Source organism: Heteronotia binoei, chromosome 1, assembly GCF_032191835.1.
Source record: "Heteronotia binoei isolate CCM8104 ecotype False Entrance Well chromosome 1, APGP_CSIRO_Hbin_v1, whole genome shotgun sequence".
Lineage (NCBI taxonomy): Eukaryota > Metazoa > Chordata > Lepidosauria > Squamata > Gekkonidae > Heteronotia > Heteronotia binoei.
In genome coordinates this window covers 257,513,796-257,575,551 of record NC_083223.1, presented here as the reverse complement: position 1 = coordinate 257,575,551, position 61,756 = coordinate 257,513,796, and the positions used below count along the sequence as shown (strand labels likewise).

Sequence of the window (61,756 nt, the reverse complement as noted above, 5' to 3'; positions counted from 1 at the left end):
TAGTGAGACATCTGAGCCTGCATTTCATCCACCAGCTTTTTGAAGTTGAGTGAATACTGCGTGAGGGCCAGTCTCACTGCCCCTTCATCAAGAGTAAGATTGAAAAGCCGTCTTTGAAGTGATCTTCCACAAACTGAATTTACAATTTTGAAGGTGATGTCCATGACAATCTTTGTATTGAGTCTCTTGCTTGCCAAAACTCTCTGGTGAATGATGCAGTGGTAAGAAAGGAAATCTGGAAAGTCATCATGCTGTCTACAGAGGCCTATGAAACCGTTAACGTCACCTGTCATTGCTCTTGATCCATCAGTAGTGATGGAAACAAGTTTATGCAATGGAAGATTACATTTTGTCACAAAAGAATGGAAAGAGCTGAGTATTTCCTGACCGGTAGTTCTCCCTTTTAAAGAAATAATTCCAAGTCGTTCTTCTTTAACACTGAAGTCTTCAAAAACCATCTGGATAAAGACTAGTAACTGGGCTATGTCTCTTACATCTGTAGATTCATCCAGTTGGGAGTGAGAAAGCAACACAAACTGAAACATCCTCCAACAATTGTTCAGTTGTGTCTCCACACTTCTATTCGCCGCACGACGGTATTTCTTGACAATTGTACATCTTGAACAGCAGCTATGATCTCTTATTCTCAAATCCTTCAAAAAGATTGTCTGCTGCTTCAAGAAAAGAATCTTTTACAAATTCTCCTTCATTGAAAGGTTTGCATTTCTTTGCGATCAAGTTGCTGACCTTGAAGGATGCCGTGGTTGCACTGACCGAATGCGACCTTGGCTTTGCCATCAACTGTTGCTGTGCAGCCAATTTAGATTTCTTTGAGCTTCAATTTATGAATTTCACTTTTGGACGGAAAATCAGCATCAAACTTATTGCTATGCAGAGCCTTATAATGACTCTCCAGATTACCCTTTTTGGGCAAGGATACAGAGGCGTTACAAAGTAGATAACAACATTCGTCTTTCACCATGATGAAGAAATAGTCCATTTCCCATTCATCATGAAAGTGGTAGGTTTTACTCTTCTTTGGAACACTCATCTTCGTTATACTGGGGTGGCTAGGGTGCTAAGTTAACACTGGCTGAACACTGTTACTGTCCCAAAGTATTAAAAGATCAACAGGAACTGAAGACCTCTGGATGATGCCAAAACCACACATGCAGTTCTAAAAGTAAAAATAAGAATTCATCATACTGGCACCAATAATCAAATACCACCACACCAAACAATCATTAAAAAAAAACCCCAAACACCTGTCCGGCAAACCATGAGACCAAGTGGGGCTGGTGATCTACCTCTGACCCCTCCATGATCTACCTGTTGGACATACCTGCCCTAGATCCTTTCACACATACTACTGCCAAGACAAGACTCCCCTATCTTGTAATTATGCATATGATTTTTCCTGCCTAAATGCAGAACTGTTATAATTCATTTTATTTGCTTTAGACCATTTTTCCAACCTGCCAAGATCATCCTGTATCCTGTCTCTGTTTTTAATTGTATTTGCCAGTTTTGCCAATTTAGTATCATCTGCAAATTTAATAAGCATTCGCTCTATTTCTTCCCCCAAATCATTTATAAAGATATTAAACAAAACAGGTCCCAGAACAGATCCTTGAGGCACTCCACTTGTCACTCCTCCCCAAGAGGATGAGGAACCATCACTCCACTACTTTACACTGTTCAGGACTTTGCTTGGGAGTCTTACACTGTACTCCCTGCTTCCAACAGCTCAGCCCTTCACTACTTTGAAAAACGAAAATAGTGCAATTACTAAAAAACCCGAAATTTACTAGAAAAGAAATATAATCTGTCCCATCCGTAGATGTAACTTCTACAGTGATCTACCCAAATAGAAGAACCAGAAAATAGGGAGTGCGCTGGATACACATTTTGGCCTATTGCTTTTCTCCCAATGAACCTGAAAGCAACACACACACTCCACACAAAAAAACCCAACCCCACCTCTGACCACATTTGTTTCTTTTTGGTTCGTTGGCAGTCCCGTAACGGACACTACTTAATTAATTAATCGAACACTACTGAATTAATTAGGGAATATTTATTTCTAGAAGACTCTCCCAACTACCCTTCGCAGACACTGCAACCCGCGTCCCTGGCCGTCGAAAGCGCGTGCGCAGACAGGCAACTCCAATCGGCCGACGTGTATTTCCAGAGGCGCCGGGATCTTATTGGCTGCTTAGAAGCCAATCGGTGGAAAGATGTTTTGCAACAGGCTGTAACTACAATGTCTGAGTATTCCTTCCGGTCTAGAAAGAAAAGAGGCGAAAGAACCGGGAGGATGTTTTACCACGTGAGTAATGGGGGAGGGGGCGCGCGTATTTTTTTCCACCCGCTCTTTCTTATTGCAATTATTCTTCAAACGGGAACATGATAAAGATTGATAAAATTACGGAGAACGATTGCTTTGGCATTAACCTCGGGGGGGGGGGGTACAATACGTGCGGGGCAAACGAAAAGCAGTACTTCACGTGGTGTGTTTCTGGTTTATGAAACTTGGTACAAGATGTTACTAGCTTAGATGGCTTCGTGGGAGAGAGGGCAATCAACAGCTGTTTCTAGAAGGGGGGAACCTCCATTTCCAGAGGCAGTGTATATGTGTACTAGTGTAGATAGATCCAGGTGGGCAGCCGTGTTGGTCTGAAGCAGTAGAATAAAGTAGGAGTCAAATAGCACCTGTAAGACCAACGAAGTTTTATTCAGAGTGTAAGCTGTTGTATGCATGCATACTTCAGACGAGGGAATGGGGTACAGTGAGCAGAACTTAACATAGAGCTGGTGGGCAGGGGTTAAGAATGTAAACTGATCCAGTGGCAAAATCGTGTAATAAACAAATTGAAAGACCATTTGATCTGGATAGCATTTGCATGGGAAACCAATATTGCTATTAAGACTTTGTTGGTCTTAAAGGTGCTACTTGACTCCTGCTTTGTGAACTTGTGTGTGTGTGATACTAGAGACAAGCAAGAAGGGAAGGCAGTGACTTTCATGCCCTCCTTGTGTGTGTACCCAGAGCTATCTGGTCGGCTGCTGTTGGGAACAGAGTGTTCCATTGGTTGGGTCTTTAATCTGATTCCACAGGACTCTGCTTATCTTCCTAGTTAGCCTGGTATCCAGTAGTCCTTAGACTACTACAGCTTGGTCCTGTGCACGTGAGCCCTGGTTCTGTGGGAGAGCTTGGCATGTAGGAAGTAATAATTTCCATCTCTGGCATCTCCAGTTAGAAGGGTCAGGTAGCAGGTGAAGTGAAAGCCCTCAGCAGGTATGCTGCTGCCTGTCTGATTAGACAATGCTGACCTTGAGGGACCAGCTGCTTGACCTGATATAAGGCAGCATCATGTGTATCATGTGAATCTAGCAGTCCTTATTCCTCCGTGATTGTGTGCACAGAATTGCATCTCTAGATAACGAACTTCCTTGGTGTAATTTCCCTCTGCTGCCGCAGTCTTCCCCAGTAAAAAGAAAAAGAATCTAGGGCTTGAGTAGATCAGCATTGTAACTCAAACTCAGGTTACTTTTAAGTTCTCTGTCTAGCATTTTGCATGAAGCCTTTGCTGCCTGCAAAGGATGTAAGACCTTATAAGATAGACATGTCAAACATACAGCCTGGGGATGGAAGAGGTCTGTCCAGGGCTGTTATGGGATTGCTCAACCTGGAGTTGGCAACCATAAGAGGCAAGGAGGGCTGGTTTGGCACCAAGCTCTGCACAGCCGGTCCCCTTGGGGCCTCCAGCTGCCCTTGCCACTGCCAGAGTATGTTGGGTTCCTTCCTGAACTACCTGAAAGATGGCTGACAGTTCATGTGCAGAAGGCAGTATCTTTCTGTCTCACCTTCTCAAACCCAGCCAAGTGGCTTCCCATATGTGGGCAGCCCAGGGAAAGCATCAGCAGGCACATATGCCTGTGGAAAGCCACTGGCCAGCTTGCTAAATGCACCTGCTTATGGAAGCGTGTGAATGGAGTCACTGACAAGGTTTGGTGCACTGTGCACAACAGCCCAGATGAGAGAAAGAAAAGCCCCGAGCTCATGAAAGGGGTGTAATACTTGCAGAATGCTGAGGATTGGGGGAGGTCTACTGAGTTAGGTGAGCCAGAGCCTACTAGAAGAAGACTGCAGATTTATACCCCGCTCTTCTCCCTGAATCAGAGACTCAGAGCGGCTCTGAGAGACTCAGATAAGAGTCCACACACTTAACCACTACACCAAACACCACTAACCCGCTGCCCCAAACGTGCAGTCTTGCCTCCCTCCCTTGACAACGCAAGGAGAATTAAATAAGAGGGAAAGCTGCTCCCTGCATGCCAGTGCTGCCTTGTGTAACAATTTGAATGGAAGCAGGGGGTAAGGTGAAGGTCAGAGATGAAAGTAGGTATTCAGATAAGTGTGCTAGGTTTGCACACAGAAGAGGCAGGCATGAGATATGCGTTTGTGCACTTGCCCATGGGGAGTAATATTTTGGATGGTTGAATAACACCTGGAGCTGGCAAGAAATAAAAGTCTGCAAAAGGCAATTAAAATGGAGTTGGCATCTTTGGAATAGTGGGAACACCTGAAGATTGCTTGTGGTGTTTCTGGGGAGCGTCACAGTTCCCCTTGTGGCTCAAGCTTGTTCCTGAATTTTGAGCGTAAGAGCATAAGAGAAGCCATGTTGGATCAGGCCAATGGCCCATCCAGTCCACCTCTCTGTGTCACACAGTGGCCAAAAAACCCAGGTGCCATCAGGAAGTCCATCAGTGGAGCCAGGACACTAGAAGTTCTCACACTGTTGCCTATCCCAAGCACCAAGAATACAGAGCATCACTGCCCCAGACAGAGAGTTCCAACAATACACTGTGGCTAATAGTCACTGATGGACCTCTGCTCCATATGTTTATCCATATAGACTTAGACATATGGAGGTTTGGGGTTGTGTGGCTGCCTCCCCCCACCCCAAGCCTGTTGGCTGTAGCAATTTCTTTAAAGCAGGGCATGTTGGGTTTCCTGGGGTGATGCCACTTGGCCACCTGTCTTTGGCTGCCACACCTGCAGCAACAGAATGCAGCCCTCCATGCTCCAGCTCATCAAAAGCTTCTGAAATGCATTAGTCTTTAAAGTGCTGCAAGAATCTCTAGTTGTTGCACCTTGATTGTCAGGCAATAGCTCTGTGTGCTCTGCAAAACTTGTGCAATGGGCAATTAGAAGAAGAAGAAGATGAAGAAGATATTGGATTTATATCCCGCCCTCCACTCCAAAGAGTCTCAGAGCGGCTCACAATCTCCTTTCCCTTCCTCCCCCACAACAGACACCCTGTGAGGTGGGTGGGGCTGGAGAGGGCTCTCACAGCAGCTGCCCTTTCAAGGACAACCTCTGCCAGGGCTATGGCTGACCCTAGGCCATTCCAGCAGGTGCAAGTGGAGGAGTGGGGAATCAAACCCGGTTCTCCCGGATAAGAGTCCACACACTTAACCACTACACCAAACCAGCTCTAGGTGCTGAGGAGAGGTGTGAGTCACAGTTAATAGTGAAATATCTCCAGTACTTGGCATTACAATTTATGGCACACATGGCCTGGCCTGACAAAGTGACATTTATGTCAAATCCAGTCCTGGAAACAAATGAGTTTGACGCCCCTGCTAAGGGATTCCTCGTAGGGGCCGATCCTACAAGAAGCAGAGTTACAGCCTTCTAATGTGGTTGAGATCAATGGGCTTAGAAGGGTATATCTCTGTTTAGAATTTCTCTCTTGGTGTTGTAAAGATCAGCAATGCCATGATCGGCACCCAGAAGCCTGTGCAGCTGTCTGAAAAGAGGGCAGATAGGTTCCTGATTTTTGTGGGGCAGCTGGAGCTTCCAAACACTCTTCAGAGGCAGCCACACCAAAAAAGGGTATTGTACTAAGTGGGGTGTCATGTTCTAGGTTTTGGATTGCATTGATCCCTTCTGGTATAGTCATATTAGGAGCTGTCACTGGTTCCTAGCATGGGTGAACTTGCTGTGGCAGGACAGAGAAAAACCAAAGCTGATAGCTCCACCTTTCCCCTGGTCTTGGTCTAATATTTTACTGCAATACTATTAATCTCTGAAAGGTCAACTTTTACTGTATCTGCCTGCCTGTTTACTGAGATTGTCATTGGAAATTCTATTCTGTATGCCTGCTGTCCCTTTGGAGTTTTTTTTGGGGGGAGGGGGGGTAGATGGGGCGTTCTCTGTGGTGTCACATAGGTTTCAAATCACCTCCCATGAGATACTCACATATCATCTACTCTTTATCTGTTTTGGCACCAACTTTAAATTGTTTTATTTGAAAGCTTGTAATGTCTGTTAGTTTTAAAAATTCCTGTGCTGCTTCCTTGATTTGTTAACTGCTTGTAGATTTGGTGGTTTAGAAGAAGAAGATATTGCAGGGGTGACCAAGGCTAGCTCTCCAGATGTTTTTTTGCCTACAACTCCCATCAGCCCCAGCCAGCATGGCCAATGGCTGGGGCTGATGGGAGTTGTAGGCAAAAAACATCTGGAGAGCTACCCTTGGCCACCCCTGAGATATTGGATTTATATCCCGCCCTATACTCTGAATCTCAGAATCTCAGAGCGGTCACAATCTCTTTCACCTTCCCCCCCTCCCCACAACAGATACCCTGTGAGGTGGGTGGGGCTAAGAGAGCTCTTGCAGCAGCTGCCCTTTCATGAACAACTCCTATGTGAGCTATGGCTGACCCAAGGCCATTCCAGCAGGTGCAAGTGGAGGAGGGGGGAATCAAACCCGGTTCTCCCAGATAAGAATCCGTACACTTAACCACTACACCAAACTGGCTCTTTAGGGGTGTGTGTTATATTTTATGTAAGGCAAGTCTGCCTTAGCCAAGAACAAGACTTATTAGCCACTGATAAATATTTTATTATATATGTATATAATATGTATATATTTGTCAGCCTGTCATTTTAATTATACATATTTTAAATATTTCACCCCCAATCAAATATTCTTACTTCTAACCTTGCTCAATTTATGCCTCCAGATCTCCTTGGAACATGAAATCCTGTTGCATCCACGGTATTTTGGGCCCAATCTTCTCAACACAGTTAAGCAGAAACTGTTCACTGAGGTGGAAGGAACCTGCACAGGAAAGTAAGTAAGGGAAGGGATGGATTCATTTTTTGGAGGCTGGGGAGAGTAGAGAGCCTTGAGCCTTGAGTTTATTTAAGATTAACTTTTCCACACAAGGTGTTGGATCCCATTGATCTATTCCACTAAGGATACCAAGGGAAAGTGTCACCATTTTGAGAGGATACAGATCCTTGGCACAACTTAAAATCACAATGGTTGAGACAAGAAGTGAAAAATCTAATAGCAATCTATAAAAACGGGTTGCCCAAGAACTTATTCCAAATAAGAACATAAGAAGAGTCCTGCTGGATCAGACCAATGTTCCATTTAGTCCAGCCTCCTGTCTCACACAGTAGAAGATGACATTGGATTTATATTCCGCCCTCCACTCAGAGTAGCTCACAAACTCATTTATCTTCCTTCCCCACAACAAACACCCTGTTAGGTGGGTGGGGCTGAGAGGACTCTCACAGCAGCTGACCTTTCAAAGACAACTTCTGCCAGAGCTATGGCTGACCCAAGGCCATTCCAGCAGCTGCAAATGGAGGAGTGGAGAAGCAAACCCAGTTCTCCCAGATAAGAGTCCACACACTTAAACACTACACCAAACTGGCTCTCCAGTTCCACTGGAGAACAAACATGTGGACAAAGGAGACCCGATAGATGTTGTTTACCTTGACTTCCAGAAAGCTTTTGATAAAGTTCCTCATCAAAGGCTCCTTAGAAAGCTTGAGAGTCATGGAGTAAAAGGACAGGTCCTCTTGTGGATCAAAAACTGGCTGAGTAATAGGAAGCAGAGAGTGAGTATAAATGGGCAGTCTTCGCAGTGGAGGACGGTAAGCAGTGGGGTGCCGCAGGGCTTGGTACTGGGTCCCATGCTCTTTAACTTGTTCATAAATGATTTAGAGTTGGAGTGAGCAGTGAAGTGGCCAAGTGTGCGGATGACACTAAATTGTTCAGGGTGGTGAGAACCAGAGCGGATTGTGAGGAACTCCAAAGGGATCTGTTGAGGCTGGGGAGTGGGCGTCGACGTGGCAGATGCGGTTCAATGTGGCCAAGTGCAAAGTAATGCACATTGGGGCCAAGAATCCCAGCTACAAATACAAGTTGATGGGGTGTGAACTGGCAGAGACTGACCAAGAGAGAGATCTTGGGGTCGTGGTAGATAACTCACTGAAAATGTCAAGACAGTGTGCGTTTGCAATAAAAAAGGCCAACGCCATGCTGGGAATTATTAGGAAGGGAATTGAAAACAAATCAGCCAGTATCATAATGCCCCTGTATAAATCAATGGTGCGGTCTCATTTGGAGTACTGTGTGCAGTTCTGGTCGCCGCACCTCAAAAAGGATATTATAGCATTGGAGAAAGTCCAGAAAAGGGCAACTAGAATGATTAAAGGGCTGGAGCACTTTCCCTATGAATAAAGGTTGAAACGCTTGGGACTCTTTAGCTTGGAGAAATGTCGACTGCAGGGTGACATGATAGAAGTTTACAAGATAATTCATGGGATGGAGAAAGTAGAGAAAGAAGTACTTTTCTCCATTTCTCACAATACAAGAACTCGTGGACATTCGATGAAATTGCTGAGCAGACAGGTTAAAACGGATAAAAGGAAGTACTTCTTCACCCAAAGGGTGATTAACATGTGGAATTCACTGCCACAGGAGGTGGTGGCAGCCACAAGTATAGCCACCTTCAAGAGGGGTTTAGATAAAAAGATGGAACACAGGTCCATCAGTGGCTATTAGCCACAGTGTATATATATAAAATTTTTTGCCACTGTGTGATAGAGTGTTGGACTGGATGGGCCGTTGGCCTGATCCAACATGGCTTCTCTTATGTTCTTATGAAGGGCCAACAACTGGACATAGAAGCCGAGGCCTTCCCTTGATGTTGCCTCCTGGCTCTGGGATTCAGAGTTTTCGTGCTTCTGAATGTGGAGGTTCCCCTCATTCACCATGGCTAGTAGATATTGATTGACTTATTCTCCATGAATCTATCTAATTCCTTTTTGGAGCTATTTATTCCTGTGGATGTTCTTTGGCAACAAATCCTTTGGCAGCAAATTCCACATTTTAATCACTCTCTGTGTAATGAAGGGTTTCTTTTTTATTTCATTGGATAATTTACCTCAGAAGATAATTTACCTCAGAAAGAGTGGATGGGTGTACAAAACGTAGGAAGAACTAACTGCTTAGGTGCTTGGGGCACCTTGTTCAGATCCTTCTGGTTTGATATTTACGTCATAAGGAGCCTGGACGAAACTGGTGCCAATCTGTGTTCTTCCAATATCATAAAATGATGATCTGTGCAAGTGGCCATCTGTTTCCACCATGTTCCTTCTCAAGTAGACATTAAGGCCTGGAAGAGGGTGAGCAGCATAGTCACTCACTAGCTTGGCAGCTTGAGTGATGCTGCAGCTTCTGTGTGATGATTAAGCAGCCAAATTTTATAATTTTTATGAGGCAAATTGTGGACACAGGCTCTTGAACTATTTGGTAGAGTAAAGACACATTGACTTAAAAGCTGTCCTGCAAAAGAAAAATCTTTAGTCATCTAAATGGGGGTGAGCTTCCAACTTTGGCCTATCTCATCTGACAGCTGGTTCCACAACTTAGGCCACCACAGGAAATGTCTGTGTGGCGTGGGGTTGGGTCGGTGCATTTTCAGTGTTGGGTCTGGAAAAATGAGGAGGGGAGAATTATTTTGGTGTGGTGATGGACTTGGAGAGATAGGAGTTCTGTTTCTTTCCCTCTCAGATATGGCTTTGTCATTGCGGTTACAACCATTGATAACATTGGTGCGGGTGTAATCCAGCCTGGTCGGGGCTTCGTGTTGTATCCAGTCAAATATAAGGCCATCGTCTTCAGGCCTTTCAAAGGGGAGGTTGTTGATGCAGTTGTCACGCAAGTGAACAAGGTAAGATGTCAATAATAAGGGTAATTTGGCAGCATGTTGCCTTGTTGGTTCTGATCCTGTCTGTATATCAGTGTTCCATTTTTATCCTATTCTTCCTCCAAGGGCTGTATATGTGACTTGTCCCTCCTCTGCTTTATTATCACAACAATCCTGTATGGTAGGCTAGATTGAGAGAGAAGGAGTCATCCATTGAACATCATGGCAGATTTGGGATTTGAACCCAGGTCTTCCCAGTCCTACTCTGGGGCTTTAATGACACAACAACTAAAAGGCTTTCAGTCTTTAAATGAAGTACTTTAAATGGCACCTGTATGGGTTTGGCTAGAGCACTGTAAGGTATTTAAGAAAACTTGGGTACACAGATTGGCCCTTGCCCTGGATGCAGGTGTGAGACTCCCTTTGCACATGGAGGTTCCACTTCGCATTCTTGGCTAATGGTGCTTGATTGGTTCTCTGCTCCATCCCTTGAAAAGATTCTGGGACCTCCTGCGTGGAAACCCCCTGCTCCACCATGAAGCCCCAGCCTCTTTGCCTCCAATCCAGGGCTCTCTCCTGGTCATAGACCCTTGGTTTTCTCTTGCTTTGTGGACATTTTATTTTCTAAATGTGCGCTTTCAACAGCGAGGTCTCTTGCTAGTGATGTTCTTCTTTTCCCCACAGGTTGGGCTTTTCACTGAAATTGGACCCATGTCCTGCTTCATTTCACGGCATGTAAGTAGTACTGGGGACTTTCAGGGGTGTGTTTTGTGCATTCAAAATGCACGGGATGGAACAAGTAAATATGGGAGAGGACTCTTTGAAACCCTGGAGATGTGCAATGTAAGAAAAGCTCTGCTGGATCAGGGGCTTCTTTCATCCTGTTTCCAACAGGGGACAGTCAGGTGCCTCTAAGAGCCCACCGGTATTACAGGAATTGCTCTTCCCCGCTGCTTCTGAACATAGGGTTTTCAGACCCTCCTTGTACATGCAAAGTCTGTTAACTTATGGCTAAGCTTCAAACTAGGAGCCCCATGTCGCAGAATGGTAAGCTGCATACTGCAGTCCAAGCTCTGCTCACGACCTGAGTTTGATCCTGGCAGAAGCTGGGTTCAGGTAACCGGCTCCAGGCTGACTCAGCCTTCCATCCTTCCGAGATCGGTAAAGCTGGGGGAAAGTGTAGATGACCAGGGAAGGCAATGGCAAACCACTCCATAACAAAAAGTCTGCCAAGAAAACATCATGATGTGTCACTCCATGGGTCGGTAATGAATTGGTGCTTGTACAGGGGGCTACCTTTACCTTTTAAACGTCAAACTAGACGAGTCAGTGTCCCTAACTTTGTCTTGAGGATGTGCCATCATTTTGTACAGTGAGTTCCCACTGGGGGAGCTCTTTTTAACAGTGCTGTGAGGGTCTGATTCTGTTTGGGGTCACTGAGGTTATGGGGGGGCAAGTCCTGCCTCTCCCCCTATGCCATTTTTCTGACCTGGCACAGTTAGAAATGTTAGTTCCCCAATGTCCCATCTGTGTGTATGAAGAACACTGTTCATTAAGGCTCTGCTGCTGTAACTTGTGTCACAGGTAACATCTTTTGGTTTTCAGTCATGGCCTCTTTCCCCTACAACTGCTAACACCCCCAATTCTTTTTGCAGTCCATTCCTTCCGAAATGGAATTTGACCCCAATTCCAATCCTCCGTGCTACAAGACAGTTGATGAGGTGAGTCCAGGTAGATGGCAAGAATCTGGAGCAGTTTGTCCACACTCCAAGGAAAATACTACCCTTCTCTCTCCCCTCCACCCCACCCATGAGCCAAAGACCCAGGAACTAAAGAGCATCAGGATTTCATTGATTCAAAGACAGCATTTCTGTGAACAAATCCCTGCTCGTGTGTTGAGGGTTATTATTTCTTCCCTTGTATGGCCCAGCAAGCTGATCCCACTACGTTCTGACATCAGTGGGAGAGCCCTGCTTTGAAGTCTTGGTGGGTGGCACGGCAGGGCTGTTTTGGTGGTAGCACTGTAATTATAGGACAACCTTCCCCATGAAACATGATTTGTCTGCACCTTTCAGTAAGGTTATTTAAACCCACTTACTCTGCCAGTTCTTTGATTTAATATAAGGCAGACTCTGCCTTTTTAAAAAAAAAGTAAGGAGGGTCCATAGCATCTGGTTGGCATGCAGAAGGTCCCAGGTCCGATCCCCAGCATCTCTTTCTGAACAAGACCAGGCAGTAGCTGACTGGAGAGACCTCTGCCTGAGACCCTGAAGAATCTAGCCACAGTTAGAGAATCTAACTCTGGAGAATCTAACCACAACGGAGAATCTAACCATATTGACGTCTCTAAACCAATATTAACTATATTTTAATGTTATAATATTGTTCATAAATTCTCTTAGCAATCTAAATAACAAGATTCAAAAGTCATTTTAGGTTTACAGTGTTATAGATGCTAATGCACTCTATATTTTTTACACAAAATCACCAGGTTCCCCTGTGAAACGAGCTGCTCCTCTTATATGACACTCCACTGTCACAATAATATGCATGAACTAGACTTATCATTCCCTTCTGAACTCTTCTGTAAACAGTCTGTATGCAGTAGGTCTCAGTTACAAGCAGCAGTAGCTCAGTCTGATAAACAAAAGGACTGGCAAATCTACAGTCATGTAAATAAATCCAGACTAGAAGTAGCTGCTGCAGCCTCCTGGACAGAGTGTGTATGCAGGGATGCAGTTTGTTGCTCCAAACTGATGATGCTGTTCACTTGATTGGAGCAAAGTCTAGGGAGAACATGTCAGTCAATTCTGGAAGATTTTGTGTCTTTGACGCTTTATCAGCTCCCTTCTTCTGGGTGATTCTCTGGAACCCCAGCAAGATTCTTAAACTTATTTGAAATTTATTTGCAGTTACAGCCTGCTATATTCACTGCTGATTCTTACTTTTAAAAAGTTCTTCTTACTATTCAGCCGGTACCTTCCCACCCTTAATTTAAACGTATTATTGCAAGTCCTCTCCTCTACTGCCAACAGTAAAATCTCCCTGCCCTCCTTTAAGTGACAGCCCTTCAGATACTTCAAGAGAGCCATCATGACCCCCTCAATCTCCTCTACTCCAGACTAACATTTCCAAGTCCCTCAGCATTTCTTCATGGGGCTTGGTCTCCAGGCCTCTGATCATCTTTATTGCTTTCCTCTGCACCCCCTCCATTCTTTCCACATCCTTCTTGAAGGATCTGTTTTGCATGCAGAAAGTCCCAGGTTCAATCCCTGTCATTCCCAGTCAAAAGGACCAGGTTACTAGTGGATGTGAAAGACCTCTGCCTGAGACCCTGGAGCTGGTCCGAGTAGACAATAATGACCTTGAGAGAGAGAGCCAATTTGGTGTAGTGGTTAAGTGTGCAGACTCTTATCTGGGAGAACCAGGTTTGATTCCTCACTTCTCCACTTGCAGCTGCTGGAATGGCCTTGGGTCAGCCATGGTTCTCATAGGAGTTGTCCTTGAAAGGGCATCTGCTGTGAGAGCACTCTCAGCCCTACCCACCTCACGGGGTGTCTGTTGTGGAAGAAGGAGATAAAGGAGATTGTAAGCAGCTCTGAGCCTCTGATTCAGAGGGAAGGGCGGGGTATAAATCTGTGGTCGTCTTCTTCTTGATGGATGGAACCAACTCCCAGATGATGCTAGAGCCTTGCGGGACCTTGCCCAATTCCGCAAGGCCTGCAAAACAACATTATTTCGAATGGCCTTCAGCTAAAGTACAGAGCTGCTCAACATCATGGTATGGAACTTAGCACCAAAACTGTTGTTTTATAATTGTTTAGTATTTTAAATTGTAATTGTTTAATTTTAACTGATATTATTGTAACTGTTTTTTACTGCTTTATGGTTTTATTGTTGATATTCAGTGTTGTTAGTCGCCCTGAGCCTGCTTCGGCGGGGAGGGCGGGATATAAATACGAAAAATAAAATAAATAATAAATAATGTTCTGGTTCAGTATTAGGCAGCATCCTGCATGTTGAATAGCAATATTTTAACAAATAGCACTGCTGTGTCCTTCACCCCTCCAGGACATTGTCATCCAGCAAGATGATGAGATTAGGCTGAAGATCGTTGGAACCCGAGTGGACAAGAATGATATTGTGAGTCTGTGTGGGAGGGAAGAGAAGAGATGGAGGTGGCTTTTTGCTAGGCTCCAACTGACTTGTGTGTGCAGGCATGACCACTTGCCAGCAGAGGGCAGTGCAGGTGATAAACCTACTTGTCACAAGATAGATCCAAGTGGGCAGCCATGTTGGTCTGAAGCAGTTGAACAAAGCAGGAGTCAAGTGGTGCCTTTAAGACCAACCAAGTTTTATTCAGAACCTAAGTTTTCGTCTGCTCTCTAAGCACACTTCATCAGACGAGGGAATCAAGTGTAGTGGTAAAATTAAAAATTTGATTTTTAGATTTATACCCTGCCCTATCGCGCAAGTGGGCTCAGGGCGGCTCACAAGAGAACAACAGAATTAAAACAACGCTATAAAAACAGACATTACAAAACAGGAGCAGCACGGTAAACAGTCTTACAGACATAGGCAGTTAGTGTTTTTACTGTTTTTAAATTTAGATTAATTTAATTTAGCTGGCTGTTATATCTATTGAAATGCTGTGCACTGCCCTGAACCCTTCGGGGGGGGGAGGGAAGCTTGTAAGTCAAATAAATAAATAAAAAGATCAGCAAAACTGGCCGGTGAAGTCCCTTGTCTAAGCTTCAAGTAGCCCACACTGATCTACATAGATGCCTGGTTTGAGTAGGGCTTTTTTTTGTAGAAAAATCCCAGCAGGAACTCATTTGCATATTAGGCCACACCCAATACCAAGCCACCTGGAACTGCATTCCTGCTAAAAAAAAAAAGCAAAGCGCTGGATTTGAGTTGATATGATCATAAAGCATTTGCATCCTATAGGAAGTTTTGCCAGAAGTTAATTGATTTCACTATGCTTTCTGTTGCAGTTTGCGATTGGATCACTCATGGATGACTACCTTGGTAAGCATTGTGGGTTGGGAAGGACCCATGCTGTAGCAGACACTGTGTATCTAATGCTCGTGATCCCTTTTGGACAAGAATTCAGTATATTAGTGGGGTGGGTGAGGAAGAGAATGAGTTTAATATTTGACTTGGGGTGGATGGGAACTGAGGAATTCAAAAGGGTGCAGGGAAACGGGATAATGTAGCGATTCTGTAATTACACTGTGGTGATGAGGAGGTTCATGTGGCCATCCAGAGATAGTCTAATTCTGAAATATCATTTGCTGGGGAAAAGTGAGATGCTGACCATTTTGTTCTACATACGTGCTTCTGGAGCTAACTGCTGTCAGGAGTGGAATGCTACACTGGATGATCTAATCCAGCAAAGCAGTTATTTTATTCATGACTTGTTTAGCCAAATGGCTTGAAAATATATTTCAGGTGCTGAGTAACCAAGATGCTTTTGGTCTCCAGTGCGCTTTTTGGCCAGCAGGTTCCTACAGTTAATCTTTGCTTTCTCTCTAGGTCTGGTCAGGTAAAGCTCCCAGTTCCTATTTATCCTTCTCGGTTTCCATGGTCCAACACAGTCCTTGGCTCCCTACAGAAGAATCTGGGCTGCAACTCTTCTGCCCCTGTATTTACAGAATGTGGTCTCTTCTCTGGCAGCCAGGAGATGAAGGCTGGCTGCACACAACTCTGTTTCTTCATTAAAATGTTCCTGTTTCAAACCTTTGTACCTCTTTTGCTCTTTGTCTTTCTCCTCTTTCTTGCTTAGGGCTTCATCATTGTTGGCTTAAGAAGCCCATTCTCAAACTGTGATTTTGTAATTCTTGTTTCCTTTCTAACGTTTGTGTCTGCATATTGAGGGAAATCCCTGAATGGCAGCCATGTTTCTGTTCCCTCATTCTTTTGGGAAACATAAGTGAGATAGGTGAGAGTTAGTGAGGGTTGTTAAAGAACTTGTGTGAGAAACTGTTGCTCTGCTTATCAATAATATGTACCTGGGGTCATTTTGTAGAAAAAGAGGTGCTGGAGCTCATTAGCGCAACTCATTTTGCATAACTTACTTGCATGTGCCACACATCCTGAACACCACTGGAAGGTGTATTAAATTATATCAGCTCAGCAACTGCCTTAAAATGCGTCTTGAATTATAATGGTTATAATAAAACCTTACTCCCATCATACTCTTCAAATTACTTTCTCCTATGTGGGCACAGTGGCATGATGAAGACTTCAATCTGTCTGCTTTATACATTTTGGTTATTTTCCCATTTTTTGTGGGAGGAAATATTAGAAAGTTTGTGAATTCTTAAAAGTTCAGCAAAATTCTCACAGGGGGTTTGAACAATGGAGCCCAGAAGCAAGTATTGGGGTGGGGGGGAAGGGTAAGAAAGAACGAAAGAAAGCACAATAAATTTAGAAGTTCTGGAGCTCTGCTCCTGTGAGTTCCTGCCCAAAATGAGGCCTACTTGTCATGAAAATTAGCCTAGCTACTGAAGCAGGAGTCCTCAACCTTTTCAAGGCCACAGGCAATATGGGGTTTTGATGCAGTGTGGTGGGCATAGTCACAAAATGGTTACCGCAGCAGGCAGAGTCAGCCACAAAATGGCTGTTGCAGCTTACCTTAAGTCGCACAGTGAAAATCCTTGTGCTGTGCTGGCAGCTGCTGTCAAAGCAACATATTTAAAAATTTGCATAGCTAATCAAATTTCCAGTGTTCAGTCAGAAGCTGTGCTACGCTAAAGCCTCACCTGGCCCCACCCACTTTCTAAAAGCACTTGGTGGGCCCAGTGTTGGGGACCCTTGTACTAAAGGATTAGAAAGTAGAAAATGTAGTGCTGATTTGATAAAAACAGATCCAGGAACAATTCTAGGTCTGTTTCATGTGGGAAATATTGTCACAAAATCATTAATCACTTAGAAGAACGAACGATACAAAAGAAAAGAACAGGAGACCAGTTGTACCTTAAAGACTATTTGTGGCAGGGTCTGAGCTTTTGTTAGTCACTGCTCATATACACCTGCTGCAAATTTTGTTAAGTCTTCAAAGTGCACGCAGAGGAGTGGGCAACAAGACTGCGATTCTATGCTTATTTCAGGTTCATATGGATAGATGTGGTAGTCTAGAGCCGTAATATAAAACAGGAGTCCTGTGGCACTTTAAATATGAGTAATGTTTATTCCAGTATAGATTATCATGACTCAGACCTCGTTTTATGGGATGCACAGATAAATTATGCAGAAGAATTCACCCCGCTTTTCTTGAGGGGTGGAGGGGATGTATATGTGCATGCATATTACTCCAGTTCCCCAGTCACTCCATTGGGTGCCCAGCAGTTAGACAGTACCTTGAAGCTGCAGTTGCATACAAAGCCCTTCACGGCCTTGGACCCTCATGTGTGGTGGACCTCCTCTCCTCTGTGCTCTGCCATAGCAGCTTCACTCAACTGAGCAGAGCCTTCTTCAGGTGCTGTCCTGCAAATGGGCAAAGTCCACAGCTGCCTGTACCTGTGCCACCTCTGTTGTTGTCCCCCACCTTGTGGCATGGCCTGCCGGAAGAGGTCAGGAAGGCTCCCGCCCGCCAGACTTTGCACAAACTTGCAAAGCTGAATTATTCAGGAGGGCCTTTTATTTTGCTTTTTTTTTAACTTAGGAAATGGGGTTGTACTCTAGCAAAAGGGACCCAAAAGATGCTGTGGTAAAGGGATAGGGGCCATGAACTGGACTAGTTTGCGATATGTATTGTCTGTTTGCTGTAAGGTATGCTCCTACTTACATCTGCACTGTGTGTGTCCTGCTAATACTTGTGCTTTGTTGTAGATTTCTGCAGTCCTAACCCTGTTCCATTGCTTATTGTGGACTGCATTGATTTACACTGTGTAATCCACCTAGAGTCTTAGTGAGAAAGGCAGACTATAAATATGGAGAAGAGATCCATCAGTGGCCATTAGCCACAAGGTGGAGGGAACATTATGTCTGGGGCAGTGATGCGTTAAATAACAAATTATAAATAAAATAATAGATCAACTCCACTGTATTTCCACTCCCATGCATCTGATGAAGTGAACGCTGACTAATGAAAGTGTATGCTGGAATAAACTTGTGTTTTCTTCCATGTGCCATTGGAATTCTCCTTTATTTTTGCTTATTTGAGTGTAAGTCTCACTGAATGCAGGGAGCTTATTTCTGCCTATGCCAGCTTTGGCTGGAATTTATATTCCACTTCTGCAAACTAGAGCTGTGGGTACAATTACCAATTGTGGACTGGGAAATATCTGAAGCTGTGGAGATGGACACTGAGGAGGGAGGGGCTTGGAGAGTGACCTCAGCAGAGTAGAATTCTGTAGAGTCTGCCTTCCAAATCGACCATTTTCTCCCGGGGAACATAAGAGAAGCCATGTTGGATCAGGCCAATGGCCCATCCAGTCCAACACTCTGTGTCACACAGTGGCCAAAAAAATTATTTATATATATATATATATATATACACACACACACACACATATACACATTGTGGCTAATAGCCCCCTCTTGAAGCTGACTATGCTTGTAGCTGCTACAACCCCCTCTTGAAGCTGACTATGCTTGTAGCCGCCACCACCTCCTGTGGCAGTGAATTCCACATGTTAATCACCCTTTGGGTGAAGAAGTACTTCCTTTTATCCATTTTAACCCGACTGCTAAGCAATTTCATTGAATTGAAGTTTTTGTATTGTGAGAAAAGTACTTCTTTCTCTACTTTCTCCATCCCATGCATAATCTTGTAAACCTCTATCATGTCATCCCACAGTCGACGTTTCTCCAAGCTAAAGAGCCCCAAGCGTTTTAACCTTTCTTCATAGGGAAAGTGTTCCAACCCTTTAATCATTCTAGTTGCCCTTTTCTGCACTTTTTCCAATGCTATAATATCCTTTTTGAGGTGCAGTGACCAGAATTTTACACAGTATTCCAAATCAGACCGCACCATCGATTTATACAGGGGTATTATGATACTGGCTGATTTGTTTTCAGTTCCCTTCCTAATAATTCCCAGTATGGTGTTGGCCTTTTTTACTGCAATCGCACACTGTCTTGGCATTTTCAGTGAGTTATCTACCACGACCCCAAGATCTCTCTCTTGGTCAGTCTCTGCCAGTTCACACCCCATCAACTTGTATTTGTAGCTGAGATTTTTGGCCCCAATGTGCATTACTTTGCACTTGGCCACATTGAACCTCATCTGCCACGTTGACGCCCACTCACCCAGCCTCAACAGATCCCTTTGGAGTGCCTCACAATCCTCTCTGGTTCTCACCACCCTGAACAATTTAGTGTCATCTGCAAACTTGGCCACTTCACTGCTTACTCCCAACTCCAAATCATTTATGAACAAGTTAAAGGGCATGGGACCTAGTACTGAGCCCTGCAGCATGCCACTGCTTACCGTCCTCCACTGCGAAGACTGCCCATTTATACTCACTCTCTGCTTCCTATTAATTAGCCAGTTTTTGATCCACAAGAGGATCTGTCCTTTTACTCCGTGACTCTCGAGCTTACTAAGGAGCCTTTGATGAGGAACTTGTCGGAGCGGGAGTAGCAGAGTGAGGGAGATGACTTGCCCGACACAGGGCTTCAGGAAAGAAAATCAGGCAGACGCGTGCAACTAGTGCCAAAAGGTGTATTAACATATATACACGACAAGTGCTCTCTTGTGCAGTCTATACAATATCACCTCCACGGACAAAGTGCTTCGCCTAACCACCATCTCACAGGGAGAGACCTGTGTGATGCACACACAGATCATATATAGTCCAAGCAGCCAATCCTGGCCATGCTGACTCAGCAGATTGCATCACTTGGCTTCTGCCGGCTCAAGCCGGTCTGCTGATCAGGTCACTGTGACCTAGCCTGGCAGCTAGATCACCAGCTGTCATACTGTGGCTGTCAGACTGGGTTTATGTAGATTCTTGCTCCAACACACCTCCTAATCTATTTAAACCCAGTATACCCAAACACTTTACACAGTTTTCATGTTCACTTGCAGTTAAACATTTCGTGAATATATCAGCGGCATTCTCATCCGATGTACACTTTATTATTTTTATGAGGTTTTTAGCCGCTGCTTCCTTCACATTTTGGTACCTGATAAGTATATGCTTGCTTTTCCCTCGAGCAGCTTGGTTCTCCGTCAGTTCTTTGGCTGCTGAGTTGTCAGTATATACTGAAACTGGCAAATTTACAGGTATGCTAAAGTCCCTCATCAGTTGTACTGCCCACTCTAGGTTAAGTACACATTCGTTTATGGCACCGTACTCTGCCTCACACGTGCTACATGCCACCAGGGTCTGCTTGGTGGCTTTCCATACTACTAGGGCATCTCCCAGAAATATTCCAATTCCTGTGGTTGATTTTGCCTTGGGCCGGTCCCCCCAGCTTGCGTCAGCATAGGCGCGTAGTTCAGGTTTTTCTCCTACTCTGAGGGATAGCTTACGTTCTATTGTGCCGCTGAGGTAACGTAGTACTCTTTTAGCCGCCACCCAATCTTTGTGGTGGGGTTCAGCATTTTTCTGGCACAATATATGTACCGCATAGCTGATATCTGGCCTGGTCCAGCACGCTAGGTGCAATAAGGACCCGATCAGGGACTGGTATAATGGTACATTCTTGAATATCTCACCTTCAGGTTCCTTGCTATAACCTGTGGTCATGGGTGTTTGCACACTGCTAGCTTCGTTCATACCATACTGAGCTAGCAGCGCTCTCACTTTGTTGCTCTGGGACAGTTCAAAACAACCATCGGCCCTCCTCGCTATTTCCACCCCTAGGTAGTAGCTCACTGGCCCCAGGTGCTTGATAGTGAACAGCTTACTGGCTGTTTCTTGAAACCATGCTAATTGTTGGTTGGAGTCCACTAAGACAATCAGATCGTCCACAAAGATGAGGACTATCATTCTGGACTCTCCCACCACCCTGCTAAACATGCAAGGGTCTGCCAGATGCTGGTTGAATCCTACTTTCATTAATGCTGACTTCAAACACTTGTACCATGCGTGTCCGGCTTGTTTCAAACCATACAAGGCTTTGTTCAGTTTTAACACACCACTCCCACCATCAAAACCGGGGATTTGTTCCATAAACAGCTCCTGGTCTAAGGGGGAGTTCAAATAGGCTGTCTCGAAGTCAAAGTGATGGGCTTGTTGCCCCGTACTTCCAGCCTTACACAATGCTGCCCTGAGGGTTTCAGCTTTTAAAGTGGGGGCAAACACTTGCTGATAATCCAATCCCTTCCTTTGGCTGAACCCTCTGGCCACTAACCTGGCCTTTCGTTGCACGGCTCCATTTGCGTCTTTCTTTAACCGGTAGGTCCACCTACAGGAGATAATGTTCCGGTTGCCCGGCCTTAGCACCTCAGTAAACACTCTGTTTTTCAGCAAGGAATCATATTCCTTCTGCATTGCGGCAAACCATGCTAGCCTTTCTTTACTATCTAGCTTCAGCACCTCCTCGTATGTTTCAGGTTCAGGGGTGCTGACTTGGTTTGCACTTGGGAACCCGTATCTAGCAGGAGGGATGCCTTTTGTGGCTCTAGCCGACACCCGTGGCCCTGTGCCAGGATTCGGCTCACCTTCTCCAGCCCCACTGGGTGCCACCTCCTGGGCTGGGCTTCTGGGCTGCGCTCCAACATTCTTATCAGTACTTGGCAGCATTCCCAGGTCTCTTTCCGTAGAGTGCAATCTTGCCCAGCTGGACTCACTAAATCCAGCGGACCTACTAAAGGTTAGCTTCGCCCGCTTATCACAAAAGCGATATGATTTGGTTTCTGGCTGGTAGCCCAGAAAGGTTAGGCTCACTGCCCGGTCACCTCCTTTCCTTCTATGTTTCAGAGGAATATTCACCCAGGCTTGGGTTCCAAATACCCTCAGAAAGCTCAAATCTGGGCAGTGGTTATATAGCCGCTTATAAGGCAAATCATTTACAGGCTTACACCAAACCCTATTATGTACGTATGCCGAGCAATGCATCGCTTCCGCCCAATAACGAATTGGCAGCTTTGCATCCTCGAGCATGCTGTGCATTAATGTTTGTAACACGGCGCCTGTTCGCTCGGATAGCCCATGTTCTTGGGGCGTTGCTGGGTTCGTCAGACGGTGGGCAATGCCCTTGTTCTCCAGCCAACGTTTCATCTGGTTAGATAAGAATTCCCCCCCTCTGTCGGTTTGTACAGCTAGGAGATTAACCCCTAATTGTCTCTCCACTGCTTTGACCCACTTGGTGAATGTCTTATACACCTCAGACTTATGCACCATGGTGAAAACCCACGCGTACCTCGTGTGGTCGTCGGTGGCCACCAAGCAGTATCTCCTCCCCGACAGACTCTTTGGCAATGGGCCAATAACGTCTAAATGGACTAGTTCCAGGGCTCGTGTGCTTTCCCTTGAGCTTTCTTTAGCAACAGCACACGCCTTGCTTTTGGTCTTCTTGCAGACCTGGCAATCCAAGTAACATTTGCAAGGATTTACTTTCAAACTAGGCACAAGCTCCAGGGTTTTCTTTAACGCCCTAAATCCGCAGTGCCCAAGTCTCCTATGGAGCAAATGTATACAATTATTGTGCACAGGCTCATTCGACACCTGAGCCACCTGGGCACAATCACTCTGGACCACATACAGTTTACCTTCCCTCTTTCCTGTCACAAGCAACTTTCCCCCACCTCCCAGGATTTTGCAGCAGGTTTTCTCAAATCTCACCTGGTATCCCTGGTCAAACAGTGTGCTAACACTCAACAGGTTAGACTGCAGTGAGGGTACATACAACACATTTTGCAACATACATTTCAGTGCAGGAAATTCCACATTGCCTGAGCAAACAGAATTGGCAGTGGTCCCATCAGCCAATCTCACATACTTATGCTCAGGACTGTCAATGTTTTTCAACAACTCCTTCTCGCAGCAGAGATGGCTCGTTGCCCCGGAGTCTAAAATCCAAGCAGACCCTGTGCTCTCTACTGCAGACGTGACCAGCCGGGTTGCTTCCTCACACGGGCTGGCGGTCCTCCGCTCTCGCCGCACACGCCCCCGCCTCTTCTCCCTCTCAGGGCAAGCTCGGAGCAGGTGCTGCGACGACCCGCATCCATAGCAGCGACGGACTGCAAACGCAGTCGGCTCCACTTCCTCCACCTTCGGACGCCTGCCAGCAGCAAAAGCTGGCTCATTCTTGGCTGTCTTCCCGGACACACCGATAACAGCACGCTGCCCGGCCGACACCCCCGGACAGCTCACGGCCGCAATTCTCTCTTGGAAGTCAAGCAGGTGGGCACAGACGTATTCCATGGTCAGGGTCGCTACGTCCACCGTCTCCAGAGAAGTTATCAGGGGAGTGTACTCAGGTGGCAACGACGACAGCAAAATGTACACTCTGTCGTCTGGAGCTACAGTCTTGCCTCTTGCCTCCAGCTCAACGAAACAGTCCGTTAGCCGTTTGATGTGATCTTTCACACACCCTCCAGCCGGCATAACGGTGCGGAACATCCTCCTTGTCAAGGCCATGAGGGAACCAGCAGTGGTGCTAACATGCACCGCACTCAACGCGTCCCAGGCAGCCTTGGGAGTGTCCTTCCCTCGCACATAAACCAGCTGGTCATCTCCTATAGATAGCACTATGTTGGCCAGTGCCTTATCCGATAACACAGTCTCGGCAGGAGATAAGTCAGCAGGGGGGTTACTCACGAACAGCCATTGCCCTTCACGCTTGAGGTAGTGTTGCATTCTCAGGCTCCACACCGCGTAGTTGGCTGAGGTGAGCTTCTCAACGGCTACTCCAAGCTGTTGCTGAGCCATCGTGCCGACTCCTCCTCACAGCTGGCTGCCGACGTCCCTCTGGCTCTCAAACAGAGAACGGTGGTGCTTCTGTGTCCTTCGCCGGCGTTCCTCGCCTCCGGCTCTTTCCGAACTCACAGTCAGCTCGACTCGCAACTCTCTCCTCCGCGCAGCGGAAGCGTGCTGGGCCCATAACCCTGTCGGAGCGGGAGTAGCAGAGTGAGGGAGATGACTTGCCCGACACAGGGCTTCAGGAAAGAAAATCAGGCAGACGCGTGCAACTAGTGCCAAAAGGTGTATTAACATATATACACGACAAGTGCTCTCTTGTGCAGTCTATACAATATCACCTCCACGGACAAAGTGCTTCGCCTAACCACCATCTCACAGGGAGAGACCTGTGTGATGCACACACAGATCATATATAGTCCAAGCAGCCAATCCTGGCCATGCTGACTCAGCAGATTGCATCACTTGGCTTCTGCCGGCTCAAGCCGGTCTGCTGATCAGGTCACTGTGACCTAGCCTGGCAGCTAGATCACCAGCTGTCATACTGTGGCTGTCAGACTGGGTTTATGTAGATTCTTGCTCCAACAGAACTTTATCAAAAGCTTTCTGGAAGTCAAGGTAAACAACATCTATTGGGTCTCCTTTGTCCACATGTTTGTTCACCCCCTCAAAGATGTAGCAGGTTAGTGAGGCAAGATCTTCCCTTACAGAACCCATACTGAGTCTTCCTCAATAACCCGTGTTCATCAATGTGCCTACTCATTCTGTCCTTGATAATGGTTTCTACCAACTTTCCCGGTATTGAAGTTAGACTGACCGGCCTGTAATTTCCTGGATCTCCTCTGGAACCCTTTTTAAAGATGGGGGTGACATTTGCTACCTTCCAGTCCTTAGGAACGGAGGCAGATTTCAATGAAAGATTACATATTTTTGTCAGAAGAGCCACAAGTTCAACTTTGAGTTCTTTCAGAACTCTTGGATGTATGCCATCCAGACCTGGTGACTTATTAGTTTTAATTCGTCTATCAGTTGTAGGACCTCCTCTCTTGTCACCTCAATCTGACTCAGGTCTTTCAACACCCCTTCCAAAATAAGTGGTTCTGGAGCAGGCAAACACTTCTCATCTTCCACAGTGAAGACGGAGGCAAAAAATGCATTCAGCTTCTCAGCCATTTCCCTATCCTCCTTCAGTAATCCTTTTACCCCTTGGTCATCCAAGGGCCCCACTGCCTCCCTGGCTGGTTTCCTGCTTCTAATATATTTAAAGAAATTTTTATTGTTGGTCTTTATGTTTTTTGCAATATGCTCCTCATAGTCCCACAGGTCTGGACATCAATAGTAATTTCTGGAGATCTTGGCCCCTGGATCTGCAAGCCTAAAAGTGTAGCTCTTTTTCTAGCAGGAGCTCCTCTGCATATTAGGCCACGCCCCCTGATGTAGCCAATCCTCCAAGAGCTTACAGGGCTCTTCGTATAGGGCCTACTGTAAGCTCCAGGAAGATTGGCTACATCAGGGGGTGTGGCCTAATATGCAGAAGAGCTCCTGCTAGAAAAAAGCCTGCAAATGTCACACACATCCTAGCAAGACAGTTTAGATTGCTCCCCGTGTTTGAGTCCAATGGGAGCTTAAAGACCAACAAAGTTTTTTATCCACGGTATAGGCTTTCGTGTGCATGCACCCTTCTTCAGTATCCGTATTTCTCTGAAGAAGGGTGCATGCACATGAAAGCTTATACCCTGAATAAAGCTTTGTTGGTCTTATAGGCGCTACTGGACTCAAACACCAACACGGCTACCCTACCTGAATCGGATGGGTGGGGTATAAATCCCATTAATAAAATAAAATATCCGAACAAGGCAGGAATCAAGTTGCAGAATTCCACAGCAATTCCATTCTCTCCTCCACCCCGCCCCCTTGTAAGGAGCAGTCCCTTTAAACGCTCGCGCACAGTTCCCATTGTCCCTTTTACGCATGCGCTGAACAATTTCTCCCCTCTCCCGCGCGCCCTACCATATTCTTTGACATCAAGGCTCCGCCTCTCTAGTGACGTACTGGAGGACCGGGGAGGGGCTCTCCAGGAATGTCGCGTCCTCCTGGCCAGTTGTGCCGCAGCTCGCTTTACGGCAGCCTCTCACGACGCTCCTTCTTTTCCTCTCCTTGCTAAGATGGCGGCGGCCGGGGTGAGCCTGTGTTTGCCACTGAGAACCGTTGGCAATCCGTTTCCATCTGGTCTTGGAGGTTGTGGCTGGGCTCTGGGAGTGGGGTATCTCGAGAAGAGGGCTCCGGCCTTTCGTTTAGAGTAGATTTTAGCGGAGGAAGGCGTTTGGGTTGCGGGTAGACGGGGTGGGACAGAGGAGGCTGAGGGCCCAGGTGGGAATATTGAGTCACCAGTTCCCTTCCCTGGTATTTGGGTGAAATTATATTAGTGTGGTGGTGGGTGTATGTATGGGGAGAGGGAATTGTTGGTCTTCTAACTCTCCGGGGAAAACCGATATACTCGGGGGCTCACAGGATGGTTTGGGGTTCACAATGAACCCTCTGTGTTCTAACAGGTTTATACGCTTAGAGTCCTTCTTTACTAGGAGTTTAAACAGAGCTGCTTTAAGAGAAGGAACTTTCCTGGGGCTGTCACTGTTTGGGGTGGTACTTAATTGAGGAGTAGAGCTTCTGTTTGCAGAGGCAGTCTACCTCTGTAGACCAGGTGGGTACAAACAAGGCATGACTTTGGCTTTCACGCCTTATATTTGGGACCCTAGAGGTGTGGCTTGCAGCTGTTGGAGACAAGAGTGCTGCATTAGATAAGACTTGAGGTCTAGGGATGTGGCCTGGTAGTCTTGGAAGTGTTTAAATGGATGCATTGGAAGGAACTTGTTCCTCTTGAGAGAACACAACGGTATGATGGGGTTTGCTGGAGCCATTAACGGGGCTCTTTCAGGCAAGGCAGCTGGTTTGGTGGATTCCTAGTCAGATATGATTGTGGATCTCTTTGTTGGGGGAAATTAAAATAGTGCAACTTTAATGCACACAAGTGCACTAAGAAAGTGGATATAATAGAGTTTTGGTGGAAGGCGTGCCTATGAATGAGGTTGCTTGGATTCTGTTTGATGACAAGAGCATTAGGATGGGAGGCTCCTGCAATATGTCAGTGTTGCAGTGGCTGGTGGGGGAGTGTCCACTATGGAAGAGACAGACTTATACGTTTACATTTATTTTCATTTGGCATTCTCAGCCCTGGGTACAAAGGGAGACAGTCTACTTACAAAAGCAAGTTTTCCTTAGCTTAAGGGAGGCTAAGTCAGGGTTCTCACACTGTCTCCTTCTCTTTGCAGACTCTCTACACCTACCCTGAGAATTGGCGGGCATTCAAAGCCCTCATCGCTGCTCAGTACAGTGGTGTCAAGATCAAGGTCCTCTCGGCCCCACCTCAGTTCCACTTCGGGCAAACAAACAAGGCTCCTGAATTCTTGAACAAATTCCCTGTCGGGAAGGTGAGTCACAGAAAGCGTGCCTGGGTTACCCGCCGCCAGGTGCTTGCCTGTCTCACTGCATCTGTTTGAGCTTCTGTGAGCTGGTGAAATTGGAGCTCTGTGTCAGAGTGCCAGGGTGACCTTGGCAGAAGCTGGTTGGGAGGCAGTGGTGGCTGAATGGGCTTTAGGGCATTGGTTAGCACCCACACTGTCAAACACCTTCAGGCCTGGTGAGCAGGCTAGAAGCATCCTGGAGCTGTAACATCTCTAAAGCCTTGCTAACCCACATCTGATCAGTTCCATAGATGTGGGCCCACTTGGAGCACTGCCCAATGATGCTTATTGCTTACATAGTGTTTCCTAGCATTTAGAGTAGCAGTGGCTTAGGATCAGGGAGACCTCAGTCTGAATCTCCACTTTGCCGTAGAAGCACAATGGGTGTCTTTGGTCCAGTCACTCTTTCAGACTCACCTGCCTCACAGGATTGTTGTGAAGACAACATGGAGGAGAGGAAAACTATGTAAACGGCTTTGACTCTCCTTTGGTGAAAAAAGGGGGTATAGATGTCTGAATTTTACTGCTTTATAGTGCTTTGCGTATTTTATCCTAGTTCAAACTAGGACAGATTCACGGCTTTTAGATTTGAGAGTGGGGTCTGACAGTTTGGTGAACCCATCCCCCTCAATTCAAGAAGCTCTCAGAGCTTGGACAGGCTTCTTCTTCCCTCCCTTCAACTAATTCTCATCTGCTGTCAGTATTCTGTTTTCAAGGAGTCTGCTTGGTCCTCATCACAATGACTTTGGGTTAGTTTGCAAAGCCATATTTATCAGTGTACCTGGATAAGAACATAAGAAAAACCATGTCGGATCAGGCCAATGGCCCATCCAGTCCAACACTCTGTGTCACACCATGGCCAAAAAACCCAAGTGCCATCAGGAGGTCCACCAGTGGGGCCAGGACTACTAGAAGCCCTCCCACTGTGCGCCCCCCAGCACCAAAAATACAGAGCATCACTGCCGCAGACTCAGTTTCAGCAATACGCTGTGGCTAATAGCCGCTGAGGGACCTCTTCTCCATATGTTTATCCAATCCCCTCTTGAAGCTGTCTATGTAGTACATGAAATACATAGAATCCTCTACGTTATTCATGCACTGGCTATATTTGTGATGTTCTCAGGAGCCAGCCGCAGGAAGGAGTGATGGCTAAATGGAACCTTCATATTCAGAGGCAATATACCTGTGAAGAACAGTTGCTGCAAAGAGGCCAGGGCAGTAGCAGAGGAGGGCTCTTGCCTTTTGTGCTGTGTCTGGGTTTCTTGAGGACCTCTGGTCGCTCACTGTGGGAAGCAATGTGCTCGACTGGACGGACCCTCGGATCCAGTATGGCTCCTTTACATGATTTTTATCTGTATTGTAGATGGCCTAACCTAAGGGCCAAGTGAGAGCCAGCATGGTGCCCTGGTTAAGAGCAGTGGACTTTAATCTGGAAAATGAGGTTTGATTCCTCACTGTTTCACATGAGTGGAGCCTGCTGGGTGACCTTGGACTAGCCACAGTTCTCTCTGTACTCTCTTAGCTCTGCCTACCTCACAAGGTGCCAGTGGTGAAGAGAGGAAGGGGAGGCAATTGTAAGCTGCTTTGAGACACCTTAAAGTAGAGAAAAGCAGGGTATAAAAACTGAGTCTTCCTCTAATGATGGTGATTTCTGGTGAAGATGACATTTCAGACTGGGGCTCTCCTGGCTCATAGGTTTGTCTCTTGCCTCTGTGTTGTGTCCGCTTAAGAGACACGTCTAATGAGGCTTTAAGATGCTGTCTATGTCTTGGAAATTTCTTGTTGAAAACATTTGTGCACTTAAATGTATAGCTTGCCATATGATGATGGATTGGGGTGGCAGAAAAGATTCAGTTAAAAAGGTGATTCCCCTAATTTCTGTGGCTTCCAGTGTAGTTCACAGTTGGAGGTATTTCTGAAGCACTTGAAGCTAATCCATGGAGCCCGTTAACACTTTTGCTAGAAAATAGTGGTAGGGCTCTTCCTGAATTAAGTGTCTGGAGTATTGTGGTTTTCATTTCTGCCATATTAATAGATGTAGACTTCCAGCTTGGTTCCAGCAGGCCTGGCTGGTTGACCCAGTGGGCATTCGGTGAAGCCATGTTTTCACCAGCAGGTTTTTGCCGTGTTTTTCTGCAGGTTCCAGCCTTCGAAGGGGATGATGGCTTCTGCGTGTTTGAGAGCAACGCCATTGCACATTATGGTAACTCCAGTTGCTTTTGTCTCCTCTCTTTGCAAGAAGGGGCAGTTGAATTGTCCAAAGTCCTAGATTGGTGCCAAGCAAACTGCTTGTGAAATTGCGCACAGGTTGGAATTAGCTGCCAGTGGGGGTGGGGGCTGGAAATTTTGGGTGTGCAGTAAAAGGCCAAGTCTGAGGAGAGCTGGCACCAATGTTTCCTCTAAGCTGCAGAGTCTTGTGAGCAAAAATTCTACTTGGTGAGCTACTGGTATTAAAGTTGTGAGCCACGGGCATTAAAGTTGTGAGCTACTGCATAAATTATTGTGCTCTGGGCTCATCCTTCCTGAGCTAAGGCAAAAATGTGTGAGCCAGAGGCTAAAAACCTGTGAGCTAGCTCACACTAACTGAGCTTAGAGGGAACACTGGCTGGCAACTGTCCCTGTGACTTGGCCGGCAGTTGCTTTAAATAAGACAAGGAACTCGACACCTAAGGATAAGCTATCAAAGCCAGATTCTGCTCTTGCCTTGACCTCTCCCCTCTTAAGACGCCCCATGTCTTGTTCTGGTTCACATAGGTGAATAATAGTTGGGCGAGGGGTGGGGGGAACCCTCTCAACTTAACCTTGTTGGTGGCCCCCTCCCCAAGATAACTGGCTGCTTCCCCCCTTCTAGTCAGCAACGATGAGCTGCGAGGAATCAACAAGGAAGCGGCTGCCCAGATCATCCAGTGGGTGAGCTTTGCCGACAGCGACATCGTGCCCCCTGCCAGTACTTGGGTTTTCCCCACATTGGGCATCATGCATTATAACAAGCAGGTGAGCTGTGAATTTCCAAAACAGTCTTATAGGGAGCCCAGTGGCCCATCGAATGCAGCGTTCCCTATTCTGACTGGTAGCTGCTCCACAGTGATGTGGGCCAGAAATTCCTTGCCAGCCCCGCTGCCGTAGGTGCTGGGGCTTTAATGCAGGATCCTGCACATGCACAGCAAATGCTCTTGCGGAGTTATGGGCCCCATCCAGTGTGAGATGCTTTGGCCGCATGCAGCGGGGTGGGGCATTTATCAAACAGTTTCCTAAATCCAGTGTAGATTTTTTTTAAAATGTTTCACAATCTTCACATTCGGGTAGGAAAAGATTATCGGTCTCTAAACACGCTCTAATATCTATTTACATTTCACAACATATTGTGGCAATTCCAATATTTCACTCACTGGGACCAAATATCCATACAAGTATCAAAGCTAACATATCTGGAGGCTGCATAATGTGTATAACATCTTCACGAGAATAGATTATTTTTTGATTTCAGTTATCTTATTTCAAGTATTTTACAAGCTGACATTGGCCTTAGAACGCTCTCGGACCATGCCTGGGTAGAATGCTCATTAAGTCCTCCTATACAAAAACCAAACACAAGATTATTGTCTCTGAACAAAGCACTTTTATTTAATCAAGAGGCAAGTCAAGAAATCGATTCTGAAATCCAAAATTACTTCAGAATCAATTCCTCGTGGTGTTTTAACAAAAATTGTGTGGGACGCTATGAAAGCCGTTATTCGAGGGAAGTGTATCTCAATGCGGCCTGTAAAAAAGGGAATCAACAGGCTAGACAAGACATACTTGAAACTATTCATACTCTCGAGCTTAAACACAAACAAACAGGATCCAATAGAATTTATCAAAAGTATCAAAGCTAACCATAATTTCTGCATCCACACATAAAAATTATAACCTTATTCATTGACCACATCTACCAGACTTTATCTAACAGTTGCATTAGTGACAGAGTAGATTGCTGTTTCCTCTTCTGAACTAAGGTCAGAACTAAGGCTGCAATAAGAGGTTTCTTTGTTTCCCCATTCTAGCTGGGAATTCACCTAAAAGATGAGTCCTCAACATTGAATCAAAAACATAGCACAAAACAACCTCTGTTTTTTATGAACTGGGTACCAGAGTGGATGTGGTAGTAATGTACGGCCTTAAAGTCATACAGGTCTTTTGGCTGACAGATGTATTGTGAAACGTTCATTTTAAGTCTAAGGCGTTGCAAGAATTTGAGTTGTCACAGCAAACCAACACAGCTTCCCCTGCTGTGGAAGTTCCTCCCTAAATAATGTGCATGTGTCTCCCTCCTCTCCCCCCCCCCTCCTTTCCAGGCCACGGAATATGCCAAGGAGGAAGTGAAGAGGATTCTGAGCATCCTTGACTCTCATCTGAAAACCAGGACATTCTTGGTGGGCGAGCGGGTCACACTGGCTGACATCACAGTTGTCTGCACTCTTCTCTGGCTTTACAAGCAGGTGGGTCCCTACTGGCCGGCTGAGGAGGACGGCATAGGTTCATGCATTCTGGGTCTTAAACGCTGTTCACCTTTCTTAGGCAAGGGGAATGGGCCAGGTGGGACTTGTTCACCATCTCTGGCAAATAGGAGTCGGTGCAGTCTGCTTCTCTCGGTGGCCAGGACTGAAGGAGCTGAATCGATCATTTGCTCCATGGTCCTGGGTTTTTGATGGGGAAGAGCTCACTGCTGAGAGAGCAGGGAAATGGCATCTTTCCCAAGCTATGATTGCATCTTCCCACTTCGCTTGGGTGACTGCCAGAGCTGCCTGGAGACGGTAGAACAGATTCTTAGCTCTACTGCGCAAGACATCTTGTTTTCCAAATGGGGGTGGGTGGACAGAAGATCCCAAACTTACATGGATGCTGTTGAAAATTCGCATCCAGCAGTCCAAAGAAGTTGCAAAAATTTCTCCTTCCATATTCTACATGCTGGATAATCTGTTTTTACTAGTCATGAAGGAAGAGCATCGAGTTAGTTGCAGGCGCAAGAACCTACACCTGGGTGTGTCAGACATCCCAGTCAAAGCAAGGAGGCTTGTGCTGAGACTCCCAGCTTTTGCTCAAGAACTACCTGGTTCTCTTCGTACTCAGGTTTTGGAGCCCTCTTTCCGCCAGTCTTATGGAAACGTCAACCGTTGGTTCGTGACCTGCATAAACCAGCCACAGTTCAAGGCTGTCCTGGGAGAGGTGAAGCTGTGTGAGAAGATGGCACAATTTGATGGTAAGGGCAGCTGTGATGGTCAAACAAATGAGGTGTTTGATTGCCCCTGTCCTTTCTCAGATCTGTGGGGTCTGTTGCCATTTGTTTATAAGTGAATGAGAGGAAGGTGGGGTGTCTTCCGAACTCTGCCTTCTAGTTTTCTTTAAAAATGAGGCAGGTTGGAAAATGTCAAAGTATCTTCAGCAGCAAAAGGTGGGGTTGTGCCCTCTTTGCTCCTAGTTGTCTTCTACTCACTGTCCATGGTCACACTGAGCTATCTTGTAACACATTCTTGAAATGCTTTCTGAATCCTCTGACAAATTCACCTAGTCTATTGGGGATGTTATGAATCAGCACATTTTCTTCATGTCTTAAAAAAGCCACTCACCCGCTGGTTAAGACCGTAGGAATTAAATTTTTCCTTCCATTCCAACATAAAATTTTCTTCTGTCAGAAACTGTTCCTGCACTTTTCCTCCCCTTTTGCTGGAAGACAGCCTAGCAGCCATGAACTTTTTATGTGTCTACCCCAAGTAAAAGTATTGGATTGGATCCTACAATTCCATTCCTCTAATGGGTGGAGTCCTGTTCTTGCAGAATATGCCTTTTCCACCAGTGCAGGGTTTAATGGAAAGGAGTCCTGACTCAGTGTGTTTGAAATAAAGAAGAGATTTGCGTAGCTTGTTACAAGTTAGATCAGGGTCCCCAGCACGGTGCCTATGGGTGCCGTGACGCCTCTGACACCTTTGCCGGCACCTACAAAGTGTTTTAGAGAGTGGGTAAGGCCAGGTGGGGCTTTTGCCCAGCAAGGCTTCTGATTGGCCACTGGAGATTTGATTGGCTGTGCAGATTTTATGTAAATGTTGCTTTGGCAAGCAGCTGCAACCACAGCACAAAAATCTTCCATACTGTGGCTGAAATAAAACTATGGCAAACATTTTTGTGGCTTGCTGCACCTCCTGTAGCTGCTAAACTGAGAGCCAGTTTGGTGTAGTGATTAAGTGTGGAGCCTTATCTGGGAGAACCAGGTTTGATTCTTCACTCCTCCACTTGCAGCTGCTGGAATGGCCTTGGGTTAGCCATAGCTCTCACAGGAGTTGTCCTTGAAAGGGCAGCTGCTGTGAGAGCCCTCTCCAGCCCCATCCACCTCACAGGGTGTCTGTTGTGGGGGGAGAAGATAAAGGAGATTGTAGGCCGCTCTGAGTCTCTGATTCAGAGAGAAGGGCAGGGTATATATATATTTGCAGACTTCTTATATTGTGACTGCACCTGACAGGCTGTGTCGGACTTCCAAAGGTATCTGCCAGCTCAGAATGACTTGTGGACCCATTCCTTAAATGTACAGCATGGTATTCCATAGAATTATAGAGTTGGTAGGGACCCCCTGCACAATGCAGGAAATTCACACATACCTCCCCCTAAATTCACAGGATCAGCATGGCTGTCAGATGGCCATCTAGCCTCTGTTTAAAAATTTCCAGGGAAGGAGAACCTGTATACAGATGTAGATTCTATCCATAGTTTCTTGAGACAGCTACAGCTGATGTGCTGTCAACAGATAACCAGGCCCTTCAGATTCCTGGGTTGCAGGAAACTTCTAGACAGGGTTGCGGTTCCCCTGAAGGCTTCCAGCTTGGGGATGCTGTTAGATCCAGGGCTTCAGATGGAAGCACAAAACACCTCTGCAGCATGCAGGCAGGAACTGGCTTCGGCTGTCTTGCCAGCTGCTGTCTGTCTCCACAAGGCAGGATCTGGCCACAGTTATCCATGAATTGGTTGTCTCCAGGTTAGCCTGCCTCAATACACTTTGTGGGACTGTCTTTGAGGACTCCAGAAGCTTCTGTTCATTCCAAGGACAATAGAAAATTTGACAAATGCACAAGTTAAAGCAGTCTTTTCTTGCCAGTCTGAAAAAAGCTGCATTGGTTTCTAGCCTGCTCTCAAGCTGGTTCATGCCTATCAGATTGCATGGTGTGGGGTTAGGAAGGTCTCCTTCAAAGGCCCTGCTCTCACTGCCTCTGCTTTTGCGCCAGAGGTGGCAGGTAATCAGGGCCTTCTCAGGTGTGGCCCCAAAATTGTGGAGCACTCTACAGAAGAGATTTCCTGGTGCCAAAACTGATAGGTTAGGTATCAGACAGTTTTTATTTGCCCCATTGTTTTAGATGCATTGCTCTCACAGTGATTTATGAAAATTATGGTGTCGGGTGCTATTGTGTTGCAAGGGGTTTGTGCAGTTTTTTGAAATTTTACATGCGTTCTTTAAATGTTCATAGTAGTGGTTACAATATTAATTTGTATGGTGATGTTTTATAAGCCATCTCAAGTGTATTTTGTTGAGAAGCAAGATAAAAGTGTAGAAATTCCAGGAGTGATTTTGGCAGCTTTCCAGCATTGTGAAATGTGTTCTGAACCCCGCCCACCTCTGAAGTAAAGTGTAGAAGAAGAAGATGATGATATTGGATTTATATCCCACCCTCCACTCTGAAGAGTCTCAGAGCGGCTCACAATCTCCTTTACCTTCCTCCCCCACAACAGACACCCTGTGAGGTGGGTGGGGCTGGAGAGGGCTCTCACAGCAGCTGCCCTTTCAAGGACAACCTCTGCCAGAGCTATGGCTGACGCAAGGCCATGCTAGCAGGTGCAAGTGGAGGAGTGGGGAATCAAACCCGGTTCTCCCAGATAAGAGTCCGCACACTTAACCACTATATCAAACTGGCTCTCCTGGAGCTGTACACTTGGCCATGGTTAAGTCGCACTGTTGGATCATACAAGCCTTATCCTGAGTTAGATACCTTGCTCTGACTGGTGGTTCTCCAAGAGTAGCCATCAGGGGTCTTTCCTGCAATCTAACCACGGGATGAACCCGGGACCCTTCAGATTGCAAAGCAAGGGCTCTGCCTTGCGGTTGTGGCCCTAGAACAAAGTTTGGATCCAGTGGCACTCAAAGCCAACAAAGCTTTATTCTGGGAATAAGCTTTCATGTGTGAAAGCTAAAACTTTGTTGCTCTTAAAGGTACCACTGGACTCAGCATTTGTTCTGTTGCCTCAAAACAATGCGGGCTGCCCACCTGAATCTGTCGTCATAGTTGCAGCCCTGCTTATTTGCTCTCCTGTCTTGCAGCTAAGAAGTTTGCCGAGAATCAGCCCAAAAAGGAAACACCCAAGAAGGAGAAGCAGCCGAAAGAAGAGAAGAAGACAGAGAAGAAAGAAGAGAAGAAACCGGCACCTGAGCCCGAGGAAGAGATGGATGAGTGTGAGCAGGCCTTGGCAGCTGAGCCCAAATCCAAAGACCCCTTTGCTCACCTCTCCAAGAGGTAAGACCCGGGAGTGGAGAGGCATTGCAGATGATCAGAAGCCTGTGATAGGGTTTCAGCTTAGCAGATGATGGCTGGATTTTTGTGCACTTGTAAGAACATAAAAGCGCTGTTGGCTCAGTCCAGTGATCTGTCTAGTCCAGCATCCTGTCACACACAGTGGCCAACCGGCTCTTCTGGAGGGCATAGCAGTCAAGACCTTCCCCTGATGTTGCCTTTTGGCTCAGTGGTTGATTGCCTTTGAACATCGAGGTTCCCTTCAGTCACCAAGGCTACTAGCCACCGATAGACATACTCTCCATAATCAGAAAGTATTTGATAGCACTTAAAACAAACATAATCGATGGGCAGCCAGTGGAGTGACTGCAGAAAGGGAGTAAGTGCTTCCTCTAACTCCTGATAATAACTTAGCTGTGGCATTCTACACCAGCTGGAGTTTCCAAATTGATTTTGAGGGGAGACTGCTGTACCGTCTAGTCTCAGTGGCAAGGATTCAGGTGGCCAGATCAGCCATATCAAGGTAAGGGGTCAGCTTTCAAGCTCAGCTGAAATGGAAGAAAGTCCCTCCCTCTGCATTAACTGGCTTCTCCAGCAAGAATGTTTGGTCCAGTATAACCTTAAAGGCTGTTCACTGAATTGGCAAGGGGCAGGTGAACCCTATCAAAAGTGAAGAGAATAAGATCTTTTCAAGACCTGTGCCTTCCCAACCAGCATTGCTTCTGTATTTCCAGGATTTCGTTTTGGTTTGTTCACTCTTAGCCGTTAAATCGCAGCAGGCAGGATCGGATTGTGCCTTGTGGGACCCCACAGGAGAGGTTCCACACTGATAACTGGTCTCCAGTGGCAATTCTTTGGATCTGGTCTGTGAGGAATGATTTGAACTAGTCTAGTGCACCACACCGGATGCTTTCTGCCTTCAAGGGCCTCAACAATATGGCATGGTTCACTGTGTCAAGACAGCAAATAAATCCAGTAGAAGCAATAGGGAGGCCTGACCTTTTTCTACACTTAGACGGAGGTCACCAGCTAAAGCCAGCAGAGCAGTCTCTGTCCCATAGCCTGGTCGGAAACCAGCCTGAAAAAGATCTAGGGCATAAGAACATAAGAGAAGCCATGTTGGATCAGGCCAATGGCCCATCCAGTCCAACACTCTGTGTCGCACAGTGGCCAAAAAAATTATATATATATACACACACACACACACACACACACACACACACATATATATATATATATATATACACACACACACACTGTGGCTAATAGCCACTGATGGACCTCTGCTCCATATTTTTATCTAACCCCCTCTTGAAGCTGTCTGTGCTTGTAGCTGCCACCACCTCCTGTGGCAGTGAATTCCACATGTTAATCACCCTTTGGGTGAAGAAGTACCTCCTTTTATCCATTCTAACCCTACTGCTCAGCAATTTCATCGAATACCCACGAGTTCTTGTATTGTGAGAAAGGGAGAAAAGTACTTCTTTCTCCACTTTCTCCATCCCGTGCATAATCTTGTAAACTTCTATCATGTCACCCCGCAGTCGACGTTTCTCCAAGCTAAAGAGCCCCAAGGGCAGATGAGTTATCCAAAAAGACCTGGAGTTAGTCTGCCATTGCTGTCTCAGTCTCTTTGCCTAGGAAGGGCAGATTAGAGACAGGGCAATAATTGGCTGTAGCGTGTTTCAGCCTCTGTTCTGTCCTCAGATTCCACCAGGCATGGCCTGCATGCTCTCTGTAAGTGGGAACTCTGTGGCCCAGAATGAGAAGTGGAGCCCCAAGCTGAGCATCACCCACTTGCCCTCTGCTTCAGAAGGCAGTCTCCGTTCCATGACTCGGCTATTTCTAAATTTTCTGGTGGCAGTATTGGTGGGAGATGCTTGCTAATGCAAGGCGGTGGCTGCGATCAGGCCATGGTTTGGACAGACAGGGTGGGTGCTTCACTGGGGGAGCGGGCAGAGTTGCAGAAAGAGATATGTCTAGAAGTGAGCCCTGCCCTTCTGGGAATGCTGGCAGCATCTGTCTGGCCATTGTGGAAAGGAAACAGGAGGCTGGGCTAGATGAGGTTTTTTTAGTGTGATCCAGCAGGCGTCCTACCTTCAGAAAGCAGTGAGCAGTGATCCTCTTGTTTGTTTGTTTGTTTAGACAATTTGTATTCCACCCTTTCCCAAGAATGAGCACAGGGAGGATAACATTATTTTAAAATAACGCTTTAAATTATACAGTTAAAAACAAATAAAATAGCAGTATCTCAAGCAATACGCGAGTTATAAACGAAATTGTAGATGGTGGCATAGTTATTACATTTGCAACGCGCTAAGGTCTGTGACCAGCATTAACGAGAGATGGTGTCATAGCATGGAGGCCTGTCAATGGAGTAGGATGTCCGTTGCTTCAACCGAAGGCCTGGCAGAATAGCTCCGTTTTGCAGGCCCTGAGAAGAGGTAGTAATTCAGCGAGAGCCCAGATTTCTACAGAGAGCCGATTCCACCAGGCTTGGGCCAAGGCCAAAAAGGCCTTCTCTTAAGCATAGAGGCTGGGCTCAATAGATGCTTGTCCTGTGGAGGTGAATTCTTAGAAGCCAGTCTCTCTTCCCACTGGAACACTTAAAATGTCCTGGGGCTTGCCTCTTGCAAGCTGAATGGGTGGGTGGAAGGGAGTCTTGGACATAGAAGATGCATCCGTTAGGAGGGCAATTTTAACTTTCTCTTTCCCTTTGAGCAGTTAGAGTCCAAGAGCACTTTAGAGACCAAGAGCTACTGGACTCTAACAAGGCTACCCTCTTAAACTACCTTATTTGTGAGGTCTTCACGGCCCCCCACCATTACAAAGAGCTGAAGGGCACCCCACACCCTCTCTGTTGTCTTCCAAGGGGTTCCTTGACTGTGTTCTGGGGCCCACGCTCACATCAGACAGGGCACCAGCCAGGCTTGTTGGGCTCATTGCCCAGCTTGAACGCAGAGGACCCCCAGGAAGCATCCCCAGCTCTCCCTTGCGGCTGAGATCTAGAATCAGGAGTAGGGAAGCTGCCCTCCAGTCTAGTTGGCCTGCCACGAACAATGTTGATGTCTTGGGCAGAGAAGGGCTTCCTCCATCACCCGCTTCCTAAGAAGCCTGCGACTGGAGATGCCGAGATCTGAATCTGGAACCCTTGCATCCAGACCAAACCACTTACTGCCGAGAGGTGACCAGTATTTCCCAGAGCGGTTTTAAAAACCAGGGTCGTCACTGAGACACACTATGCCTTGATGCTTTTGAAAACAGAGTGAGGAGTGCCTGCAGAGTGGGACTTGAGGGGGGGGACATATTTGCAGCTTTCCAAGGATGCCCTTAAGAGCCCCGTAGCGCAGAATGGTAAAGCTGCAGCACTGCAGTCCAAGCTCTGCTCATGACTTGTGTTCGATCCCAGCGGAAGCTGGGTTCAGGTAGCCGGCTCCAGGTTGACTCAGCCTTCCATCCTTCCGAGGTCGGTAAAATGAGTATCCAGCTTGCTGGGGGGGAAAGTGTAGATGACTGGGGAAGGCAATGGCAAACCACCCTGTAAAAAAGTCTGCTGTGAAAATGTCTTGATGCAACGTCACCCCAGAGGAGGAAACAACTGGTGCTTGCCCAGGAGACTACCTTTACTTTTTAAAGTATGTCCTGCCTTTCCCAGATAGCTCAGGCTAGCCTGATCTTGTCACATCTCGGAAGCTAAGCAGGGTCAGCCCTGGTTAGTACTGGGATGGGGGACCACCAAGGGATTACAGGGTCACAACGTAGAGGCAGGCACTGGCAAGCCACTTTTGTGAGTCCCCTGCTTTCAGGGGTCCCCATACCCTGGCTGTGGCCTGACAACTTTTTTTTAAAAAAGTCTTCCCAGTCTAAAATAGTTATGCACAAGTGTTGGTTCGCTGAGTTGCCACCAGAGGGCAGGAGATGGACGTTGCTTGGTGGCGCAATCCGGACTTTCTCCCACACCCTGCCACATGCCCTGGACAGACTTTGTGCTCCATTTCAGCCCGGCTGGGCCCTCTCCTCCCCTCTTCTTCCCTGCTGAGCTGTGAGCATGGGCCAGATCAGCTCTTGCTTGCCACCAGAGGGATCTTTTGTGCCAGAACTGTGGGCGGCCCGTGGCCAATGTCCTAACCTTGCCTGGCAAAGCAAAGTTAGTGAAATTATTGTGGGCTCCAGCGAGGCAGAATGAAAGCAACTGCAGCAGAACCCTGTGTGCAGAAACAAGGTTTAGCAGGGTGGAATTCCATGGAGTTGACCTAGCCTTGTATGCTGTGGGGATACTGATCTCTTGCTGCCTGGCTACCCTGTGACTGAGGCCTCCTTGCTTCTTGTACGGAATCCTTCAGTCTCTTTTGGGGGTACCCAGGTTCATACTCCTGCCTCCTTCCCCACCCCTGGGTAGAAGATGCACGTCTTCTGAACTCCCCTCCTTGAGGAAGGTATTTTTCAAAAAACGACACAGAACTTGGAGACAGGAAGCATTTTTCTCCAGACCAGTTTGGCTGGGGGTCCTGGAGGTTTTTTTGCCATCTTCTGGGCCTGGAGCAAGGGCCATGTGGTGGGGGGGGGGGAGAAGAAGACCGTAGATTTATACCCCGCCCTTCTCTCTGAATCGGAGTCTCAGAGTGGCATACAATCTCCTTTACCTTCTTCCCACACAACAGAGACCCTGTGAGGTGGGTGGAGCTAACAGAGCTTTCACAGAAGCTGCCCTTTCAAGGACAACTCTGCCAGAGCTATGGCTGACCCAAGGCCATTCCAACAGCTGCAAGTGGAGGAGTGGGGAATCAAACCCAATTCTCCCAGATAAGAGTCCACACACTTAACTGGGAAATGTTTGCAAATTTCCTGCATTGTGCAGGGGGTTGGACTAGATGACCCTGGAGGTCCTTCCAATATGATTCAATGAAAGCTGGACACATTAGGACCCTGCTGCTGTTAGCAAAATGAGCTCTTCTTCTGGTATGTTTTCTGACAGTAGTAGAAAGTGGGAAATGCCCACCTGTTTTTTACCTGGCTTGATCAATACTGCTCTCTATTTTGAGTTGTTAAGACTGCTTAAGGTTTTCTTTATCCGTCTTGACCTCTGCTTTCGCGGAAGCTCTATTTTTCAGCTGGCTAAACTCGCATTAGCCATGAGTGTGAACCCTGTGAATGGGCTGGGTGTTTGTTTGCTCCATCGGAGCCCTTCCTCTAGATCCCTGAGGGATTGCAGAGTACTGGAACACATTCCAGTATCATCATCATCATCCTCCTCCCTTAAGCCCCCAGAAAGGAGGGAGGAGAATACTTGCTAGGCCATCTCCAGTGAACAACCGTGAGGCTGGCCAGCTCTCCCCGTGGCCTCCTATTCTACTTTCCTGCTGCTTTCGTTGACCGCCTTTTTTCCCTCTCTCTCCCTTTTTTTCCTGGTGCATGCTTGGGCCATGTGAGAGCAGTAGCAGGGGTTGTGTGGGTCAACATAAGACTGTGGGGCTTGGCAGGGTAGGTCACAGGCAATCCTCCCTCTAAACTGTGGAGTCTTGTGAGCAAAAAATCTACTTTGTGAGCTACTAGCATTAAAATAGTGAGCTACTGCATGCATTAGCATGCTCTGAGGCCATTTTTCCTGAGCCAGAGGCTAAAGAACTGTGAGCTAGCTTATACAGCTTAGAAGGAACGCTGGTCACAGGTAGCCCAGGTCATGCTCGAGAGACGCGGGCTCCCTTTTCATGCGCCAAGTCTGACCGACATCTCTTGTCCTAGCCCCTTCGTCATGGACGAGTTCAAGCGCAAGTACTCCAATGAAGACACCCTCACGGTGGCCCTGCCTCACTTCTGGGAGCATTTTGACAAGGAGGGCTGGTCCATTTGGTACGCCGAGTATCGCTTCCCCGAGGAGCTGGCGCAGACGTTCATGAGCTGCAATCTAATCACAGGTAGGGAAGTGCCTGGCCTGTTCCCTTTCCCTGCTTTGGGGTGCCGGTGCCCAGAGAGTCACTTCTTTCCCTCCCCCTCCTCCCGCAGGCATGTTCCAGCGTCTGGATAAGCTGCGCAAGAACGCCTTTGCTTCTGTCATCCTTTTTGGCACCAACAACGATAGCAGCATTTCGGGCATCTGGGTCTTCCGTGGGCAGGAGCTTGCCTTTCCGGTGAGTGGGGGGCCTTAGGTGGACTTGCCCCAAAAGTAAGGGTGCTTTGTGCTGGAATCGGTAGTAGTCCTGGGTGGAAACAGGGTGGAATTCATGCATCTTGTTCTGCCAGTGGCAGTATTTCTCTCTGGTGTGAGAAGCTGAACTGCTTACATCAGAGGAAGGCTCCCTGGGTGTAGTGGTTAAGAGGGGCAGACCCTAATCTGGAGACCTGGGTTTGATTCCCCATTCCTCCTCCGTATAAAGCCTGCTGGGTGACCTTGAGCCAATCACCATTCTCTCATAACTCTCAGCCCCGCCTACCTTAGGGTGGAGAAAAGCAGAGTATAAAAACCTGCTCTTCTTTCTCAAAAGAGCCGGGTTGGTTAAGAGCACAGACTGATCTGGGAGAACCAGGTTTGATTCCCTACACCTTCACATGCAGCTGCTGGTGTGACCTCAGGTCAGTCGCAAGTTCTCTCACTAGCAGTTTCTCAGAGCTCTGTCCACCTGCCTCATAGGCAATACTTCCTCTAAGCTGTGGAGTCTTGTGAGCAAAAATTCTGCTTTGTGAGCTACTTATATTAAAGTTGTGAGCTACTGCATAAATTAGTTTGCTCTGGGGTCGTTTCTCCTGAGCTAAGTAAAAAAATGTGTGTCGGAGGCCAAAAAATTGTGAGCTAGCTCATACTAACTCAGCTAAGAGGGAACACTGCTCATAGGGTATCTGTTGGGGGGAAGGGAGATTGTAAGCCACTCTGAGACTCCGATTGAAGGGCAAGGTATAGATCCAGTCTCCTCCCCGTCCTCCACGCTTCACTAGGGGAAAACATTGGGTGAGTGGGTCTGTAGGATTTCAGGTTCTAGCTCTGGACATTGCAGAATGGTTTTTGGGGTTTTTTGCTTAGTTTTATGCGTATAACAATTTTAATCCTAGGAGTTTTATTATTTCATTTTTGCGGTTAGTTGCGTACATTCAGGAGTGGAATTCACGCAGGAGCTCCTTTGCATATTAGGCCACACACCCCTGATGTAGCCAATCTTCCAAGAGCTTACAAGGCTCTTTTTTCTCCAAGACAAGACTCTTGGAGACTTGGCTACATCAGGGGTGTGTGGCCTAATATGCAAACGGAACTCCTGCTGGAATTCCACCTCTAGCCACATTTCCAGTCAGGCTCACTGGTACTACATCAAGATGGGTAGTCATGTTAGTCTACCTGTAGCAGTAGAAAAGAGCAAGAGTCCAGCATCACCTTAAAGCCTTAACATTTCGGGCACGGTAGAAGCTTTCGCGAGTCACTGCTCACGAAAGCTCATCCCCTGCCCCAAGTTAATCTTCAAGGTGCTGCTGGACTCTTGCTTTTTTCTACTAGCACCACATCAGGTATTCTCTGACATGCGCCAGACCTGATGTATCCCTGAGCTCACTGAAACCAAAGTAGAATTTGTTCCTATTGAATGGGCTGTGAAGCACCTCATATATTGCTGGTAGGATTAATTCAGGGCATGCACTTGCAGGTATTTTGAAGGGGTGTGTCTCTGTTTTGACAAAGACAATCACACACAGTGATGGCTTTTCAGTTGCGCCACCAGTGAGTGGCGCTAGCACATTGGAGCCACTCCAGAGCGGGAACGGTGCAGAGCCTTACTGGTGCACGTGCTATGTGAGGATTTATTTTAAGGAAACGTGATAGTCACTGGGGTGAGACGCGTGGAAGGGTTCTTACAGAAACCTGACACTCCCTTTTCCAAATAAATTCCAAAATTTATTTAAGATCAGAACTAGTTAAAGCAGGCAGCAAAACACTCTCAAAAACAGCAGGTGAAAATCAACTCACAGGCTGATCCAGAGTCGAGAGTGGAGCAAAAGCACAACAGAACACCTGCAAGGAACGCAGGTGAACCTCCCGAAGAAGAGCATTTCTGCTAAAAAGGCGCTGTCCACTACCTGCTTCCCTTCTGTCACTGGGGGGGGGGGAGGGGTACCCAGAGAAGGTCCTCGGGAGTGATTAAACAAGTTCCCGCAGGGTGAAAAGGTTGCCTGGATATCCAATACCCAGAACATTTTAGGGCCTTTCGTGTCCAGTACAAACACTTTGACTTGCGCCCAGGATCAAGCTGGGGACCAGCGTAGCTTTTGCGACTCGGGGGTAATACGATCACGGCGGCACCTCCTTGTCAACATCCTCGTGGGGGTGGTGTTTTGGACCAGCTGTAGCTGCTGCGAGGCCTTCCAAGGCAGCCCTGCCTAGAGCACGTTACAATAGCCTGGCCTCGCGTTTGGAGCAAGAGTAGCTGCTGTTGGGTTGCTTCTTTCCAGGAAAGGGCACAGCTGGGTATTCCAGCCGTAGTTGGAAGAAGGATTAGTAGCCCCAGGAGAGCAGCGGGGAGCTGCCAAATAAGCCGTGTCTGTGTTAAGCGTGATCTAGCTCACAAAGACTGCTCTGAGCCTTGCAGTAAACAGGAGCCGAGAGCTGTTCTGGCCCTACTTCCATCCCATTAGTGCAGGAGTGTCAAAACTCATGAGGGCCGGATCTGACATAAATGAGACCTTGTCGGGCCGGGCCATGTGTGTCGTAAAATGTAATGCCAGGTAGCAGTGATATAAGCCAGGAGTGTCAAACATGCAGTTTGGGGGCAGAATCAGGCCCCCAGAGAGCTCCTATCAGCCCCCCGAGCAATTGGCTGTCATCTGCTTCCTTTCCCCTATATCTTGCTTCCTTCTGCAATACAGCTTGCTTTGCAAGGCTTGCTCAGTTGCACAGCAGAGCTACTTAGCCAAGCCTCTCTCCTATTGGCTGAGGCTCCCCCCTCAGTCCCCTGAGGAAGGAAGGAAAGAGCCAGAGCTTCCTTTGTCCAAATCCTTGGATCCCATGGGAGAAATACAAAGAAAGCATCTTTAAAACCAATGAGTGCTGATGTTTCAAGCATGTTTTAAGTTCTTTAAAAATATATATTTGGGTTGGTCTGTGTTCTTTATAAAATTTATATCTCTGCTACCTAATCTTAAATAGGTACACACATTGCCCAGCCCGACATGGCTCGGCCCAACCAAACATGGCCCGGCCCAACAAGGTCTCATTTATGTTAGCACTCTGATGGTCAGTGCTTTGAGCCTAAGATCCAAGGGAAAACATGAAATGACTGGGCATTGTGAGCTTTTGTACGCAAGTTGCTTCATGTGCTGGTCAGCCAGTGGAGAAAATGCAGGCTTTGCTCTGTAGCTCCTGTGCGATTCAGCAAGCCTGGCAAAACAAACCGTGATACAGAAGGAAGCAAGAGAGGGAGAAGGAAGCTGATGACAGTGAGTTGCACACGGACCTGATAGGAGCCCTCTGGGGGCCTGATCTGGCACTCGGGCTGCACAATTGACACCCTGCATTAGTGAAAGGGGTTTTAGTTTTGGTATTAACATAGCCCATCCAAGCCTCGTGAGTTCATCTGGCTTATGCCCCTTCTCCCCTCTGCATTGTGCTGACTTGCCTTCCCATTTTCCCCAGCTGAGCCCCGACTGGCAGGTGGACTACGAATCCTATACTTGGCGGAAGCTGGACCCAGAGAGCGAGGAGTGCAAGACCCTGGTGAAGGAATACTTCCTGTGGGAGGGGGAGTTCAAGCACGTCGGCAAGGCCTTTTGCCAGGGCAAGATCTTCAAGTAAGGTGAAGGCAGGAGTACTGTTCCCAAAACACGGACCTAATGAAGGACAAGGAGCCCCCCGGAGCCGCCAGTGGCCAAAACATCGCAAGAAGGGAGAGACGGCGTGATGTTCCACGACACGTGTATTAAAAACCCAAGTGTGCTAGTAGCATGTGTGTCGGTCTGCTTCATGGCGGAGGGGAGGGTGGGCGTGCAGGTTATCCTCTGGGCACAATTTGTATGCTTGCTGAAGCAACCATGTTGGTGGTTGGGTATCCACAGGGGTCCCCACCCGTTGGGAGCCTGCAGGCACTTTTGGGGATACTGTCACAGCTATGAAACGGCTCCCACGGGAGTCAGAGCCAGCCACAAAATAGCTGTCACAGCTCACCTTCAATGATAAAGTGAAGTTCCTTGGACTGCGGTGGTCATTGCTACCAAAGCAGCAGCATTTTAAAAAACTGCACAGCCAATCAGAAACTTTGCTGGACGAAAGCCCCACCTGCTTTCTCAACACATCAGGTAGTAGCAGAATAGGCATGGTGCCCATGTTCACCACATTGGGGGCCCCTGGCTTGAAGGATCTTTGTGGGGGTGGCAAATGCAGAGAGCAGTGTTTCTCTGCCTGGGACCTATAGAGCTGGTGGTGCTCAGATAAGGCAGTTCTGAGCCGTGAGACCAGTTGAGTCCGGCATGAGGTATCCTAGATCGCTGATTCACAAACCAGGGCTTATTCCCCCATCTGAGTGTGTTCCACCAAAGACCAGGGGCACCGGGACAGCCTTATAAGCAGTTTCGCTCCAGCCCCCCCCCCCCATCACAAGTCTAACCATGAGGGCCTAGTACAGGGCTGGCCAAACTTGCTCACTGTAAGCCACTAAGAGTAAACATCAGATCTTTGAGAGCCTCAGGAAGGAAGGAAAACAAATACATGGGGGGTGGAAAGAAAGCAACTTAAAATGCGTGCTCCAAGCCAGCTGACGTGGTGGGAGCTTCAGGAGCCACACAATGTGAAAGAGCCACATGGCTACCAAGCCGCAGTTTGGCCACCCCTGGCCTACTGTCTCCCAAGATTACTCAGGCCTGAGCCCTTCACAAAGGGATAGGTCGCACATGGTTGATTGCCAGTTCGTGCAGGTATTGAACCAGACTCGGCAGACCTTTGTTGACTGGGCTGAAAGTGAGTAAGGGGTAGCCCGTTACCAAGCTGCCAGGCCGGTTTCTGAGCCCCAGCCCAGCTCTTTGGGAGTGTCCAGGGATGCCTCCTTGCAGTGGGGTTGTCTTGACTCAGTAGCAAGGCAGCCTAGGAAACAGGTGTGCTTATCAGCGCTAAGTGTGGCAAGGGCCAAGGTTGAGGACAAACAGAAGAAAAACCGCACCTTCGGTATTGATTTAGGCCTGCGGCTTTGGACTTCTGACAGTCCTATCGAGGTTAACAGTACAGTTAAGGGACTGCATACCCCGCTTTCCAAGCCCCAGGACAATACTGCACGTTGGCACAACAATCATGCAGAATGTATTGGTTGTACACTTCCGTGTGCTTGACGCAGATTAAAATGTGGGATTTTGCCACAGATTAGATGTGGGATTAGATCGATTCCCAGAGGGAGAAGTCTTATCGGTGGCTACCAGCCATGGTGACTGAGGGGAACCTCCATATTCAGAGGCACTAAGTCTCTGAATTCCAAAGCCAGGAGGCAACATCTGGGGAAGACCTGGGCCTCCATGCCCTGTTGGTCGACCAGGAACCAGTTGGCCACTGTGTGAGACAGGATGCTAGACCAGATGGACCAGTGGTCTGATCCAGCAGGGCTGCTCTTAGGTTCATCGTCCACTTTGCTGTTTGTGCAAGTCATCTCGCTTCCCTATGGGCTGCAGCAAGAGAGAGGAATGCACAGAAACCACTATCCCCGCTCCCAAACAAATCTTTGGAGCAGCCTGCTTGGTTCTCTGCCTCAGCTGCCATATTTAGAGTTAAGTGTCTGGATTTGAGAGGGTAGAGGGCCAGGGCCGGTGTGAGGCGACCTGCCATCCAGCTGGCACAAAGGAGCTATTGTGTAGCCAGAGGGGTGCGTCCTATAAGAAACTGCAACCTCATGCGTGGGATTGTTGGAGCACTCTGAGCTCTCCTTGGCATGTGCTTTAGAGTTTGACCTGGGCCTGACATCTCCCAGGGCACAGGAGTCTCTTGGGGGAGGAAAGTCCACATTTGTGTGAGCTGGCTGAGGCAGTAACTGCCCTGTCTTGCAGGCTTCCTGGAAGCACCTGGCTCCAGTTTGGTGTAGTGGTTAAGTGTGCAGACTCTTACCTGGGAGAACCGGGTTTGATTCCCCTCTCCTCGACTTGCAGCTGCTGGAATAGCCTTGGGTCAGCCACAGTTCTCGCAGAGTTATCCTTGAAGGGGCAGCTTCTGGGAGGGCTCTCTCAGCCCCACCTACCTCACAGGGCGTCTTTTGTGCTGGGAGGAAGGTAAAAGAGACTAATCTGCTCTGATTCAGAGAGAAGGACAGGGTATAAATCTACGGTCTTCTGGCTGGCCGCTCTGGGGAAACAGGATAAGGCCTGACCGATATGGACCTGGGCCTGCCCCTAGCCAGGTAATGGTGCCCCTTCTCTTCCTAGCAGCAGCGCTGCAGGGGAGAAGAAACTTGCTTATCGCAGGTTACTTGGCCTTTGCAAAATTCCTTCCTGTTGGGCAATAGCTAAGGCTGGCTGCAGGTATTTTCTCTCCTCTCCCTCTTCTGTTTACTGCTGGCTCCCACAAGTCACGTGCTCAGCGCTTGTCTCCCCCCCCCCCAATTTGGAGTGGTGGCTTCTGGGGGGGGGCAGAATGGCTGCAGTTAATCACATCCATCTGGTTTCTCCGGGGGCCCTCAGGAAGAGTGAATCACGCAGGCATCCTGAGAGCGGGTGGGGCTTGGCTGCAAATTGCCCTGTTTGTTGTGTTTGGCCACGGTGGGGGTGGAAGGGATCTGGCAGGGATGCCACTGGCTTGGCCCCCTTGCAGAAAGGAGGCTTGTCTGGCACTCGCTGTTCCCCTCTGTTTCTCCCAACCTCTTTGCCCTGCTCTGCAGTCCGCGAGCATTTCATTTGTACAATTCAGGGGCAATGTTCCCTCTAAGCTGAGTTAATGTGAGCTAGCTCACAGGTTTTTAGCCTCCAGCTCATACATTTTTGTCTAAGCTCAGGAAAAATGGCCCCAGAGCAAACGAATTTATGCAGTAGCTAATGCCAGTAGCTCACAAAGTACAATTTTTGCTCACAAGACTCCACAGCTTAGAAGAAGAATTGCAGATTTATACCCCACCCTTCTCTCTGAATCAGAGACTCAGAGCGGCTTACAATCTCCTTTATCTTCTCCCCCCACAAAAGATACCCTGTGAGGTGGGTGGGGCTGAGAGAGCTCTCATGGAAGCTGTCCTTTCAAGGACAACTCCTGCCAGAGCTATGGCTGACCCAAGGCCATTCCAGCAGATGCAAGTGGAGAAGGGGGGAATCAAACCCGGTTCTCCCAGATAAGAGTCTACACACTCAATCACTACACCAAACTGGCTCTTAGAGGGAACATTGTTCAGGGGTTAGGGTTGCCAAGTCCAATTCAAGAAATATCTGCGGACTTTGGGGGTGGAGCCAGGAGCAAGGTTCTGACAAGCATAATTGAACTCTGAAGGGAGTGCTGGCCATCACATTTAAAGGGGCCACACACCTTTTAAATGCCTTCCCTCCACTGGAAATTATGAAGGATAAGGGCACCTTCTTTTGGGGCTTATAGAATTGGACCCTCTGGTCCGCTCTTTTTTAAACTTGGAGGGTATTTTGAGGAGAAGCATCGGATGCTATGCTGAAAATTTGGTGCCTCTACCTCAAAAAACAGCCCTGGCTCAGATACCCACGGATCAATTCTCCATACCCTATGGGAAATGGTCTTCATAAGGAATAATGGAGGGTGCAGCAGGCATCTCCCTCCCCCCGCCCTGCTTTCTGATGACCCTGAAGTGGGGGGAGGGCTCCCAATTGGGGATTGGCAACCCTAGTAAGGTCTTGGCTGGTGGCTCATGAGATCCCCTCTAAGTGAACATGCACTTTAAGCCAAATACTTTGGTTTCAACACGAGAAGAGGAGACTCACTGGAAAAGACGATGCTCGGAAAAGATGAAGGCAGTTGGAAAAGAGAAAGAGCCAAAAATGAGATGGAGTGACTCAACAAAGGAAGCCACGGCTCTCAGGGCCAGATCTAGGGGGAGCAGAGGGGTGCTTGCCCCAGGCACCAACGGGGGGGGAGGTGCAAATTGGGTATTGAGTCCGTTGTATTCTATGGAACCATAAGACAGAATGGCCCATAAGGGAGTGTCATTTTTTAATTTTGCCCCCCCTCAAAAAACATGTAGATCCGGTCCTGACAGCTCTGTTTGCAAGATCCGAACGAGGTTGTTAGTGATAGGAAGTTTGGGGGCTAATTCATAGGGTCAGAAGCGACTCAATGGCGCATTATGCAGGCGCAGAAGCCAGAGCTCACAGCTTGTTGAGGAAGCCTGGCCATATGCTTGTGGAGTAAAGAGAAAATGGAGGTGTTAACTCTGGGGAAAAGAAAGGAAAGGTCCCCTGTGCGAGCACCAGTCGTTTCCGACTCTGGGGTGAGGTTGCTTTCACAACATTTTCACGGCAGACTTTTTACGGGGTGGTTCGCCATTGCCTTCCCCAGTCTTTTACACTTTCCCTCCAGCAAGCTGGGTACTCATTTTACCAACCTCGGAAGGATGGAAGGCCGAGTCAACCTTAGGCCGGCTACCTGAATCCAGCTCTGAATCAGTTAACTCTGAGCATGTGCCAACTGGTAACCACCAACAGGCCTAGAGGTGCTCTTCCTGCCCCCCTCCACTCACATGACTTTGAGGGAAGCCATCTTAAACAACTCTACCAACATCAGATAGATCCAGGTGGGCAGCCATGGTGGTCTGAAGTAATAGAACAAATTGCCCTTTCATCACACCCCCTCCAGCCTACAAATAGCAGCTCTCCAGCAGCCCTGGCCCCACTCAATGCACAGCAGCCAAGAAGGTCAGAGCGCCTGCTCCGGCTGCAACGCCACTGAGGATGTTCTCCGCAGCTGAGAACGAAACGTCTGGAAGGAAAACTTTCTCCAGTAGAACACGGCACTTGAGCCCGAAAGATTCTACAAACCATAATGATGTTACCAGCCGTGAAAACCTGAAATCTTTGATAATAGAACAAAGTTGGAGTCCAGTAGCACCTTTAAGACCAACAAAGTTTTATTGAGAATGTATTGTCTGATGAAGCGTCCTTTTAGCACACGAAAGCTTACATTCTCAATAAAACTTTGTTGAGGACCTGATCTCTGGGGCTGGATTCCTTTCAGTTGGACTCTCTGGTTGTACAAGTAGAAGACACATTCTTGTGGTAGAGCATTTCCCATCTTCCAAGGGCAGAGTGGTTAGTGTCTGACTTGGATCAGGGGATCTCGGTTCAAACCCCTAATTCTACCATGAAAATTTACTTTTTGGATGACCTTGGGCCAGACACACTCTCGGCTTACCCTACCTCACAGGGTTGTTGTGAGGGTGAACTAGAGGAGAGAACAACAAAAGGTATCAGTGAAGCAAACAAATTCCCACTACAGGCCTCACTGCCAGGCCTGCCTACAGCCTCCATTACTTTTTTTGGGGGGGTGGGGGGAGGTGATTGTGCAGGGCGTTTGAAAAAGTGGGCAAAGCTCTAAAAAAGGTAAAGGTAATCCCCTGTGCAAGCACCAGTCGTTTCCAACAATGGGGTGATGTTGCTTCCATGGCGTTTTCACGGCAGACTTTTTACGGGGTGGTTTTGCCATCGCCTTCCCCAGTCATCTACACTTTCCCCCCCAGCAAGCTTTAAGTTTTACCGACCTCGGAAGAATGGAAGGCTGAGTCAACCTTGAGCCGGCTATTTGAACCCAGCTTCCGCCGGGATCGAACTCAGGTCGTGAGCAGAGCTTGGACTGCAGGATGCAGCTTTACCACTCTGCGCCAGGAGGCTCCGCTCTACAAAGGCGCCACAAAGCTCTGCCCGCCCTCGAATACTTTCTGCAAGTTCCTAATTCGCAGAGGAAACAGCCTTCATGGTACCTACGCAACTGGTTTCCTTGCCTCGCTGTGAATTTTTCTCTGCGGTGGGTGTGTTACACTTCATGGGTGAAGTAGGAAGTACCTTTTTTGCGGGGGGGGAAGGAATAGTAGAAAATCCATCGCTGGGGTGGCTGGAGCCACAGACTTCCCCCCCCCCCCCTGTTTTGATGCTGTTTCTGCTCTGTGTGTGTGTGCGCGCGCGCGCTTTAACAACGTGTTGCACTAAATTCTGTGGCTGGCTTTGGAATCTGGAACTTCTTCCAACGTGCTTTGGCAGAACGTCGGGGGAAGTTGAACTTTTCTTCCCGCCTCCATTTCGGGGAGCGAGGAGGAGCCAGGGAGGACAGGGTTAAAACAAGCCCTCCCCCCCCTCTCCTCTCCCCGTCTTCCTTCCCTCCCCCCCTGGTTTGCGTGCGTCGCATTGGTCAACAGCCCCGTTCCCCTCCCCCAACCCGTCCAGCGAGGTGCTTGAAAGAGCGGCTCCAGCTGCTGGAGGGAGGGGAGGGAAGAGGGCAGGGCCCGGCTTGGCCCGGCTCGCGGCGGACACATCTGGAATCCATTCTTTGGGCCCGCGCGGCAGCCCCACCCAAGCTTGGGCTATGTGGGAGAGAGCTTGGCGACGGGCTGTGTGATTCGCTCTGCCCGCCTCCACGGGCGCATTGCTCCAGCGGCAAAGATTGGAAGGCTCTCCTTCTCCTAGGGTTGCCAATCCCCAGGTGGGGGCGGGGCGGGGGATCCCTCCCCGGTTTGGAGGCCCTTCCCCCGCTTCAGGGTCATCAGAAAGCAAGGGGGGGGGCGGGAAATAACTGCTGGGCACTCCACTATTTCCTATGGAGACTGATTCCCATAGTGTACAATAGAGAATTGATCTGGGGCTTGGGGGGGGGGCTGTTTTTGGAGGTAGGGCACCAAATTTGCAGCATAGCATCCAGTAAAAAAGGTAAAGGTAGTCCCCCATGCAAGCACCAGTCGTTTCCAACTCTGGGGTGACGTCGCATCACAACATTTGAAGGATGGAAGGCTGAGTCAACCTTGAGCCGGCTTCCTGAACCAAGCTTCCGTCGGGATCGAACTCAGGTCATGAGCAGAGAGCTCGGACTGCAGCACTGCAGCTTTACCACTCTGCGCCATGGGGCTCCTATACAGCATCCAGTACCTCTCCTCAAAACACCCTCCAATGGAGGGAAGGCATTTAAAAGCTGTACGGTCCCCACTTGTGGGAAGGGCGGGATACAAATCTTAAATAAATAAATAAATAAATGTGATGGCCAGAATTCCCTTTCGAGTTCAATTATACCTGTCACACCCTTTTTCCTGGCTCCACCCCTAAAATCCCCCAGATATTAATTAGACTTGGCAACCCTATCCCACTGCAATCTCACACTCTGGCAAGTGCTTTTCTGGCCAGCCCAGCGGGGCACTCAAATCTGCAGCACAGCATCCAGTACTTCTCCTCAGAACACCCTCCCACGGAGGGAAGGCATTTAAAAGTTGTGCAGTCTCTTTAAATGTGATGGCCAGAACTCCCTTTTGAGTTCAATTATGCTTGTCCCACCCTTCTTCCTGGCTCCACCCCCAATACGTCCTGGCTCCACCCCCAAAGCCCCCAGATATTTCTTGAATTGGCCTTGGCAGCCCTACCTTCTCCCCAGTGCAATCTCACTTTCTGGCAAGCACTCTTCTGTCCAGCCCAGCAGGGCTCCCGGCCAGCGACTCTTGGGTGGAGGCTTGAGAATTGCATGTTCCTGAAGTTGTTTGCAGAGTTCAGGAATGTTTCGGAGTTCAGGAAGCTGCTAGTGAGGTGACCCTCCTCCCCACCGTTCTCCCCTCCCAAGGCTTCTGCTACTCAGCGCTCTCAGCTCCCGTCTTTTTCATCACCCCTCCTGCAATTCCATGAATTCCAGTGTTCTGATGCAGGCGAAGGCCTGTCCCCCTTTTGTTCTTCAAACCAAAGCAAAACTATCCTGACAAATGAGGCCAGGCCCTGCCACAGGATTTCTGAAAAAGTTGAAGCCCTTTGCCTATATGCCAGCCAGCTGGGTCTTGAGATTTTGAAACGCAAGAGGGTGTCTGAGCATGTGCAGAGTTTGGGTTCACCATTCACTGGCCTGTTTGGTCAGACCAAGGCCCCTCCCATCTATTCCAGGCAGGCCTCCTTTGGGCCAGGAGTTCACAACAGTGCAGCTCCAGAACCTCTGGATTTTATTGTACTCTTTCATTCTCCCCCCCCCCCACCCCACACCAATACTTGCTTCTGGGCACCATTGTTCAAACCCCTTGTGAGAATTTTCCTGAACTCAAGATTTGACAAACTTTCTAATTTCCCCACACACAAAAAAAAATGAGAAAATAGTCAAAATGTATCAAGCAGAGAGATGGAAATCTTCAACAAGCCACTGTGGCCACATAGGAGGAAGTAATGTAAAAAGTACGACGGGAGGAAGGTTTTATGATGACCATTATAATGCAAGCAGCATTTTAAGGTAGATGCTGAGCTAATATAATTTAGTTCACCTTCTGATGATTTCAGGGGTATGGAGCATATGCAAACGAGTTATGCAACTGGGTTATGCTAATGAGCTCCGGCACCTCTTTTTCTACAAAATGACCCCCGATTTCCAGGGTTCAACTGTATGCACCTGAGAAGCTTACCTGCAGAGCATAGAAACATTTGGTAGACTGAGATTTCCAAACATGAAGATAGTGCATGAATTGTGAGGCAAAAAAGAGATCCTTTGATCAAATCCACACGCCCTACGCTCAGTTGTAGTCCTTCCCATTGGCCTTCATAATCTTATTTTGTTTCCTTCATTTATAGTCTGCCTTTCTCCCCCATAGGAGCCCAAGGCCTCTTACAGCATTCTCCTCACCACAACCCTCAGATAGATCCAGGTGGGCAGCCGTGTTGGTCTGAAGCAGTAGAACAAAGCAGGAGTCAAGTGTCACCTTTAAGACCAACAAAATTTTATTCAGAATGTAAGAATGTCTGATGAAGTGTGCTTCTAGCACACAAAAGCTTACATTCTGAATAAAACTTTGTTGGTCTTAAAAGTGACACTGGACTCCTACTTTGTTCTAGAGGTAGGGTAGGTTAAAGAAGAAGAAGATATTGGATTAATATCCCGCCCCATACTCTGAATCTCAGAGTCTCAGAGCGGTCGCAATCTCCTTTATCTTCCTCCCCCACAACAGACACCTTGTGAGGTGGGTGGGGCTGAGAGAGCTCTCCCAGAAGCTGCCCTTTCAAGAACAGCTCTGTAAGAGCTATGGTGACCCACGGCCATTCCAGCAGCTGCAAGTGAAGGAGTGGGGAATTGAACCCGATTCTCCCAGATAAGAGTCAGCGCACTTAACCACTACACCAAACTGACTCTCTTAAGGCTGAGAGTGTGTGGCTGACCCAGCATCACCCAGCTACTTCTTAAGGCAGAAGGGGGATTCAAATTATGGTCTTCCAAGTCCTAGTATGATGCAAGAACTGCTACACCGCACCGGATCTTGTAAGCTGCACTCTCAGTTCTCTCCAAACTGGGAATTGGGCAGATTTTTCATGTAGAATTCATTCCAGCATGGAGAAAAGTAGGTGTCATGGGAATGAACGTGGGGGTGCAGAGACCAGCAGGGACCCCACTGGGCAAAGGGAAAGAGACAAACAGTTTCCAAAAGGTTCCTTTTATTAAAAGCCACAATACTTAGCTACCAAACCAGAAAAAAACCCTAACAGTGTACACAAGTATAAAAGAGATCTCTTTGGCTATCTTCTGAGGATCACTAAAAGAGCAGTCACCCAGCAGCCCCAAACAGTTAAAGATAACAATATTTATTTTTTCGGTATTAATTATGGACCTGAGAGATTAGTGGTGTTTCTTCTTAGCCCTATAGATGGTGCACCAGTAACTCATAAACTGTATTGGGTAAGGAGAACCGACAAACCAGAATTTTCTGGATTGTGGCTCCTTCCAAACTCAGAGGACGACAGATTGCTGGTCAAGCTAAGCCTTCAGATCCCTTGCAAGGGATTTTTTCCAGGCTAGCTTGATCTCAGACGCTAAGGAAGGTAGTATTTGGATGGGAGACCTCCAAGGAATACCATGGTTGTGGTGCAGAGGCAGGCAATGGCCAACCACGCTGGGGAACGCCATACATCAGCTGTGACTTGATGGTACTTTCTACGAACATTCTAGGTGCAGTTGTAACCCTTCTTCCTCCTCGTTCTCGCTAAGCTTGTGAAAGGAGGTTTCCAGATAGGGGAGTTCCTTCCCCTTGGGGTTGCCAGGTCCAGTTGGGAGATTCCTGGAGATATTTTAGGGGAGGGGAAGGTCTACAGAGGGGAGGGACCTCAGCTGGATATAATGCCAAAGAGTTCCCCTGCCAAAGCAGCCATGGTCTCCAGGCGAACTGATCTTGGTCATCTGGAGATGAATTGTAAGAGTGGGATATCTGGTTCCCTGAAAAGGTGCTATTGACAGACATAGGGTCAGGACTTTATTGAGCAGGAGCATACAGGACCGCAGTTCCAGCTGGCTTGCTGTCAGGGGGTGTGGCCTAACGTGCAAATGAATCCCTGCTGGGCTTTTTCTACTAAAAAAGCCATGCATAGGGTAAAAGATAGCGGGCTTTTGCTTTCACTGATCAAACTCTCAGGGTCCGTCAGCTCCACCCGGTGATCCAATAACATTCCCAGCAGCCTCACCTTGTTTTGAGTCGCAGCCCTGTCTTCCTGCCACCTCCTTAATTCCAGAAGGGAAGTGTCAGGGTTTTTGCCCACGGCTTTCAGCCTCTCTCCTGAATCTCTCCACAAAGCATAGAGGTTCTGCCCCTCCCTATTCCAGCCCAGCCCAGCCCAGCCCAAAGAAACAGGATCTAGGCTTCCTCTGTGCCAGGGGTCAGAAAGTTTTTATAAACAGTGCGCCAAAGTATGTCAAAACTCAGAGCCAGAGAAGAACAAACAGCCAGAATAAGAGAGCCAGCTTGAAAAACTGGAAATATAAAATGGAATGTTGTTGGTCTTTGACATGTTGATGAGAAACCTTAACTTTTCTACAGCCCAAACGGTGGTTGTTGTGAGTCCTTGCTTGGTGGTAGAAACCTGAAGCTGACTTGTGGCCATCCCGCAGGGTTTTCGAGGCAAGAGATGTTCAGAGCTGGTCTTCCATCTATTTCCTCTGCATCCAGGTCAGGGCAAGTAGTTGATCAGGAATTGGCAGACATGAGGCTTCACAACTAAGTAATAAATATGTAGAGAAGCACCTTGAATGATTGTTTTACAGCACTGTGCATGGTTCAGCTTACATGGTTCACATTGTTTCCCTTTTCTGTGAAGCATCTCTAAGAAGCCCTTTGGATCCTATGAAAAATCTTGGCCTGCCATCCCCTTCACTTACAGGTTCTGCTAGCGTCCACCTGCTGGTAGAAAGTGTTTTCAAGTTACAGCCAACTTACAGTCACCCTGTAAGGTTTTAAAAGCAAAAGATGAACAGAGGTGCTTTGCCATTGCCCTCCTCCTCTGTGTAGCATCCCTGTGACTTCCCTGGTAGTTTCTCATCCAAATACTAACCAGGGTTGACCCTGCTTAGCTTCTGAGATCTGACAAGACTGGACCAGCCTGGGCCTTCCAGAAAACCTTAAAAGAGGGGTGTCAAACATGCAGCCCATGGGCCAAATCAGGCCCCTGGAGAGCTCCTATTAGGCCCTTCTCTTGCTTCTTTCTGCATCACAGCTTGCTTTGCCAGGATTTCTCAATCGCACAAGAGCTACAGAGCAAAGCCTCTATTTTCTCCATTGGCTGAGGTTCCTCTCTTGGGGGGGATTGCTTTGAGACTGACCACAGTATTGCAAGAGTGCTAATCCTTTAAGCATGTTTTTAAGGGTTTTTTAAAATAAAAATCTTCAATTGTGTTTGTGTCCTTTATAAAGTTTATATCTCTGTTACCTGCCGTTACATCTTTTGACACACCTGGCCTGGCCCGACAAGGTCTCCTTTATGTCAGATCCAGCTCTCGTGAGTTCGGCACCCCTGCCTTAAACCTTAACAACAACAAAAAGGCCATATTTGGTTCTGCACTGAGACACAGTCTCACCCACTAATATCGTAAGTTTTAGAAATGTTTATCCTGTTAAACCAGATATTTCCCACTTGGTTGATGGTGGAATATTGTGAACTAGGAGACAGATGAGACCTTTAGAAGGGGACCAGAAGGGACTATTTCACCAAGCTTTGCCCCAGACATTGTGGAGATATCTGCTTTGAATAGATGACCCCTCTGGACCACCTAAAACAGTAAGTAAAGGGGCCAACCCCAAGTTCCAGTCCTGCCTAGGGTGGCTAGCTTTGGGTTGGGAAATTCCTGGAGGTTTGGGTGGCAACAGCCTGGGGATGCTGGAGTTTGGGGAGAGACGGGTCCAGGTTCATCAGAATATAATGTAGGATTGCCAGTCCCCAGGTGGGGGCAGGGGATCCCCCAGTTTGGAGGCCTGCTTCAGGGTCATCAGAAAGCTGGGGTGGGGCAGGGAAATGTCTGCTGGGCTCTCCATTATTCCCTATGGAGACCGATTCCCATAGGGTATAATGGAGAATTGATCCATGGGTATCTGGGGCTTGGGGGGGGGCTGTTTTTTTAGGTAGAGGCACCAAATTTGCAGCATAGCATCCGATTCCTCTCCACAAAAGACCCTCCAAGTTTTAAAAAGATTTGGTTTAGGGGAGGGACGGTGGCTCAGTGGTAGAGCATCTGCTTGGGAAGCAGAAGGTCCCAGGTTCAATCCCTGGCATCTCCAAAAAAGGGTCCAGGCAAATAGGTGTGAAAAACCTCAGCTTGAGACCCTGGAGAGCCGCTGCCAGTCTGAGAAGACAATACTGACTTTGATGGAGCAAAGGTCTGATTCTGTATAAGGCAGCTTCATATGTCCATATGATTAGGGGGTCCAATTCTATGAGCCCAAAAGAAGGTGCCCCTATCCTTCATTATTTCCAATGGAGGGAAGACATTTAAAAAGTGTGTGGTCCCTTTAAATGTGATGGCCAGAACTCCCTTTGGAGTTCAATTATGCTTGTCACAACAACCTTGCTTCTGGCTCCACCCCCAATGTCTCCTGACTCCACCCCCCAAAATCCCCAGATAGTTCTTGAATTAGACCTGGCAACCCAGTATAATGCCATAGATTCACCATCCGAAGCAGTCATTTTCTCCAGGGGAACTGATCTCTGTTGCCTGGAGACTAGTTGTAATTCCCAGAGATACCCAGCTTTAAAAAAAAAAAAGGTAAAGGTAGTCCCCTGTGCAAGTACCAGTCGTTTCCGACTCTGGGGTTTAGCCTGACCTGCAAATGAACACAGGCCTGTTCTTGCCTCTGAAATTGGAGGTTTCTTGCTTTCCTAGCCTTGAGTCCTACCTGATTACCTATACCTTGATCGGAACGAGTTTAAGCAAATTAAACTGTTACCAAGGTTTGTTTCTGGGCCAGAGAAAGCTGCAAATATGTTGAAACTCTTTCAAGCCATCCAGGTGGGCCTGAGCCCGAAGCAACTTCTCTTGCTAGCTGTTTAAGAGCTCTGCTTGTGGCCAGGGCAGGTTCCAGATGGTTGGGGGAGGGCTAGGCAGTAAGGTTGCCCAACCTCCAGCTGGCACCTGGAGATCTCCCACTGATCTCCAGACAACCGGGATCAGTTCCCCTGAGAGTGGAATTGTACCTTGCTATGCCCCCCCCCCCCCACCGACCACATCCTCCCCAATCTGCACTTTCAAAATCTCCAGATATTTCCCAACCCAGAGCTGGCAACTCTGCTGGGCAGAGAGTTCCCAGAGGCCCCTTTCCTGCCCACTCATTACAGTTGCCAGCCTCCAGGAAGGGGCTGAAGATATCTTGGAATTACAGCTGATTCCCAGACTACACACATCGCTTATTATTTATTTGTAACATTTGTTCCACTTTTTGAGAAAATGACTGCTTTGGGGGGTGGACTGCATGGCATTCTACCCTACTGAAGTCCCTCCCCTCCCTAAATCCTGCCCTCTTCAGGCTCTACCCCCCAAATCTCTAGGCATGTCTGATTCTGGATTTGGCAACCCTACCACTCACCTATGTGTCTCATCACTACCTGCTTGCATGTCCCTCTGTATCCTGTCCACAAGCCTTCCTGCTACCCATGCAAGGAGGAGGAGATTGGATTCATACCCCACCCTTCACTCAGAGTCTCAGAATAGCTTACAACTTTCCTTCTCCCCACAACAGACAGACACCCTGTGAGGTAGGTGGGGCTGAGAGAACTCTGAGAGAACCGCTCTGAGAGAACATAAGAGAAGCCGTGTTGGATCAGTCCAACACTCTGTGTCACACAGTGGCCAAAAACCCCAGGTGCCATCAGGAGGTCTATCAGTGGGGCCAGGACACTAGAAGCCCTCCCACTGTTGCCCCCTCCCCAAAGCACCCAAAATACAGAGCATCATTGCCCCAGACAGAGAGTTCCAACAACACACTGTGACTTATAGCCACTGATGGACCTCTGCTCCATATGTTTATTCAATCCCTTCTTGAAGCTGTCTATGCTTGCAGCCATCACCATCTCCTGTGGCAGTGAATTCCATGTGTTAATCAACCTTTGGGTGAAGAAATACTTCCTTTTATCAGTTCTAACCGAACTGCTTAGCAATTTCATTGAATGCCCACAAGTTCTCGTATTGTGAGAAAGGGAGAAAAGTGCTTCTTTCTCTATCTTCTCTATCCCATGCATAATCTTGTAAACCTCTTTCATGTCACTCCTCAGAACTGTGATTAAACCAAGGTCACCCAGCTGGCTGCCTGTGGAGGAGTGGGGAAATCAAACCCGGTTCTTCAGATTAGATCTGCTGCTCTTAACCATGACATCAGAGAGCCATCTTTGCACTGCCTGCAGCTCTTTCCCTGATGGCGCTGGGCAGCAGGTACAGCCAGACACAGGGGTGGCAAGCGAACAGGCAAGGAAATGACGTGTTGTGGAAGTCAGTCTCCGTGGGCCCTGGCAGCTGCCCCACCTGTGGGCATGTTGATGCCAGCCCCGCTTGTAGCTGTTAAAGCTCCTGTCAGCCTCTGCCTGCCCTCCTCCGAATGCCTGTGGTTCCCTGACCCTGCGGGAAGATTCTTTTACCCTCCGGTCTTGTCTCTTTGTGCTTTAAACCAGAGTGTTTTTACAGCCTCTTCCTATCGGAAGGCTGAAGAATGTTGCGGGGTGGGGGGGATGCAGGGAGAGGCCAGGCCGGGCCAGTTCAGTTCAGTTTATGGGGCTTGGGTCTGGCATGGATTTTCTCACAGGCAGCTGGCTTTGAACGGCAGGGCTGGGGCCTCGATGGAATGCGGCTCTGGAGTAGGCGGCTTGTGGTGTTTTCTGGGGGGGAGGAGCCAGAGGCCTGCTTCCAATGCTGGCCAAAGTGGTTTGGCCACTGGCTGCTGTGCCCCCGGCCGGAAGACTTTACTTCTTGGCAAGTATGCTTGAACCTTCAGTGGGAGAGTCGCCAGTTCCAGGTGGGGCCAGGTGATCTCCTGAGATTATGACTGATTCTAGACTACAGCTAACCGTTCCCCTGGACTTGAGAAAACAGCTTCTTTGGAGGGTGGACTGTATGACATTACATTCTGCTAGGGTTGCCAGCCTCCAGGTGGGGCTGGGGATCTCCTGCTTCAGGGTCATCAGAAAGCGGGGGGGAGGGGGAGAGAGGGAAATGTCTGCTGGGCACTCCATTATTCCCTATGGAGACCGATTCCCGTGGGGTATAATGGAGAATCGATCTGGGGTTTTTTGGGGCTCTGGGGGGGTCTGCTTTTTGAGGTAGAGGCACCAAATTTTCAGCATAGCATCTGGCGCCTCTCCCCAAAATACCCTCCAAGGTTCAAAAGGATTGGACCAGGGGGTCCTACTCTATGAGCCCTAAAAGAAGGTGCCCCTATCCTTCGTTATTTCCAATGGAGGGAAGGCATTTAAAAGGTGTGCAGTCCCTTTAAATGTGATGGCCAGAACTCCCTTTGGAGTTCAA

General features: G+C 47.8%; 2 protein-coding genes across 3 annotated transcripts; both read left to right on the top strand.

Annotated features, from left to right (window-relative positions):
* Positions 1 to 2,202: 2,202 nt before the first annotated feature.
* On the top strand, positions 2,203 to 15,762 carry POLR2G (RNA polymerase II subunit G). Of its 2 annotated transcripts, none has more exons than XM_060254021.1 (8): positions 2,203 to 2,329; positions 7,033 to 7,142; positions 9,882 to 10,041; positions 10,702 to 10,752; positions 11,673 to 11,738; positions 14,089 to 14,160; positions 15,015 to 15,048; positions 15,556 to 15,762. In XM_060254021.1, exons 1-8 carry the CDS (start codon positions 2,264 to 2,266, stop codon positions 15,567 to 15,569), a joined length of 573 nt encoding a protein of 190 aa, XP_060110004.1. In that variant the 5' UTR covers positions 2,203 to 2,263; the 3' UTR covers positions 15,570 to 15,762. The 2 variants fall into 2 exon arrangements, with proteins under 2 accessions (XP_060110004.1, XP_060110012.1); XM_060254029.1 differs by having other exon boundaries at positions 2,313 to 2,354.
* Positions 15,763 to 25,801: 10,039 nt separating this feature from the next.
* On the top strand, positions 25,802 to 45,799 carry EEF1G (eukaryotic translation elongation factor 1 gamma). The gene is made up of 10 exons (XM_060254010.1): positions 25,802 to 26,017; positions 27,167 to 27,325; positions 29,498 to 29,561; positions 30,210 to 30,352; positions 31,693 to 31,836; positions 32,468 to 32,597; positions 35,697 to 35,889; positions 41,629 to 41,801; positions 41,890 to 42,014; positions 45,494 to 45,799. Exons 1-10 carry the CDS (start codon positions 26,003 to 26,005, stop codon positions 45,650 to 45,652), a joined length of 1,305 nt encoding a protein of 434 aa, XP_060109993.1. The 5' UTR covers positions 25,802 to 26,002; the 3' UTR covers positions 45,653 to 45,799.
* Positions 45,800 to 61,756: the final 15,957 nt, after the last annotated feature.

Excerpts from the sequence above, each read along its gene's own strand:
- POLR2G (XM_060254021.1), top strand. The coding sequence starts at position 2,264 with ATGTCTGAGTATTCCTTCCGGTCTAGAAAGAAAAGAGGCGAAAGAACC. Across the intron at positions 10,042-10,701 it reads TTGTCACGCAAGTGAACAAG|GTTGGGCTTTTCACTGAAAT; the intron begins GTAAGATGTCAA and ends TTTTCCCCACAG. Across the intron at positions 10,753-11,672 it reads CCTGCTTCATTTCACGGCAT|TCCATTCCTTCCGAAATGGA; the intron begins GTAAGTAGTACT and ends TTCTTTTTGCAG.
- EEF1G (XM_060254010.1), top strand. Across the intron at positions 30,353-31,692 it reads TCATGCATTATAACAAGCAG|GCCACGGAATATGCCAAGGA; the intron begins GTGAGCTGTGAA and ends CCTCCTTTCCAG. Across the intron at positions 41,802-41,889 it reads GAGCTGCAATCTAATCACAG|GCATGTTCCAGCGTCTGGAT; the intron begins GTAGGGAAGTGC and ends CTCCTCCCGCAG.